The 68,589-nt window shown below is 32.2% G+C and overlaps 15 protein-coding genes and 2 non-coding genes across 17 annotated transcripts in view; 6 read left to right on the forward strand and 11 right to left on the reverse strand.

The window, feature by feature from the left end:
• Positions 1–1,868: 1,868 nt before the first annotated feature.
• Positions 1,869–5,093, reverse strand: LOC125872359 (uncharacterized). Its single transcript, XM_049553075.1, has 7 exons — positions 4,767–5,093; positions 4,551–4,683; positions 3,011–3,092; positions 2,521–2,623; positions 2,362–2,417; positions 2,086–2,261; positions 1,869–2,035 (listed from the first exon to the last, which is right to left on the reverse strand). Exons 1-7 carry the CDS (start codon positions 5,091–5,093, stop codon positions 1,869–1,871), a joined length of 1,044 nt encoding a protein of 347 aa, XP_049409032.1.
• Positions 5,094–7,561: 2,468 nt separating this feature from the next.
• Positions 7,562–9,590, reverse strand: LOC125872361 (uncharacterized). The gene is made up of 6 exons (XM_049553077.1): positions 9,571–9,590; positions 8,584–8,800; positions 8,416–8,450; positions 8,237–8,342; positions 8,091–8,152; positions 7,562–8,015 (listed from the first exon to the last, which is right to left on the reverse strand). Exons 1-6 carry the CDS (start codon positions 9,588–9,590, stop codon positions 7,562–7,564), a joined length of 894 nt encoding a protein of 297 aa, XP_049409034.1.
• A 579-nt stretch (positions 9,591–10,169) lies between these two features.
• Positions 10,170–10,691, forward strand: LOC125874715 (histone H4). The gene has a single exon (XM_049555723.1). It carries the CDS (start codon positions 10,223–10,225, stop codon positions 10,532–10,534), a length of 312 nt encoding a protein of 103 aa, XP_049411680.1. The 5' UTR covers positions 10,170–10,222; the 3' UTR covers positions 10,535–10,691.
• Positions 10,692–11,270: 579 nt separating this feature from the next.
• On the reverse strand, positions 11,271–12,234 carry LOC125872362 (protein yippee-like At3g08990). Its single transcript, XM_049553078.1, has 5 exons — positions 12,124–12,234; positions 11,782–11,807; positions 11,569–11,680; positions 11,444–11,499; positions 11,271–11,352 (listed from the first exon to the last, which is right to left on the reverse strand). Exons 1-5 carry the CDS (start codon positions 12,232–12,234, stop codon positions 11,271–11,273), a joined length of 387 nt encoding a protein of 128 aa, XP_049409035.1.
• A 1,355-nt stretch (positions 12,235–13,589) lies between these two features.
• LOC125874712 (uncharacterized) lies at positions 13,590–14,972 on the reverse strand. The gene is made up of 5 exons (XM_049555719.1): positions 14,868–14,972; positions 14,756–14,793; positions 14,558–14,669; positions 14,423–14,478; positions 13,590–14,340 (listed from the first exon to the last, which is right to left on the reverse strand). Exons 1-5 carry the CDS (start codon positions 14,970–14,972, stop codon positions 13,590–13,592), a joined length of 1,062 nt encoding a protein of 353 aa, XP_049411676.1.
• A 1,969-nt stretch (positions 14,973–16,941) lies between these two features.
• On the forward strand, positions 16,942–17,438 carry LOC125874716 (histone H4). The gene has a single exon (XM_049555724.1). It carries the CDS (start codon positions 16,957–16,959, stop codon positions 17,266–17,268), a length of 312 nt encoding a protein of 103 aa, XP_049411681.1. The 5' UTR covers positions 16,942–16,956; the 3' UTR covers positions 17,269–17,438.
• Positions 17,439–17,902: 464 nt separating this feature from the next.
• On the forward strand, positions 17,903–17,976 carry TRNAV-AAC (transfer RNA valine (anticodon AAC)). Its single transcript has one exon. It is a non-coding gene; the product is annotated as a tRNA-Val (tRNA).
• Positions 17,977–18,019: 43 nt separating this feature from the next.
• LOC125872364 (protein yippee-like At3g08990) lies at positions 18,020–25,702 on the reverse strand. The gene is made up of 5 exons (XM_049553079.1): positions 25,643–25,702; positions 18,657–18,691; positions 18,453–18,561; positions 18,320–18,375; positions 18,020–18,245 (listed from the first exon to the last, which is right to left on the reverse strand). Exons 1-5 carry the CDS (start codon positions 25,700–25,702, stop codon positions 18,020–18,022), a joined length of 486 nt encoding a protein of 161 aa, XP_049409036.1.
• Positions 25,703–31,229: 5,527 nt separating this feature from the next.
• Positions 31,230–32,673, forward strand: LOC125874719 (NADH dehydrogenase [ubiquinone] 1 alpha subcomplex subunit 2-like). Its single transcript, XM_049555725.1, has 3 exons — positions 31,230–31,359; positions 31,474–31,580; positions 32,376–32,673. Exons 1-3 carry the CDS (start codon positions 31,274–31,276, stop codon positions 32,477–32,479), a joined length of 297 nt encoding a protein of 98 aa, XP_049411682.1. The 5' UTR covers positions 31,230–31,273; the 3' UTR covers positions 32,480–32,673.
• An 826-nt stretch (positions 32,674–33,499) lies between these two features.
• LOC125872365 (protein yippee-like At4g27740) lies at positions 33,500–34,593 on the reverse strand. Its single transcript, XM_049553080.1, has 5 exons — positions 34,486–34,593; positions 34,018–34,055; positions 33,825–33,930; positions 33,677–33,732; positions 33,500–33,596 (listed from the first exon to the last, which is right to left on the reverse strand). The coding sequence occupies exons 1-5, from the start codon at positions 34,591–34,593 to the stop codon at positions 33,500–33,502; spliced, it is 405 nt and encodes a 134-aa protein (XP_049409037.1).
• A 465-nt stretch (positions 34,594–35,058) lies between these two features.
• Positions 35,059–35,748, reverse strand: LOC125874720 (probable histone H2B.1). Its single transcript, XM_049555726.1, has one exon. It carries the CDS (start codon positions 35,685–35,687, stop codon positions 35,247–35,249), a length of 441 nt encoding a protein of 146 aa, XP_049411683.1. The 5' UTR covers positions 35,688–35,748; the 3' UTR covers positions 35,059–35,246.
• A 2,232-nt stretch (positions 35,749–37,980) lies between these two features.
• Positions 37,981–41,445, reverse strand: LOC125873166 (uncharacterized). Its single transcript, XM_049554053.1, has 6 exons — positions 41,280–41,445; positions 41,122–41,180; positions 38,722–39,738; positions 38,581–38,646; positions 38,295–38,493; positions 37,981–38,187 (listed from the first exon to the last, which is right to left on the reverse strand). Exons 2-6 carry the CDS (start codon positions 41,122–41,124, stop codon positions 38,123–38,125), a joined length of 1,350 nt encoding a protein of 449 aa, XP_049410010.1. The 5' UTR covers positions 41,125–41,180; positions 41,280–41,445; the 3' UTR covers positions 37,981–38,122.
• Positions 41,446–45,218: 3,773 nt separating this feature from the next.
• LOC125873297 (zinc finger protein ZAT11-like) lies at positions 45,219–45,886 on the reverse strand. Its single transcript, XM_049554207.1, has one exon. It carries the CDS (start codon positions 45,789–45,791, stop codon positions 45,348–45,350), a length of 444 nt encoding a protein of 147 aa, XP_049410164.1. The 5' UTR covers positions 45,792–45,886; the 3' UTR covers positions 45,219–45,347.
• A 2,984-nt stretch (positions 45,887–48,870) lies between these two features.
• Positions 48,871–49,353, reverse strand: LOC125872366 (zinc finger protein ZAT18-like). The gene has a single exon (XM_049553081.1). The coding sequence runs from the start codon at positions 49,351–49,353 to the stop codon at positions 48,871–48,873; it is 483 nt and encodes a 160-aa protein (XP_049409038.1).
• An 8,941-nt stretch (positions 49,354–58,294) lies between these two features.
• On the forward strand, positions 58,295–63,728 carry LOC125872367 (uncharacterized). The gene is made up of 9 exons (XM_049553083.1): positions 58,295–58,363; positions 58,642–58,679; positions 58,743–58,851; positions 58,954–59,009; positions 59,111–59,649; positions 62,727–62,928; positions 63,215–63,317; positions 63,400–63,452; positions 63,554–63,728. The coding sequence occupies exons 1-9, from the start codon at positions 58,295–58,297 to the stop codon at positions 63,726–63,728; spliced, it is 1,344 nt and encodes a 447-aa protein (XP_049409040.1).
• Positions 63,729–66,225: 2,497 nt separating this feature from the next.
• Positions 66,226–66,299, reverse strand: TRNAV-AAC (transfer RNA valine (anticodon AAC)). The gene has a single exon. It is a non-coding gene; the product is annotated as a tRNA-Val (tRNA).
• Positions 66,300–68,132: 1,833 nt separating this feature from the next.
• The window catches only part of LOC125872368 (uncharacterized), a 1,576-nt gene continuing 1,119 nt past the window's right edge, over positions 68,133–68,589 (forward strand). Inside the window, exons 1-2 of the mRNA XM_049553084.1 lie at positions 68,133–68,167; positions 68,266–68,379. Of these exons, the coding sequence (XP_049409041.1) occupies positions 68,133–68,167; positions 68,266–68,379 (149 nt within the window). The remainder of the gene's footprint in view (positions 68,168–68,265; positions 68,380–68,589) is intronic.

The raw sequence follows: 68,589 nt of genomic DNA on the forward strand, positions 1-68,589 counted from the left end.
TTGGACATATGCTTTGATAAAGTGGTTGGGGATGGGGATATCTCACTTCGACATCAAAGAAGTGGAAGCAACAAAAATAAAGAGAAGACACATGGAAGGCAGCACAGTTGGGATGGTAAAGTGACAGGAGAGTTTGTTACAATGCACCTACCAATGCGACTAACAAAGCAGAGCCATATGACAGTGTCAATAGTTTCAACAAGATCCAATACATCCAAGAAGAAATGATGAACTATCAAGTTTTGTTGGACAAATTTGAAGAAGAAGACACGATGAAAATACTTCAGGTTACTTTAGATGGGCTATCTATCAATTTTAATTCACGCATTTGTAAAAGTAAGTTTGAGGTTGATAACTCAACTTTCTTCTTCAATTTTATATTTGTGCATTTTTCAAGTATTCTCATTTGTAATGTCATCATAGAGTGTATTACAAATTATGTGATGATCATAGAATACCTAGTTCTCTCTAGCTCTTATTTTTTTCATGCTTGTTAATTAGTAGAGGTTTGTTGCCTCATTAGGATTGACAAGGTAAGGTCTAGGCCCCCTTGCTTGTACTAATTTCTATTGAGAATTTTTATTTTAATAAAAAACTGCTAGACACTCTGTCTAGTGGTATAAATTAAAAAAAAATGACATATGAGAGTGACTGCTTTAAATATTATTTTAAATACATTTAAAATGAAGTCTTGATAAATGCATATTACTGCAAATCTAAATTTAATAAAATTATTTAGATTGATTAAGTGACTTTCTAAGATAGTTTAAATGGTAGATTATAGTGAATTGCTTGAATACTTGACACATGACTAGAATATAGAGAATGGTAGATCTAACTAGTAAATGTTCAGTCTCCAAAATGAATTGTTCGTATTTTATTTTTAATATTGTTTATTCGAAACAACCTCTCTACATCATCACTCAGAGGTAAATGTAAGGGTATGTGTATACACTATTTCCCTAGACCCACCGTATGGGACTACACTGGGTATTATGTTGTGAAGTAAATAGTACTGAACTTACATCCAAGATAAATATTCTCTCAAAAAGATTTAGTGCATTGGTTATGGGTTCGTGGAAATTCAATTGTTCTAATTCATATTTTGTATTTGTCTAAAAAATTCATAAAATCAGTACATATTAGGAACTAAGTGATAAATTAGTGTTTTCGAAAATGATCATAGTTAATAACAAGGGTAAATTATGATTTAAATATAAATTATCTCTTTGATTTTCTAAATTGAAGAACTAACTATTTTTAGTATAGTGACAAGTATGTCTTAAAAACGTTTTTTCCTCTTGCTTATTCCAGCTATTTTCTCTTGAAAGTTTCAACAGAATCCAAGTTGAGATGAGCTCTGTTTTGATCTTAACTAATGCAGATGTTTGTTGCATTAAATCAAATACTGTCAAGCAAAGTCTAAGGAAATATCAGTAATCCATTAGTACTTTTAACCTATGTTGCTCGGACTCTTCAAAAATGCCAACGGTTGTGTCAGATTCGCCAAAAGTAGTGTATTTTTGAAGAATCCGAGACGGGTGCGGCATCAAAAGTGAAGAGTCCACGCAACTAAGCTTTTAACCAGTTGATTATACTCAAAAATGCTTGACAGATGACTTGTATCGAGAAATTTAAACCAAACTAAGCAGCATATAGAGAACAGTAGTACCCGAGCTCAAACATGTAAAGAGTTCAGTATCAATTGGTTTATTCCAACCTGAAGTAATACCATATGTAGTGCAATCTCAAAACAGAATATCACACAATTATGAATTATAGCATTTTGTATAAGCAGAATATCAGAATGAGTAGGCTATCAATGTCTGCATTTTCATCAATATTATCTATTCCATCAGCCACTTGATCTATATCTTCGGTCGTTTCATTGGCCGGCCTCCATCTTGATCATGATTCTGTCCATTAGCGCCTCCATCTTGATCAACATTTTGCTCATTAGCGCCTCCATCTTGATCAACATTTTGCTCATTAGCGCCTCCATCTTGAACAACATTTTGCTCATTATTGCCTCCATCTTGATCAACATTTTTGCTCATTAGCGCCTCCACCTTGATCAACATTTACCTTGATCAACATTTTGCGCATTAGCGCCTCCACCTTGATACACATTTTGCTCATTAGCGCCTCCACCTTGATACACATTTTGCTCAGTAGCGCCTCCACCTTGATCAACATTTTTCTCATTATCGCGTCTTTTTTGATCATGCAACGTTACATCATCAAAGAAACTAACCTTCTTCCTGCCACAAAATACTCATTTGAATTAACACCTTACAAGTCAGACCACATATAATCATGTGCAGACAGTCTCAATCTGCAAATTCGTAATTAGAAACTTACAATGTCAGATAGAATCCTCCTACTCTACGACTCCTAGACGGTTGGGAGGCTGCAATCTGGAGAAATCATAAATTCTGTAATTTAAGAGGGAAAAAAAAAGCAACAAAATCGTCTTGTTATCATGAAACTCAATGATCTTTAATATTACTAGTATCTTACAAGTTTCCATCCGAGCAGTTTTTTACAGTTAGCACAGTAAGCCTTGGCTAGGGTCATGCCATCTTTAATATATTGCTCGTTCTGTGCTTCTTTAACATTATACCTGCATATATGGCTCATTAGGCAATAAATAAAATCTCAAGATGTTGAAATTGCACGAGACTTACACTTCAGTAAAAAACCCTGCATTCACTAAGTCATCTACCTGCAATGTTTATAACACAAGAAAATAAGTTGATTCTGAGCTTAGTCAAAAAATATAACAAGTAGTGCTGAATTCATGATACAACTAGCTGCAGAAATTAAGGGATTGAATCGTACATATTGTCATCAAAAGACACCACATACTGATCGAATAGAACAATAAGTTGGTTCTATTTGTTTTTTTCTTTATAAGCGAATAGAACAATTCAGAAGAAATTAATTGAAAATTTGAAGTATCAAAGAACCACAAATCGATAGCAAGAAATCATACAGTAGAAATCCTTACAGTGTCATGGTAATCATGAACGAGTGCAACTTCAGTTCCGCAGTTATAACAGTAGACGTGATCATGCGGAGATATGTTTCACCTATTACAGAAAAAAGAAGAAAATGTAAGAGAAATATAAAAGCTAAAAAATCAATGGAAAGAAGAGACTAACTTCTCACCAGGGAGAAAAGAGCTGGTAGATCAATCAGAATCCAATAAAACAAAAAATGGGTGAAAATTATAACAGAAAAATCAGTTCTTGATTCTTGAATACTACTAATTGAGAAGAGCTCTGTTTTATAATCGCTCTGAAAAGAGTTGGTTGATCAGTGAGAATCTACTAATTGAGAAGAGCTCTGTTTTAAAATGGGTGAAAATTATAACAGAAAACTCAGTTCTTGATTGTTGAATATTACTAATTGAGAAGAGCTCTGTTTTGAAATGGCTTCACCAGCTCTGTTTAATAATCGCTCTGAAAAGAGTTGGTTGATCAATGAGAATCTACTAATTGAGAAGAGCTCTGTTTTGAAATGGGTGGGAATTATAACAGAAAAATCAGTTCTTGATTCTTGAATACAACTAATTGAGAAGAGCTCTGTAATTGAACAAATTTTCTTGTGTGAATTTCAATGGTTAAACTAAAAACTTATCAGAGTATTAATGCGGAATGACAGATTGCCTGACATATTATTTAATTATGATTAGTTAATATATATTTATATGTTTATTATATTAAATTTTCTCTCTAGGCATAAGTTCAGTAACAGGTCCCAAGGCACAAGTTATGCGTTAGTATTAACTTCTCTCTAGGCACAAGTTTTCAGATTTGTGTAAATATAATTTATATAATGTAATTTCTCTTACGTCTACTTGCAGTCCCTACTGTGGCCCTTAGGCGGCCGCTGCCTTCTACTTGCAGTCCCTACTGTGGCCTCCAACTCATTTGTTTATTTGTTATTATATTATACTTACTCTGTCACGTTTTATGTATTTTTATTTGGTCGAATATTTACGTAAAATATAGAATAAAATTTAATTTTATAAGTTTAAATATAAAAAATGGATTTTATAATTTTAAATATATTATATCATTTCTATCAGATAATGTTATTAAAGACAAAATATGAATATTAAAACTAAAAATTGATTTTAACATAGAAATGTGATATTTTTATTTTAAAGTTAATTTAAAAGGCACTGTATCTATCCCCTAGTGTGTAGGACATATAGTTAGGTAAGGTAGACCATCATAGTTTTCATTTTTGTGAGGATTGAACACTCGAGTAGTTTGTGTGAATAATCAATTGTTTTGTAGATTTCAGTGGAATTATTTACATGAGAGGAGTAGTCATGTAATGTACATAAAAGTCTCAAGAAGCATCACCCAAAATGGAAACATGTCAATTAGATCTAATTAAACAGTAGTTACATGTAGTTTGTAACTTCACCAAGAATTATAGCATTTTGTATAAGCAGAATATCAGCGTCTGCATTTTCATCAATATTATCTATTCCATCAGTCAGTTGATCTATTTCTTCCTTCGTTTCATTGGCGGGCCTCCATCTTGATCATTAGGACCCTGGTCATTAGCGCCTCCATCTTGATCAGCATTTTGCTCATTAGCGCCTCCATCTTGATCAGCATTTTGCTCATTAGCGCCCACATCTTGATAATCGTGTTCATTAGGAACCTGTGGATAAATATATATAATAGATTGTTCTATCTGCTCATAAATCAACTCCAGGGTGATGGTAAAAGCCATTAGATAAAAACCTGTTCATTAGGACCTCCATCTTGATCATTAGAACATCCATCTTGATCATTAGGACCTCCATCTTGATCATTAGCATCTCCATCTTGATCATTAGAACCTCCATCTTTATCATTATTAGGACCTCCATCTTGATCATTAGGACCTCCATCTTTATCATTATTAGGACCTCCATCTTGAGCATTCGCGCCTCCAACATGAGCATTTGCGCCTCCAACTTGAGCATTAGGCCCTCCAACTTGAGCATTAGCACCTCCAACTTGATTAAGGCCCCGTCGATATGCACTTCCTAAGATATAACTTCGCAACGTTACACGATTCCTGAACATAATCACGGCACTGCCACAAAAAACTCATTTGAATCAACACCTTACAAGTCATCATATATATGTGTGTAAAGACAGTCTCAATTTGCAAATTTGTAATTAGAAACTTACATTTTCATAAAGAATCTTCCTTCTTTGAAATAGTCTGTCTGTTTGGAAGCTGCAATCTGAAGAAATCATCATAGATTTTGTATTTTAGTAAAAATAGAGGAGCAACCTGTTATCATGAAAATGAAATGCTCTTTAATATTACTAGTATCTTACAAGTTTCCACCCGATTAGCGAATTACATTGGAGACAATAAGTTTCGGCTGTGGTTAGGTTATTTCCATCTTCAAGTAGACGAAATATAGGCTGGTCTACTACAACAACATCTTTCCTGGATATAATACTCACAACTCAGAAAAAAGCTTAGGCAAATCACATCACAAGATTTCCGAATTTCCAAGCCTTACAGTGTTTTAAAGTACCCTCCATAACGTAGGTCCTGCAGCTGGACAAGAAAAGTTGTTCTGTTCTTAGTACAAACAGAATCTTCTTTATGAGAAATTAGTTCCTAAACTATTTGACAGAATCCTTACCTTAGGAACGTAATCCTCCGTACGTGCAATTGGAGCTTCACAATTTTTGCAATAGAAGAAATTACGATTACCGATAACTTGTCCATCAGCTATTAATTCTCGTTGCATTGTATCAACTTTGTGGATCAATCAACCTGTTGCAGAACAAATTTTCTTCAACAAAATGGAAGAGAAATATGAAAGATGAATCATCAATGGAAAGACTAACTGATTATGAATGTAACAAACAAGAACAGAGCTGCTGGAAAATGAATGTAACAAACAAGAACAGAGCTTCTGGAAAATGAATTTAATGGGACTTTCTTGATTCAAGAACCATATTCTAATAGAAAAAATCAATGGAAAAAAAGAGTAACTTCTCACCAGATAACAAATGTAATTAGAAATGCAGAAGACTGAATTTTATGGGATTCTTGAAGGTTTATATAGAAAATTCAGTTGTTGATTCTTGAATGCACTCACATAAAATTGTATTCAGAGTAAAGACACCATTATGTACGTTTTTTTAGAAAATTATCCTTCTATAGTGGTCATACTTACAAATATTGTATAATAATAATGCTTTATAAAAAATATATTTGTATAAAAATAAAATATTTTGTCATGTTTGTTCATACATCAAAAAAAATTATTTTTTTGTCTTATTTTTTTCAATCGAGAAATGCCCGAGGATAAGTAGAGCAATGCTTAAAACTTTTACCCTCTCCACGAAAATACAATAATTTTGTCTACGGTGGAGTCAAAACCTTGATTTATGCTTAATTCATGTACCACTAACTTGATTCTGATTGTAAAACTAATCCTAAGTCAAAGGTCGACAAATTAAACTCAATGTCACTATTCTTGAACAACTATGAGTTGAGCCTTCTTTTTGCACTGTTATCTATATGAAAATAATGGTCATTTCGGATTCAATTATCAACTGTCCGTATCATAAATAGGATTGACTATTGATTCGGAAGGAAATGAATTTACATCTCTTTTCTATTCAATAATTCTTATTTAAACACCCCTTTTAAGACCCCGAAAACATTCCCTTTTTTAGGAACTAGGACCCACACTAGCATTGGATTTAGAAAAATGTCTGCAATTGAATCAGCCAATTACGACTTGCTTTGTAATCTCAAAATCAGAAGTACATCACACAATTATGAATTACAGTAGCATTTTGTAAAGTATGAACTCTAGGTTATCAATGTCTGTACTTTCATCAATTTTATCTATTCTATCAGACAGTTGATCTACATATTCATTCAATTCATTAACGGCCCCATCGTGATCATTAGCACCTCCAACTTGATCAGCATTAGCACCGTCATTTTGATCAGCATTAGCACCTACATCTTGATCATTAGGACCCTGCTGATTAGCACCTCCAACGAGGTCCTCATTATGCTGAAGCAACGTTGCATCATTATAGTAAATAAGCTTGTTCCTGCCGCCAAATACTCATTTGTATCAACACTTTACAAGTCATACTACATATGTGTACAGTCTCAATCTGCCAATTTGTAATTAGAGCTTACAATTTCATCACGAAATATCTGACTTTATAATTTCTGAACGGTTTGAGGACTGCAATATGGAGAAATCATAGATTCTTCTGTATTGAACATGCAACACACATTGCTTAGTGTCTAGACTCTAGATATATAAAATTGGATAGTAAAGCAAGTGAGGATCAGTATACTAAGACAGCACAATTAGGTCTGTCATAGGCAACTTTTCACTAAAGGATAATCAAGCATATCACTTAGAAGACAATTTATTAAGAAAAATGTCTGCATTTCATCATTAAATAATAGTTCATATGTCTGCCTTTAGATCAACTATTATCTATATTGTATGATCAACCAGTTGATTAGCATTTTCATTTAGTTTGTCGGTGCCTCAATCTCCATCGTTATCATGATCATCTGCCCCTCCACCTTGATCATGATGGTGCTCATTAGCACCTCCATCGTTATCATGATCATGTTCATCTGCCCCTCCACCTTGATCATGATCGTGCTCATTAGCACCTCCATCATCTTCTTCATACTCTTCATCTTCTTCATCTTGATCGTGCTCATTAGCACCTCCATCATCATGATTCTGTTCATCTACCCCTCCACCTTGATCATGATTGTGCTCATTGGCACCTCCATCATCTTCTTCATACTCTTCATCTTCTTCATCTTGATCGTGCTCATTAGCACCTCCATCATCATGATTCTGTTCATCTGCCCCTCCACCTTGATCATGATCATGCTCATTAGCACTTCCATCATCTTCTTCATACTCTTCATCTTCTCCATCTTCATCAATATACATCAGCTTATTATTACAATCAACAAGTTCGAGCCTGCCATACACACAATAATATCATATTGATACCTTACATATCATATTGCATTTGGCCTAATGGTAAGAAACTTACGCATTCATCAAAAAATTTCCTTCTCTAAAATGCACAGTCCGGTTGCTATAAGGGACTACAATCTGAATAATAGATAAATATTTGTTAAAACGAACTGCAAATGAATAATAAATTCAGCACGTACGTAATATTAATTAGCAACTTACAAGTTTCATCCCAAGCAGCATTCCACATTTGACGCAGTAAGTATCAGCTACGGTATTTCCATTTACTTGTCTATGGTATTTCTCTTCATCCACTTGCACATTATACCTGCATTTACAAACAGAATAATGTTTAGGCAAATAACAAATTCGAAGTTGCTAAATGAAATCATGATACTTACATTTTATGAAAGACCACTGTCAACTCATAGTCTATCTGCAAAATTACAAGGCAAAAGTAACAATTTCATGACACAAATCGCAAGCAATTTCATCAAAATGTATACTTTGAATTGAAAAATGATATAATGTAAACGCAAGAAAGATGCTGAGAGAGTAAGAATTTATACGCTATCAATGAAATCGTTGGCTAATCCAATTCCGGTTTTGCATATTATACAATGGATGACATCCTCTTTCGGATATTCATCAAAATCGACAAGAAACAGAAATCCCATTGTATCAACTGTTACAGGACAAAAAACACATAACAAATGAAAAAGAATCAAATTGGAATGATGTAACAGAGATGATTGATAATGATAATTCAAAAAAAAAAAAAAAACACTAGCGACAAACCAGATAAAGAATGTACCAGTTTACTTCTGAATAAATAATTGATATAGAAAAATCAGTTCAGGAATGAATCGAGTTGAGAAGAGTTAAATGGGTTTTATAAGGGGTGAATGAAGTGTTTTTTCCGAAAAGACACCAAGAGAGAAAGGTTGCAATTTGAATAGCACCTTTTCACATGGAACGGGTTGTGACTTCTTTGATAAGTTGTGATTTTTCTGATGGGTCGTGACTCTTTCGATGAGCCGTGACTTTTCCGATGGTGACTTATAAGGTTTAGCTATAAATTAAAAAAATTCACTTATTTTTCTATATCTAATATCTAAGTTTTTGAACATGTTTCTTACAAATAAATAAATATCGAGTCTTTGTCTGATTTACTACTGACTTTAATTTCTGTTTTCGAGTAGACAGAAAGTTATATCTTGAAGGTTAGAAGGGAAAGTTGAAATTGCTTCACGAACCCATAGAAAAAAAATCTTATTTTACGAAGGTTGTGAAATTTGCCCCTTCACCAATGCACGACTTTTTGCGTTTTGCATTCGTATTTGTTCGTAGTTTAATTAATTTAAATTTGTATTAAAAAATTTAATTAGGAACATAAAATGTTTTTTTTATCAAAAATAATGCTAACAAATTGTGATCTCTTATTAAGGACGATGGATACATTTACCACACCAAAAACTTTAATATATAATACAATCTGAGGAAATATTTTGATGATAGTAATACACTTTCACCGAATATAAAGAACGAAACATTACCTTACCCCCACCAAAAACATTTTAATATATAATACCATCTTAGGAAATATTTTGATGATAGTAATACCCTTTCATCGAATGTGAAAAATGATAAATTATGCAGCATGTAAAGAACGATAGTATAAGAGCTAAAACATACCCTTGTATCAATTTAAATGGTATAACTCAGATTTAAGAGTAAAATTTTATCGTGAATTTAGATATAGAATGTTGAATTATTTTTATCATATTTGAAAATTATGTTAAAAAAATTATAATTTATAATAATTGAAAATTTGAAATATTTTAAAATCATAGAAGAAAAATCATGATAAAAGAACTAGTTTAACTCTCAAAATTTGAAATATAACACATAAATTAGGACGAAGGGACTAGTAAAACAGTTCGTGGTAGAAATCTACACTACTCATTTTAATTAACATCCCTAGATCTTACAATCAACGGCTCATATTCAATTTTCGCCTCTCACATGGATCAACACTACCATCCGTCGATGACCAAGTAAATCCCCAAATAATAAGCGGCTACGATTTGTGCCCCGCCACATTTCAAACCAGCCCACCAAATATAAATACCCACCACCCAAAAGAGTTTCACTTCACCCAAATTCAAAACCCTAGAAACTTCATCTTCTTCAAATTTCTCTGTGAAAATGTCTGGTCGTGGAAAGGGAGGCAAGGGATTGGGAAAGGGAGGAGCCAAGAGGCACAGGAAGGTTCTAAGAGATAACATCCAAGGTATCACTAAGCCAGCTATTCGCAGGCTTGCTCGTAGGGGTGGTGTGAAGCGTATCTCTGGTCTCATCTATGAGGAGACTCGTGGAGTGTTGAAGATCTTTTTGGAGAATGTGATTCGTGATTCTGTCACCTACACTGAGCACGCCAGGAGGAAGACTGTCACTGCTATGGATGTTGTCTATGCTTTGAAGAGACAGGGAAGGACTCTCTATGGATTTGGCGGTTAGATTGGGGGTTGTATGTTGGTGCTATGGTGGTAGTAAATGTAGGTTTTAGTTTATAATTGCGTATAAGTCTGTGTTGGATCTCTGTAGTGTTGTTCTTATGCTCTAGATCTTGTAATTTCTCATTACATTATCAATGAACAGAGTTAGGTTTTGAGTACATTGATCGTCTTCCTGCTGTAGATTTATTTTTATTAATTTGTTGCTCTCAATGAATTATCATATGTGCAATTCTTCAGATCTTAAAAGAGAAACGAGGATATGAGTATGAGATCTAAAAGTAGTCAACTGTTTATATCAGAAATAAAACACTTGACATACTAGTTATTTGAATAGACTCTCTTTACAACATTTGATACAGTAAGTATTGGCTAGATTTTGTACTTGATGATATCCCTTGTCCTCTGCTACTTCAACATTAAACCTGCATATATAACACATATATAAAGGTCTGTAACATATGCATTTATGCCTCGAAACTGCATAAAAAAAGTTTTAAGCTTGTTGTAAAACCCAATTTCCAAACATGAGACTTAAACATTATTAAAGATGTATGTATGATTGATATCTGCAAAATATACAAGACAAGAAAATGAGCTTAGTAAGTTGTTCTGTGCTCAAGAATATAACAGAGTGCTGAATTCATGATACAAATAGCTGTCAAAATTAAGGATCGAATCTTACATGTCCTCTTTGTGAAATGAATTGCAATTTTATCAAAAGAGACAATTCAGATCAGTTACTCATTTGTGCCTCCTTGTTCATCATTAGGAACCTGTTCATTAGCACCTTCATCTTGATTATTAGGATCAATCTGGCTTCTGCCACAAATTACTCATTATTAGAACATCTTACAAGTCACACCACATATTTGTAGAGTCTTAATCTAAAAATTTGTAGTTAGAAACTTACATTCTTATAATGAATACTCCTTCTCTAATAAACATGCTAGGTTTGACGATTGCAATCTGGAGAAATCATAAATTCTGTAAGAAAAAAATTAAAAAAGAAGAACAAAATCGTTCTTTGGTACTTACAACTTTCCACCCTAGCAGGTTTCCACATTTAATACAGTAAGTGTCGGCTACGGTTCTGCCATCTTCTTCTACTTGATGATATCGCCTGTCCTCTGGTACTTCAACATTAAACCTGCATATATAAAGGTTTGTAACATATGTGTATATGCCTCAAGACTGCAGAAAAAAGTTTAAGCTCGTCTGTAAAACCCAATTTCCAAACATGAGACTTACACATTATGAAAGACCCATGATACAATCTGCAAAATGTACAAGACAAGAAAATGAGCATAGTAAGTTTCTTTGCTTAGTCAAGAATATAACAGAGGGCTGAATGAATGATACAAATAGCTGTCAAAATTGAGTATTGAATCTTACATGTCCTCTTTATGAAGTGAATTGTGCAATTTTATCAAAAGAGACAATTCGGAACAGATGAGACCAATTAAGAAGAAATTAATACATTTACTTTGGAGTATCAAAGAAAATGTCTGTAGCCCACAGATGACAGAACCATTTGGTGCGTTGATAATAAATTGCAAGAAATAATGATGCAGTGAGAGTGGGAATTCATACAGAAGTAGCATGGAGATCCCCGATGAATCCAACTTGAGTTCCGCAGATACGACAATTGATGCAATCATCATCAGGGATTTCATCGTAGTGAAGTATAAAGGGCCTTCCCATTGTTGAATGAAGAACCAACTCCTAATAGATATGTTACAGAAACAAATATCACAGGTGAATTGCTGAACTATGAATGGAAAAAAGACAAACTGATTATGAATGTAAAGAGAACAGAGATGATGTTAAAATGAGAATTCAAGAAAGTAAAAAAATAGCTGGTGGTTAATACTTTTGAAAAATTAGTTCTTGATTCTTGAATGAATCAAGTTGAGAAGAGTTAGTATATCTTTACTTTTTTTTCTTTTTTTTCTTTTACTTATGACAAAGTACAGGTCTTCTCATAAGTGACTCTATTGGTCTAATTTCAGCAACGGAAAAGGGTTATATTCACCTCTCTATTATAAAAAAAATAAGCTTTGTTTGCCCTCCATCATACTTTTTGAACAAAATATACCCCTATAGTTGTATTTTAGAGTTATAGTTACCCTTCACCCGTTAAAACTTGTTTCAACTTTAAAAAGTCTTGTATATCTTGTGTTCTTGTTATAGAAATGGTCCTCTCCTCTTGTTGAGGATTCACTTCTTGAGAAATCAAGTTTCTACTTCCTCTTCTCCTTAGTTTAACACTAATGTATTTCAATTGGATCTACAAAATGAAACGTTTAATCCAGACCAAGAACAGGATATGTATTAGCTCTTAAACCTTTTGGCAGCAAGTGTTTTTAGACCAAGTGTTTAAAGATTTCAGAAGGTCACACATTTGCAATACATTAGGCAATTGAACCGCAGAAAGCAGAAACCCAAATATCATATGCTACTAGTCATTATCAAAACAGTTTTCCCATCCTTAGAGAAAGGGGAGAAAACAGAAGCCGAGATGCCTAATAGCATAGAGACTGTCAGAGCTCAAAAGCAGTAAATATGCTCCAAATATTGCAGATTTAGAGATTTCAAATGAAACAGATACCAAGCCTTGCATATTACTACAAAATGACCATATTGCTTTTACCCTTTCTAAAACATTTGCCACATGCTGAACCCTTAGATGCAGAAAGCAATTGAATTGAACAAAAAGTGGATCGTGTTATCTGCTCATAACTTCAGGATAAGAGTAAAAGCTATTGAATCCACAATTCTCAGCATGTCTGTTAAAATCTAACTTCACCACATATTCGCATCAAGAAATAAGCAGCATTTAGAGAACAGTAGTATCAATGCTCAAACAGGTAAAAAGTTCAATGTCAATTGCTTTGTTCCAACCTGAAGTATTAATATGATCCCAAAATCAAAAAGAGAAAAAGAAATATCACACAATTATACATTAGCATTGTGTAAAGTATGAACTCTATTTCAGAAAGTGTGTATCTTTCTGTATTTTGATCAGCATGGGTAGGCTATCAATGTCTGCATATTCATCAATATGGTCTATTCCATCTTGGTCTAAGTCTTCTTGGTCTCACTATCCCGGCTCGATGTTGACCACGATTCTGTTCATTAGCGACTCCGTTTTGAACAGCATTAGCACCTCCATTAGGAGCCTGTTCATTAGCGACTCCATTTTGAACAGCATTAGCCCCTCCATTAGGAGCCTGTTCATTAGCGATTCCGTTTTGAACAGCATTAGCCCCTCCATTAGGAGCCAGTTCATTAGCAACTCCGTTTTGAACAGCATTAGCACCTCCATTAGGAGCCTGTTCATTAGCGATTCCGTTTTGAACAGCATTAGCCCCTCCATTAGGAGCCTGTTCATTAGCGACTCCGTTTTGAACAGCATTAGCCCCTCCATTAGGAGCCAGTTCATTAGCGACTCCGTTTTGAACAGCATTAGCACCTCCATTAGGAACCTGTTCATTAGCGACTCCATTTTGAACAGCACTAGCCCCTCCATTAGGAGTCTGTTCATTAGCGACTCCGTTTTGAACAGCATTAGCCCCTCCATTAGGAGCCTGTTCATTAGCGACTCCGTTTTGAACAGCATTAGTACCTCCATTAGGAGCCTGTTCATTAGCGACTCCATTTTGAACAGCATTAGCACCTCCATTAGGAGCCTGTTCATTAGCGACTCCGTTTTGAACAGCATTAGCACCTCCATTAGGAGCCTGTTCATTAGCGACTCCAAAGACAGCATCACGCAACGTTTCACCACTCTGGTATATAAGCAGCTCCCTGCCACAAAATATTCATTTGAATTAACACCTTACAAGTCATACTACAGTCTCAATTTGCAAATTTGTAATTAGAATCTTACAATTTCATAAAGTATCTTCCTACTACAAAATACTCCGACTGTTGGATAGTCCTAACCTGAAGAAATCATAAATTCTGTATTTTAAGAAATATAGAGAGCAACCAAATCAAATGCCTTTTAATATTAGTATCTTACAAGTCGCCAGCCGAACCACATTTGACATTGGACACAGTAAATATTGAGTAGGGTATTTCCATCACGTCGTTCTAGATGACCTTGGTGGTTAATTGGTGCACTATAATGAAACCTACATATAATACACAAACCTCAGAAAAAAGCTTAGGCAAATCATAATTTCATAAAATACCCAATTTTCAAAATCATGAGACTTACAATCTATTAATGTACCCTCCATACACTAAGTCATCCGCCTGCAACGTGTACAAGACAAGGACATGAACATAATGAGTCAAGAATTAAGGGCTGATGCAGAGAGAATCCTTACATTAGGAATGAAATCCTCGATGAATGCAACTCGAGTTTCGCAGAAATAGCAAAGGATGCAATCATGCATGCTGATTAGATGATCGGAAACTCCAAAACGGGACATTGTGGATTACAAAACAAATTTTCTTCAACAAAGAACAAAGTGGAAGAGAATTATATCAACTGCTGAAAGAATCAATGGAGAAAAAAAAAAGACCGGTGGAAAAGGAGAAAAATGTAAATATAGAAAAGCCACTTCTTGATTCTTGAATCCAAATTCACTGTTAATTCAGAAAGGAGGGAAATCCAACTAAATTTTATTTTTACTTATATCTTCAAATACCCATGCAAAAAAAAAATTAAAAAAAATAATGTCAGCTGATAGCTAGAAATAAAAGCAAGTTACTTATAATGTACTTCTTCCGTTTTTCATTTAGACGTCATGTTGCGTTTTTTAAGGGTGTGTTTGGTACGATGGAAAATGTTTTCCTTGAAAATAAGTAGATTTTTGACTTATTTTCTCATGTTAGGTTGGTGAGTAGAAAATATTTTCCGAAAAAGATATTTTAGTATCTAATTTATGAATGAAAATTATTTTTGAGAAAATCTCTTTCTTTTTTACTAGAGAACAGAAAATAATTTTTGCATTGAAATTGAAACAAACTTAATTTAGTTTGGGGGGGGGGGGGGCGGGGGGGGGGGGGGGGGAGGGGGAAAAAAAAAAAATTTAAAATTGGAAATATTTTTTAAAAACAAACTTTAATTTTTTTTGGGGGGGAGGGGGTCAGGTAGGGGTGGGGTGGAGGTGAAAAACAAAAATTTGAAATTGAAAGTATTTTTTGAAAAACAAACTTTAAATTTATTATTATTCATTTTGGGGGAGGGGTGGTGGGGGGATCGAGGGTAGGGGTTGGGTGAAAATAAAATTTTGAAATTAAAAATATTTTTTAAAAACAAACATTAAATTTTTATTTTTCTTTTAGGGGGGTAGGGGCTGGCGGGAGGGGGGTCGAGGTAAGGGTGGGGTAAAAAAATAAAAAATTGAAGTTGAAAAATATTTTTTAAAAATAAGTTTTAGATTGATTTTTTCAACAAAAAAATTGTAATTTAAAGTTGGAGGAAAGTTTTGGAAAATGTTTTCCTTAAGTTTTGAAGGGAAACTATTTTCTTTGAATTTGAGGAAAATGAGTTGATTTGGAAAACATTTTACCCAACCAAACATGAGAAAATTGGAAAATATTTTCCGAAAAATGTTTTCCTTCATACCATACACACCCTAAGAGTCAAATTGACTAATTTTTAAAGCTAAATTAAATTATATTAATTCGATATTTTAAATTAAAAATTTAGAAATTCAAAACCATACGAAAAATACTATAAATTGCATCTTTTTCATATCAATATGAAGAAAAAAATGCATCTTAAAATGTTGACTCTCAAAAAGAAAACTATGACAACTAAAAAATAAAAAAGTATTGTTTAACCTCAATGATGAGAGGCTTTTTGAGGAAAAACGTTACGATTTAGATTAAAACGGACAATATCAGAAAAATTAAAATCAACCAATTTCCTTTTACGTAATTAGTACTTCCTCCGTCCAATAATAGTTGTCTACTATACTATTTTGAGATGTTCAACAATACTTGTTCACTTCATGAAATCAATGTATAATCATTTTCGTATTACATTTTTCAAGACATTATATTTATTATATTCAAATGGTGATATAATAAAATTACCCTTCTATTTATAATTTTTTTTTTTTAATGTGCAAAGTTAATAGTGGATAAATATTGTTGGACAGAAGGAAGAGTAAGTAGGTAGTAACAAACTAGGAAAATCTATTAACATCCCTAGATCTTCTCTCACACGGATCGGATCCCCTTCCAATCTAACGGTTATTATTCAGTTTCCACCTTTCACATGGATCACCATTATTATCCGTCGATCACCAAGTAAATCCCCAAATATTTAGCGGCTACGATTGATTTTCCGTCGCATTTCAAACCCGCCCACCAAATATAAATATCCACCACCCAACAGAAATCATTTCACCCAAATTCAAAACCCTAGAAACTTCTTCTTCTTCTTCAAATTTCTCCGTGAAAATGTCTGGTCGTGGAAAGGGAGGCAAGGGATTGGGAAAGGGAGGAGCCAAGAGGCACAGAAAGGTGCTAAGAGACAACATCCAGGGCATCACTAAGCCAGCTATTCGCAGGCTTGCTCGTAGGGGTGGTGTGAAGCGTATCTCTGGTCTCATCTATGAGGAGACCCGTGGAGTGTTGAAGATCTTTTTGGAGAATGTGATTCGTGATTCCGTCACCTACACTGAGCACGCCAGGAGGAAGACTGTTACTGCTATGGATGTTGTCTATGCTTTGAAGAGACAGGGAAGGACTCTATATGGATTTGGTGGTTAGATCAGTTGTTAGGTGCATTAGATGTAGATCTAATGTTAATTTCTGCTGTTTCTGTGTTTTGGTGTCTCTGTAACTGTTCGTAAGCTCTAGATATTGTAATTTCTCATTACATGTTCAATGAACAAAGCTCAGTTTCTACAAATTACAATAAATATCCTCCAGTTGACTAATATCGTTGTTAATTGATTGAAATAACTTAGTGGTTAAGCATTAGCTTTGTTGCCAATATCTATTCTTCATGCTTCATGATTGCAACTCCAAATCAGAGAGGACCATGTTTTAATGAGTTCATGCTGATAGTGCAGCTAATTTCAAATATGGTCTGATCCTTAGATCTTCTCAGTAAGCCATCTTTCGGATATTTGACTTGATTGAGTTGAATTTTGTTTGGGTTGTGCTCTTACCCTGGACCCTCAGCTTAAGAAAAACCTAAATGGTGACATTATTTTCAATAGAATCTTCGGCTTAAAGAAGAAAAATGTTTACAAAATATATTTGACAAATATAAGAGTAAAAGCTATATCGAAAATAATTTATAAAATGAAAAGTGCTTATAAAGTACTCAATTTTGTTATTGAAATAAAAATAAGTACTGGAAAGGATAAAAACATTTCAGGATTATATGAAGCACCAAGGTTTCATGGTGTAGTTGGTTATCACGTCAGTCTAACACACTGAAGGTCTTCGGTTCGAGTCCGGGTGAAGCCAATGTCTCTTTTAGTTTTTTATTTATTTCCCTTAAGAAGTTGCTTCACATGCGTAGATTGCGCATAGCATTAACAAGTTGTTCAGCATCACCTCCATCTTGATCCATAGGAGCATGCTCACCATTGGCGTGTCCATTCTGTTCACTAGGAACCAATGGATGAACAACAACACCTCCACTTAGTTCATACAGAACCTGATCGATATTAGCAACAGTTCCATCTTGTTCTTGATATATCATGGAATAATCACCCCAATAAACAAGTTTCTCCCTGTAACAAATTAAAACGTGTATTACAAGTCGTATCACATCTAGTTACATTTTGCATATATGTAAGGAACTTACAAATTCATCAAGAACCTTCCTTCCCTAATTTCCTGGGATGGTCGGGGCACAGCAATCTAGAGATATGAATGAATTTTGTTAACTGCAAATCCTCTTGTTCATGAAAAGGAAATTTGGTAATTTAGGATCTTACAAGTTTCAACCCAAGCAGCATTCCACATTGGACACAGTAAACATCAGCAACAGTATTGCCATTTACATGGCGAAGATAATTCACATTGTTGAGGAACCTCGCATTGAACCTGCATACACGCACAACATATATTCTTACATATAAAAATGTTTAATTGAATAATACTACTCAATTTTCCAAATTGCATCAACTCTTGAGACTTACACACTGTTAAAGACCCCTGTTCTACCATTTTGCACCTGCAAAAGGAACCAGACAAAAATAGTTACCAAAACATGTTGTTTTTGTGCTTAATCACATTTTACAAAGAGCAGATGAAATCAAGCAAGTGAATCACAACAACAACAAATCTCACAAGTAAATTATAAATCTGTCAAAATTATACTACACGCTCTCGTGGAGGTAGAGAGGTTGTTTTCAAATACTTTACTAATTGAAAACGTAGTAAAGTAAAATTTATCAAAATAATTCCACATTATCCTAAATGAAGAGTTTTCACAGATCTACAAGAAAAATTCATGGCTAGCAGTAAACAGCATAAACACCATTCTCATTGTAAAAAAACCCCATAAAAAATGAAATTGATAAAACAAGTGAAAGAAAAACTCAGAATATTCAAAAATGAAAGAAAAAACAAATGCAGAGAGATTAATGAGAAAAATTTGTACGATATCAAAGTGATCATCAACAAATCCAACTTGGGTATTGCATGAATTACAATAGATTAAATCCTCTGCGCGAAAATGATCATTTATGTAACTAATCACCACCATTGTATCAACTTTGTCAATCAACAACCTCTTACAGAACAAAGAACAAAATGGAGAAAAAAGATCAAAGATAATTCACTGTTGAGAATAAATGAAAAAAGACTAACTGAGAATGGCTCTTTTATATTGAATTTGTGGTTCTTTTAGATTGGAATGACATAAATATAATTAATGTTTTTGTTCTTCTTTTATTCACTTCACTTATGACAGATAGAGTTGCAATTTAATTATGTGACTCTTATGAAGATTTGATTAATAATTTTTGTTTTGTTATAGCATGTGTGCCTCGCACGTGTAGTCTACAATATTGGTCAAACTTATATTTAAACGTAATAATTTCTCAATGTAAATAATAAACATAAGTATAGTAATTACGTAATTATGATAATTAGTAATATTATAGGAATTGTAGGTCACTACTAAAAAAAGATTATAAAAATACAAGTTTTAGCGTATGTACCCCTCGCACATGACAGTCTATGATTATGGTCAAATTTTTATTTAAATGTTTGATGTAATAATAAATAATGTACCTTACACAATAGAGTGAGAAAAGAGAGTAGAGTAGAACAAGAGGATTGAGAGGAGGTACTTTTATACCGAAAATCCAATTCTTGAATCTTGAAAAGTAATTTCTTACCGTTAAAAATAACTAGTTGGACATAAATATAGTTAATGTTTCTTTTCTTCTTTTATTCACTTCACTTATGTCAGATAGAATTGCAATTTAACTACGTCACTCTTGTAAAAGTTTCACTAACAATTTTTTTTATATAAAAATACTAATTTTAGCGTACGTGTGCCTCGCACAAATAATTTATGGTTATGGTCAAACTGATAATTAAATATAATAATTGCTAGATCAAAGATAATTCACTGCTAAGAATAAATGAAAAAAGACTAACTGAGAATGGTTCTTTTATATTGAATTTGTGGTATTTTTAGATTGGAATGATATAAATATAATTAATGTTTATCTTCTTCTTTTATTCACTTCACTTATGACAGATAGAGTTGCAATTTAATTATGTGACTCTTATGAAGATTTGACTAACAATTTTTTTTTTTGTTATAGCATATGTGTGCCTCGCATGTGTAGTCTACAGTATTGGTCAAACTTATATTTAAAAGTAATAATTTCTCAATGTAAATAATAAACATAAGTGTAGTACTTACATGATTATGATAATTAGTAATATATAGGAATTGTAGGTCACTACTAAAAAAAGATTATAAAAATACAAGTTTTAGCGTATGTGCCCCTTGCACGTGTAGTCTATGGTTATGGTCAAATATTTATTTAAATATTCGATGTAATAATAAATAATGTACCTTACACAAAAGAGTGAGAAAAGAGAGTAGAGTATAACAAAAAGGATTGAGAAGAGGTACTTTTATACTTAAAAATCAGTTCTTGAATCTTGAAAAGTAATTTCTTACCGTTAAAAATAATTAGATGGACATAAATATAGTTAATGTTTCTTTTCTTCTTTTATTCACTTCACTTATGACAGATACAATTGCAATTTAACTACGTCACTCTTGTAAAAGTTTCACTTTTGTATATAAAAATACTAATTTTAGCGTACGTGTGCCTCAAACATATAGTTTACGGTTATGGTCAAACTAATAATTAAACATAATAATTGCTAGATCAAAGATTATTCACTGCTAAGAATAAATGAAAAAAGACTAGCCGAAAAGAGTTCTTTTATATTGAATTTGTCATTCTTTTAGATTGGAATGGCATAAATATAATTAATGTTTCTTTTCTTCTTTTATTCACTTAACTTATGACATATATAGAGTTGCAATTTAATTATGTGACTCTTATGAAGATTTGACTAATAATTTTTATTATTAAAATACTTGTTACAGCGTATGTGCGCCACGCACACGTAGTCTACGATATTGGTCAAATTTATATTCAAACGTAATAATTGTTCATTATAAATAATAAACGTAAGTGTAGTAAGTACGTTATTATGATAATTAACAATATTATAGAAATTGTACGTCACTAGTAAAAAAATAGATTATAAAAATGCACGTTTTAGCGCACGTGTGGTTTATAATTATGGTCACACTTATATTTAAATGCTCAATGTAATAATAAACATTGTACCTTATACAAAAGAGTGAGAAAAGATAGTAGTGTAGAACAAATACGACGGAGAAAAGTACTTTTATACTAAAAAATTAGTTCTTGAATCTTGAATAGTGATTCCTTACTGTTAAAACAGATTAGATGGATATAAATATAGTTAATGTTTTTTTTCTTCTTTATTTCACTCCACTTATGGCATATAGAGTTGCAATTTAATTATGTGACTCTTGTGAATGTTTCACTAACATTTTATATATATGAAAATATTAGTTTTGGCGTATGTGTGCCTCACACATATAGTCTACATGGTCGAACTGATATTTAAACATAATAATTGGTTGATCAAATATTATTCACTGACGAGAATAAATGAAAAAAGACTAGCTGAGAAGAGTTTTTTTATATTGAATTTGTCATTCTTTTAGATTGGAATGACATAAATATAATTAATGTTTCTTTTCTTCTTTTATCCACTTCACTTATGACTGATAGAGAAGCAATTTAATAATGTGAGTCTTATGAAGATTTGACTAATAATTTTTTTCATTAAAATACTTGTTATAGAGTATGTGTGCCTCGCACGTGTAGTCTACGATAATGGTCAAACTTATATTTAAACGTAATAATTGCTCATTGTAAATAATAAACCTAAGTGTAGTAATTGCATAATTATAATAATTTGTAATATTATAGGAATTGTGGTCACTAGTAATTTTTTTAATATAAAAATACTAGTTTTAGCGTATGTGCGCCTCACGCGTGTAGTCTATGGTTATGATCATACTTATATTTAAATGCTCAATTTAATAATAAACAATGTACCTTATACAAGAGAGTAGTACAACAAAGAGGACCTAGAAGAGGCACTTTTATACTTCTTGAAAAGTAATTCCTTACCGTTAAAACAGATATGGACATAAATATAGTTAACGTTTCTTTTCTTATTTTATTCACTTCACTTATGACAAATGGAGTTGCAATTTAATTATGCGACTCTTGTGAAGGTTTCATTAAAAAAAATTAAATACATTCTTGCACATATAGTATACGGTTATGGTCAACTAATATTTAATAATAATAATTGGTGGATCAAAGATTATTCACTATTGAGAATAAATGAAAAAAGACTAGCTGAGAAGAGTTATTTTATATTAACTTGTCATTCTTTTAGATTAGAATGACATAAATATAATTAATGTTTCTTTTCTTCTTTTATTCACTTCACTTATGACCGATAGAGTTGCAGTTTAATTATGTGACTTGTTGTGTCGTAATTTGACTATCTCTAGAAAAATCATTTTTTGAAATGTTCTAAGCATAAAACAATTTGAAAAATACTTAGAAAGAGCCACTTAATTTTTTAAAGAAATTAAGAAAACTTGTAAATTTCAAAGATTTAAACAAAAAAAATCATTTGAAAATATAAAAGAGGGTTCGGGGTTCAATTTACACTTCGAGAAGGGTTTAAGCATTCGAAGTGTCCGCTAACATGCGATTGACCTGCGACTTGACTACTATATTTGACTATTTTTAGGAAAATAATGATTTAACATAAAATAATGACTTATAATATTTGATTAACTTTGAAAAAAAATAATTAAATGACACATTCTATTTTGGTTTTTTGGAGAAAATGACTCAAGATGAATTATTTGACTTGAAAGATAAGTGGTTAGAATATTAATAAAACCAAGTTAATTAAAATTTATATAATTCACTTTAAAATAACTTAAACCTATTTAATAAATTAAACCATGAAAATCATTTTAAATTAATTGAAGAATAAAAGTTTTGGCTGACCTTCTTGAGAAAATGACTAAATAAGTATTTTATAATAATAATTAACATTATTAGATTAGTTTTGAGAAAATAGTTAAACAAATAGCAATTTTTATCTTTTAAGAAAATGGGACCTTAATTGAAACAATTGAATTAGAGACAAGTACTTAGAATTTTAACGAAACTAAATGAGTTCGTTTTTATTTGAGTCATTTTTGGTTTATGAAAAAAAAACTATTTTAAACTAATAAAAGAAAAAAAGAATGTTTTGACTAAAGATTATAAATGGCAATACAAAAATTGATAAAATGAGATTTGTTAGAAACAAAACAACACAGAGAAATAGCTCGTCTTTTGGGGGATCCAACTAAGTTGATTTACAATTATAAAGTTAGAGTTGAACAACAAATAATAATAATCACAATTAAATAATTAGCGAGTAAGGGAGAAATTTGAATTTGGGCCCCCTTTTGGGCCAATTTCATTGTTTTTTGGAGTTTAACACAATTCCCGTTTTTGGTATACACCTGATGTATATCAGTGTATATCGGCATGCATATCAGTCATTTTCATGTATTTCTTGCTTCCAAACACCTGTATTTCACTCCAGCCCTGTATTTTCTCATTTTTGACCTGTAATATTGACGTATATTGAATATATATAATGTATACATCTCGTATACAACCCTTTTTGAGGCCTTTGGGACCTAAGAATTCAATTTCCAGCCTTGCGGCTTTCCCAACACCTGTTCATCAGCCTTTAACTCGGAATAGAGGATGGCTCAAGCGAGGAAGTGGATTTGGGCCTTTACGGCCCGATCGATATGCAAAAAGGGAGAGAGCAAAGTCCAATAGACTCACTCGACAACAAAGGGGTTCAAGGCAAAAAAAAGCAAGAGTTAGTAACTTAACAAAAAAAAGAAATACATGATCAACTTTAAATCCGGATACTAGCAAATGACTTAGAGAATAAGTGTGCATCTCAAAGACTTATATAATTGGACCAAGAAGACTCATACATAAACTAATACCAAAGAGACTTATATCGAGCAAATTATATAATAAAACAATCAAGACACATTCGAGAAACTCCACCTAAAGGCTTGTCTTTAAATAATAAGAAATTACTTTAACTTCATTAATTAGGAAAAAAGGGGACCGAGGTATATCACACTAAGGAGTCATACACACATGTTTACATAAGTGAGCAAACTATCAATGTCAACATTGTACAGCTTACTATGCGGAAATTCATCCAGGATTAACTATATAATTGACTCTATAAAATAAGCAACAATAAACAAATTCAAAGAAATACATACTAGATATGAGTACTTCATTGAAAAAAACAAAGCAGGCTATTTTTTATCATTAGTAGTCAAATAGTCAACTACATGCTGTCAATAAGCAATTTGGAACAAACTTTCATTTTAAAAAATTTAAAATATGAAGGAACACTAAAATAACAATAATAATAATAATGATAAAAATCGGCCAACATAACTGAGATTTGGAAAATTAAAAAATAAAAAATAAATAATAAATAAAATAAATAAATAAAATTGGATTTTTATACCAACTCAACTTATCAATATAAACATCTTTGGCCGAAAAATCAAATGGCATGAAGACGCAACTTAATCTAAACGAGTCATGTTAGGCAGTAGGACCAAAAGGCATATAGATAAAACTAAACGATTAGAATAAGCACGCAGCTGCACCATGTACACTAACCATATCAATCGACCTTTTAAAACTAATCTATAAGAGAGCAACCTCAACATCAATGACCCAAAATACATCATAACCAATGCTTAAACATAGCATGAACGAGATAGTACCGATCTAATAACATTCAAGTAACAATTTCTAGAAATGGGAACATCAAAATGTATTCTAACAAAGAAATATAGAAACGACCATATGAGACGAAATTTAGCAGAACCTTAAGATGATATCATGACTAATCCATGGCAACCAACAAAAGGAAAACATACGCTTCATGTTAATAATACCGACAACCCAACGACGACTAATCAGTGAATTACCAACATAGCAGTGATTTTTCAATATTAACAAAACAGAACAGAGCAAGAGATGGAGGGAAAAGCTATCGGAGAGAAGGTTACCTTTTTCGGGCAGCGAACGGGACAAGATGAGCTGGAATGATGACCTTCCCCACGCGAAATCCGAACACGAGCGGTAGCCAAGGAGTTTGAGCAAGAATATCAAACCCAAAACACTAAAAACGAGTGCCTCCTATGTTTTCTTTAAAGTGTATTAAGTAAGTATTAGTTATTTTTGATGCCTTAAAAAATTTCCCCCCCCTTTTTTCTTTCTACAATGGAGAATGAGAAGGGTTTATATAGGAGGAGATTTAGGGTTCGTTCTTGGGGGGAAAGGGACGAAATTCAAGTGAGAACGAGGGTAGAATCGGAATTCTCAAACTCAATTCCCAATTTCAGATTTCCCAAGAACCAAAAAGCTGCTCGTTGTGCAAGAATTCAACCCAAATCCCATGAGATCCGGACAACAGGCAGGGCTGGAATGGTTTGGTGAGGGCAGACAATTGCTTTTTCCGCGGATTCCGCCATTTCAGCTGCTGCTTTGACATTTTTGGACTGCTGCGTACAGTTAATGTTTAGCGCTGGGATTAGAAGGAGAAAGGGAATTGGGTCGGGCTAAAGGAGAGTGGACTGGGTTAAAGGGAATAGAGAGTGGGCTGGGAATGGGTTATTTGCTGCTGGAAATTGTTGGAAGTTAAAATGAAATATGGGGAAAACGGACAAAGATGCTGGGCTGGAAAGGTTGGGTTGCTGGAATTGCAATATAAAAGTCCCAAAATGGCTTTTAATTGAGTTGGAGACAAAACTATGAAAGGCTAGAATGCAATTAAATTGAAGTGTCAATTATTGCTAAATAGAATTTAGTTGGTGAATTTGGCCTACAATATAAACAAGATGAGTTAATATAAATTAATTAATGAGCTTCTTAATCCTAATGAAATAAGAAATAATTAACTTAATTATAAACTAATTAATTCAATTACAAAACTAATTAACTCAAAATTATAACTATAACTTAAAGTAAATTAATAAAATATTTAACTAATATGTAAAATCTTTTGGGATGATTTTCAAATATTCATAAAATAGCGTGATTGCAAAAATATACATATTTATTTTTTATTTTTAAAAAAAATGATAGAATTGTTTTAAAAATAACTTGAAAGTATTTTGAATTTCATAAAACTCATTAATTCAAAATTATAACCATCCCTAATATTTAAAATATAAAATCTTTTTTGAGACGATTTTCGAATAATCATAAAATATACTAATTATATACATAACTATGTAAAACATATATATCATCTAAAAATTATGAGAAGTGACAAAACTATTTAAGAATCTTGCAAACTAAATTATTATTATTATTATTATTTTATTATTATTATTATTATTTGGAAATTCTATAAAACTAATTATTTTAAATCGTTAAGCTCGAAATGATTAATTTATATTGTGGAGGGTCAAAATTGGGTGTCAACATGACTCTTATGAAGATTTGACTAATAATTTCTTAGTATTAAAATACTTGTTATAGCATATGTGCGCCTCGCACATGTAGTCTACGATATTGGTTAAACTTATATTTAAACGTAATAATTGTTCAATCTAAATAATAAACATAAGTGTAGTAATTACGTAAATATGATAACTTGCAATATTATGGGAATTGTTGGTCACAAGTAAAAAAAGATTTATAAAAATATAAATTTTAGCACACATGCGCCTCACACGTGTAGTCTACGGTTATGGTCACACTTATGTTTAAATGTTCGATGTAATAATAAATATTGTACCTTATACAAGAAAGTGATAAAAGAGAGCAGAGTAGAACAAAGAGACGGAGAAGAGGTACTTTTATACTGAAAAATCGATTCTTGAATCTTGAAAAGTAACTCATTACCATTAAAATAGATTAGATGGACATAAATATAATTAATATTTCTTTTCTTCTTTTATTCACTTCACTTATGAAAAAAGAGTTGCTATTTAATTATGTGATTCTTATGAAGGTTTCACTAACAAATTTTCTTTATAAAAAATTACTAGTTTTGTGTATGTGTGCCTCACACATAAAGTCTACAGTTATGGAAAAACTGATATTTCAACATAATAATTGCTAGATCAAAGATTATTCACTACTGAGAATAAATGAAAAAAACTGATATTTCAACATAATAATTGCTAGATCAAAGATATTCACTACTGAGAATAAATGAAAAAAGCTAGTGGAGAAAAGTTCTTCTATATTGAACATTCTTTTAGATTGGAATGACATAAATATAATTAATGCTTCTTTTTTTCTGTTATTCACTTCACTTATAATAGATAGAGTTGTAGTTTAACTATGTGACTCTTATGAAGATTTGATTAATATTTTTTTCTTATTAAAATACTTGTTATAGCGTACGTACGTCTCACACGTGTAGTCTATTTTATTGGTCAAACTTATATTTAACGTAATAATTTCTCAATGTAAATGATAAACGTAAGTGTAGTAATTACGTAATAATGATAATTTGTAATATTATAGGAATTTTAGGTCACTAGTAAAAAAAATTATAAAAATACCAATTTTAGCGTACGTGTGTCTCGCACGTGTAGTCTATGATTGTGGTCAGACTTATATTTAAATTCTCAATGTATTAATAAACAATGTGCCTTGTAAAAGAGAGCAGAGTAGAACAAAGAGGAATGAGAAGAGGTATTTTTGCAATGAAAATCAGTTATTGAATCTTGGAAAGTAATTTTTTACGTTAAAACAGATTAGATGGACATTAATATAGTTAATGTTTCTTTTCTTCTTTTATTCACTTCACTCGTGAAAGATCGAGTTGCAATTTAATTATGAAATTTTCTTGAAGATTTCACTAATAATTTTTTTAATAAAAAACACTAGTTTTAACGTACGTGCACCTCGCACGTGTCATTTACGACTATGGTCAAACTTATATTTAAATGTAATAATTAATCAATGGAAGCAATAAACGTAAGTGTAGTAATTACGTAATTATGATAATTTGTAATATCATACAAATTGTAGTTCACTAATTGAAAAAAGATTACAAAAATACTAGTTTTAATGTACGTACTCCCTCGACGTGTAGTCTATGAGTATGTCAATCTTATATTTAAACGTAATAATTGCTCGATCTAAATAATAAACGTAAGTGTAATAATCACATAAGTTATAGATCATTTGTAAGGAACTGTAGTTCACTAATTAAAAATATATTATTATTTTTTTTAGTTTTAGTGTACGGCACGTGTAGTTTACGTTTATGGTCAAACATATATTCAAATGTAGCTCGATGTAAATAATACAATTAAGTGCAGTAATTATGTAATTATGATAATTTTTAATATTATAGGAATTGTAGTTACTATTTAAATTTTTCATAAAAATACTAGTTCTAGTGACGTGCACTTCGCACGTGTATTCTACCATTATGATCAAACTTATATTTAATCATAATAATTAATTCCTCGGTGTAATTAATAAACATAAGTGTAGTAATTACGTAATTATAATACTCCACTTGTAATATTATAAGAATTGTAGTTCAATTAGGTTGCAAAATTTATGGCTAACAGTAAACATCATGAACACCATTCTCATTGTATAAAAACCATAAAGAAATGAAATTGATAATAGATGTGCAAGAAGAACTCAGAACATTCAAAAATGAAAGAAAAAAATAGATGCAAAAATTACAACAGATTAAAAATCCTCTTCGCGAAAATGATCATTTGTGTAAGTAATTATCACCATTGTATCGATTTTATCAATCAAGAACCTGTACAGAACAAAGAATAAAATGGAGAAAAAAGATCAAAGATTATTCACTGCTGAAAATAAATGAAAAAAGACTACCCGAGAAGAGGTACATTTATATTGGAAAAAACAGTTCTTGAATTTTGAAAAGTTAAAATAGATTGGAATGACATAAATACTAGTTTTAGCGTATCTGTGTCTCGCAAGTGTAGTTTGCGATATTGGTCAAACTAATATTTAAATATAATAATTGCTCAATATAAATAATAAACGTAAGTGTAGTAATTATGATAATTTGTAATATTATAGGAATTGTAGGTTACCAGTAAAAAAAAGATTATAAAAATATTAATTTTAGCGTACGTGTGTCTCGCACGTGTAGTTTATGATTATGATCACACTTATATTTAAATGCTCAATGTAAATAATAAAAAATGTACCATATACAAGAGAGTGACAAACGAGAGAACAAAGAGGATTGAGAAGAAGTACTTTTATACTGAAAAATCAATTTTTGAATCTTAAAACGTAATTTCTCAACGTTAAAACATATTAGAGGGTCGTAAATATAGGGATGACAATGGGGTAGGGGCGGGGGCGGGGTAGGGGCAGAGCGGGTTGTGCCTAACCCACATAGTTTTTAATCTTTCCCGCATAACAATATTTTCCATTTTCAACTCTCCCCACCCCGTCCCGCATAATTTTTTTTAATATTTTCTTTTTCTAGTTAATTTTGACACTAAAAATAAAATTCAATCAAATAAATTCATGTTTCATCAAGTTATATTAATTTAATAGATAATGACTTAAAAAAATATTTTTTAAAAGTCAATTGGTAAACATGTATGAAATTGTATAATTTTTTATTGAACCCGCATAAAATCACATATGCCTGCAACCCGCCCCGCCCCGTATTAGCCTTAAACCTACCCCACCCCGCATCCACCCCACACCATTGTCATCCCTATATGTCACCGAGATCTTCGCTCGGGTATGTAAAATGGTGACGGTTCAATAAAGTAATTAGCTTACAATTAATATAATCGTGTTTTATTCATATAAAAAATAGCCAAAAGTAATAAGAAGGAATAAGGATACACTGACTATACACTATAGTTCGTCAAAAGTCATAGAAAATATACACTAACAATACAATATAGCTTACATATACATAAGCTTTACACTGAATATACATTATGATACAATCAAAAGGCTGAATATAACTTAACTATACATAAAGTATACATTGACTATACATTAAGTATTCATTGACTATTTTATCTTGATCAACTCAACATTACATCTAAGTAGTCTCAAATTTTAGATATGAAATTCTCTCAATATTTTAAGTTTTTTGATATACAAGTCACAAAAAAAATATTAACGTTTGCAGTATGTCAAAAAAATAAAAATGAAAATAGAAGAAAATGCAACAAGAAGAAGACGAAGACGGACCAAATTTTAGAAGGCAAAAGTGTCGAATGGCCATTTTATTGTTATAAAAGGCTAAAAAAAATTAAAGGCGACACTACATAATTAAACATACTCTACCACCATATATACACTATTATTATCTCTCTCTCTCTCTCTCTCTCTATATATATATATATATATATATATTACCACTAGTTAAGAGTTTTCATGTCATATATTGAGGAAGATACATCTAGATACGTATATTTTTTCTATCAAATTCACTAAAATAGAAAAAGAGGTGAGCAAAATTTGTTATGTATCTCAAATATATGTGAATCACACAAGATATATCTATTTGTAATAAATAATAGGGCAAATTACAGAAATCACATACTTTTAAGGCAAAATTACAATATATCCCTTAAAATTTTATAATTACAGAAATTCCTCAAACGGATACAATAATATAAGCGCCAATGTATTAATATGATGCGCGAGATACATTAATTGTTAAGTAAGATACATTACATTTTATACATGATACATTAATCTGATGTACATTTTATACATGATACACTAATTTGATGCACGAGATACACTAATTTAATGCGCGAAAATGAGAAATTTTGGAGATTTATAAAACTTATAGGGAATAATAGTAATAAGCAAACTAAAAGGTGGGATTTCTGTAATTTTTCTATAATAGTAACCACACTTGGCCCAATGGACTGGTTATCCCCTGGAAGTCCAGATTCAGAAAAACTGGTCCACACTTAGTATAAGGTTAAATTCGTCAATGTAATTTTTGAGTACAACCGTTAAAGCATAAATCACACCTCATGATGTTTTTGGTTTATTTATATTTGTAAAGCCTAGGGAATAGCTGAAGGTGAATTTGTGCAACAATGGCGTGGAGATCAAATCTCTCTCGGAACCTGAAGGAGCTTCGCATCCTCTTCTCTCCATCGTCATCTGAAAGTGCCGCCACTAGGTATTTTCACAATTTTTATCAGTACTGCAATGAAATGAGCTCCAATTGAGATGTAGTTGATTGATTGATAGAGTGATAAGTTAATCCCGAGTTATTGGTTTCATCTTTATGTAGGGCGTTCATTGAGAAGAACTACAGAGATCTCAAGACCCAAAACCCCAAATTACCTATTTTGATTCGTGAGGCCAGGTCAATCGAGCCTCAGCTCTGGGCGAGATATGGTAATTATTTTCGGTTTTCTTATAGCTCTACAGAATTTTAATCAGCTTTGTATATTGAAATTCTGATTAGGCAATTCACACAAAAAAAAATCGTTCTTTTGCCTTTGACTGCTAGCATTTTCATTGTTTTTGTTACATTTTCATTTTTCTTATGTTCCAGCTTAATTGAAACTTATATGTAGACTTTTGGTAAATAATCTATTAACATTTGATCAGGTAAGGGATTGATAGAAATCTTATTCATAAATTGCATAATGAAGTTCACATCTAAACAAATAAGCACGAAGGAGTGATATGTGACTCTAAAGAAATATTCTATGATGATGTAACGGATGTAGTGAGAGTGATTAAGATTTGAGTATAATGAATGGACCTGTAAAATTAGATTTTGACCTAACTCACACCCCAAAATCTAGTTCATGGGGAGGAGGATTGTTCAACTCTTATAATGAGACCACCCATCTCATTAACGTGAGACTTTTTTCATTCTTCAAATGGACCTTACCGTGGTTAGGTCTTTTAGGCATGTAGAATATCTCGTTTTCTCATAATAATACTCAATCCGTTCTAATTTAATATATCCTTTCCACTTTGGGATGTTTCCAAGTTATTTGACACCATTGCAAATGTTTGCTATGTTCTTCTATGGGCAAATTTTATGAAGTATAATTTTCGGTTTTCTTTAAAGCCAAAGTTTATTTCAAATCTGGTGTAGTCAAGTTGTTTTAAGTGATCTTTACCCTGTTTCTGTGGTTTGACCTTCTATTCATGGATTTTACTTTTAAATGCTTATAGACCTGGGAGTTGAAAGGGGCATCAGACTGGAGGGATTGACCGAGGAGCAAATCTCAAAGGCACTTGAGGACCTTGGAAAAGTAGGGGCATCCCTTAAATCTTGATGACATTGGATCTGCAGAATTGTATGTCTTTGCATTCAGCACTTTGTAGAGTTCTGTCCTCACATTGTGCTTTCTAAAATAATCTTTTGGTACAAGTTATCATGAATCAAAAAACCGTTCATAAACCTGAAATCCTGGGTATTTTGGCTTTTATTTGTTGATGGAATGAAAATGTTTGAAATCGTTTGTTGTTAGCATTAGAAGTTTAACGGTATTCCTTCTGTGCATTTAATCCTGTTGCGGTTGAAATTTTTGTACTCCCAGTTTGTTCCGTGTACTCTTATAATGTGAGTTGACTAATCTATGCGTAGAGATAGCACTTAGGCAAATGAAAAGCTGCTAGCTATATCTTCACTTCCTTTTAGCAAATAAAACTCCAATCTTGTGTACTAAGATAGAAATGAAATCTGAAGAAGACATTGATCTTCAATTAAGGAATTTCCAGGAGGTAAGCCTTGATTTATAGTCTTGACTCATGAGTTTGAGAGAATTGACATGTTTACAATCTTCGTCTTTACATATAAAGAGGAGACAGTATAGGAAACATGGGAATTCTGCCCTCCTCGGCCTGAAATATTGATATTTAAGCTCTGCAAGTTTCACCCACACTTTGTTGAGCAACTGCTAGCACCAGTGATGCTAATGAATCGGAGTTGCAACTTCACATCTGCACAATAACTGATGCTAAACAGCACAAGAGCCCTTATTCAGAGGCTACAATCGTCAAGCATGATAACGATAACAATATTATCATGGGTTACAATAGAAAACATCCCAGAATTGTGTGTCAGTAGTGTATAAATCCCTTTTGGCAAAAAGAAACTAGTGTATAAATCCTTTTTTCTTGTTCAGGTGTGGGATGTTGCAGTGCCATATCAGGGTGCATATATCAATAAAAGAAACGTAAAAGCTTATGAAAAATATGGTAAAATTACAAAGTAAAGGGGATTAAAAGTTTCTCTTGTACAAGTTAATTGATTTCTTCAAGAGATCTCCTTGCTAGAATCTTCCACCATAGGTTTATATTTCCTTAACTACTGGCACTCCTGTTGTTGCATTTGCTCTAGGTTCAACTGCTTCTTCTATTTGATTTCCATACCTTTCCTGCAGCTTCCCCCTGTGAAAGGATAAAAGAAAAAGTAAGATTAACAATTTTATGCAATATGAAATCATGAGTTTGTAGCATATTAATCTCACATTTGCAACATTACGATGTCTTTTCTTGCGACTGGATCCTCTTCATATACTTCGATCTGAAAGGGGTTGAAAAAAGGGATCATGTCAGATAATTTTGCTCGTTCATGAAATTTTACAAATTTGGGGTTTTGGGATTTTTGTATCATACAAATTTCCATCCCAGTAGATTCTCGCATTTGCTACAGTAGACATCTGCGACTGTGTGAGGACCAAGTTGCCTCAGCTTCTCTAATTCGTTTACATGCACATTCACCCTGCGTATTTCATCATGCAGTTTAGTTCGACCTGTGTAGACAACTTCCATTAAACTATCCCAAAATATTAGAACCAAGAAAACTTACACTTCATCAAATACACCTCCAGTCACCCCTGTCACAGGCTGAAAAACACGGCATAGTTAGATAATTGAAATGGAAACTGTCATCATTGCACCAGTTACTTACGGAGTCTACTCAGCAAGTATAGAGAACTTGTAAACGTTTTCTTCTATAAATAAATATAGTAGGCATTACAAGATGGTACTTCTACTTCCTAACTGCTAATTGCTACAAACACGATAAATAGTAGGCATTTAAGATACAAAATTTTGGCGGTACTTGATAAAATGAATGACCAAGAAAGAACAGAATGTTGGCGGTACTTGATCCCATCACTATTTATTTTTATCCCTCACACCAAATGACCCCTTAAAACTTATCTAATAATGGAAACCATCATTTTTCAACAGAAGACAAAGATTACAAAATGAGTTTGACTCAAGAATGACAATTACTTAGAAATAGGAGAAAAAGGAAAGGGGAAAAGATTACCGAGTAGTTGAGACTGAAATCTTTGCAAAGAGCAAGGTGGTTTTGGCAGAAACGGCACAGGTAGAAACGATCAGACACATTGAACTCGAGGAGAAAGGAATTCCCCATAGCTGAAAACTTCCTGTTGAAAGAACAAAACTGAAGCAGAGATGGGTGATGCAAGTTGTGAGTTATGAAGAGGTTTAATAGAACGTGGAAAAAGGAGTTACGATATATGGACTCTCTGTTGAAAATGAAAGATGAACAGGTTTAAGAGAAGGGGAAAAAAGGAGTTATTATCAACTGATTCTTGTTGAAAATGAAAAGAGGAATCAATGTTCAGGAACGGCAAATAAAATATTGATGAAAAGAGAACTATATATAGCATCTTCTTGAATAAAAAAAAAAGGGAAATTTCTAGTATTAGAAATTAGACGAGATATAAGAGTTTTTCGACTTTGACTATATGTATCAATCATTGACAAATGCCATTGGAACATAAAAGCTGCCAGTTCAATTCAACTTCAGAATTTTTTGGGTGAATTAATGTGCAAGATTTGACATAAAAGACATAAAAATTTGCAATACAGTAAATTGAGACAGAACCATTCAAGGATTGTATTTTAAATCTGAACTACACATAATGGATGATCCAAAAGTTCACCAACAACAACGAAAGAAGATGGTAAAATAGTATCTAATACAAATAAACCCTAATTCTAAACAACCATAGAAATTCAATATCAGGATGGACCCAAAAACGATTCTAACTCATCAGAACTTCAAGAGCTAGTGAACTTGGTAACAGCCTTGGTACCCTCAGAAACAGCATGCTTAGCCAGTTCACCAGGAAGCACAAGTCTCACAGCAGTCTGGATCTCGCGAGAAGTAATAGTTGGCTTCTTGTTGTAACGGGCCAATCTAGAAGATTCCTGTGCCAGCTTCTCAAAAATGTCATTGATGAAGCTGTTCATGATCCCCATAGCCTTGCTGGAAATCCCAATATCAGGATGCACCTGTTTTAGCACCTTAAAGATGTAGATCTTGTAGGTCTCAACGCTCTTCTTGGCCTTCTTCTTCTTCTTCTCGCCGGAAGCGGCGTCCTTTGGTAGCTTCTTCCCGGCTTTTGGCTTCTTCTCCGCCGGAGCTTTCTCGGCGACGGTGGACTTCTTCTCCTCCGCCGGCTTCTTTTCAGCTGGCTTCTTCTCTGCCTTTGGTGCCATTGGAATTGCAAGAGAAAATATGAAGGGAGAAATAGAAAGCGGCTATTCAATGGTGAATTGATAATTTAATTTGGGGTTTGTTGTGCACTCTATATATAGAGGCAGAGATGAAATCTTATTGGTTAGTCGGGGAGGTGCGCGGATTGATGAGCTGGCACGATATGGAGCGTTGGATATTTATGTTCTCATGTGAGGATAAATATGCGGTGATGCTCACTTTCAACTTTGCGCCTTTTTTATTGTAAAGAGTAAAGAGAGTAAGGAGAATTTGGGAAATTTACAGTTCTTTCAGGTTGGCGGTTCTCTAAAATTCATGAAATTTTGGCGGATTTTGCAAAAATTAAATGGAATTGTTGCATAAATTATAAATATAGATAGACTGATATCTATAGGAATGAACGATTATTTGATTAACTCCAAAAGGGAAAAATGGAAGGAGCCCAATATGGAATTGCTCAGGATAACGAATTTTGAATGCAGATGAGAAAATCTACGCTCTCAGCCATCAAATGATTAATATTTGTCTATATTTAAGGTGTATTGGAAGTGTATATATTTGGTATATCTACAATACTATATTGTATAACAATCAATTATATAGTGTATACATACATTACAGTTATACACTTGAGCAATGCACTCAGGTCCAAAATGCCCCATAAACCTTTTTTGAGGACGTTTCTTTGAGATCGGTACAATCAAATAGTATTTTGATTTGAACTTCGTTTTTGTAAGTTCCTTCCTTGGGTTCATCTTTTTTCTTATTGGATGGAGAGACACCCTTATAATTTCAAACGTAATTATGTTAAAGAAATTTCAGTTTAAATTTGTGATCACACTCTGTCGAATAACTAATTGACAATGAAATTTTAGTTTGTTTAGTGGGATCTAAGGGAATATAATCTTTGTAATAGTACAGGTCTATGGTTAGAGATCCCGATGAGATATCAAAACACTTGATAGTTTTGGACAAATTAATGTGAAAATGGGGCTCCTGCAATTTAATTTCTGTGATGAAAGCAAACATAGTCTTCAGCAATACAAATCGATCTAGCTACTCCACTCCATACCACCATAGTATATATATACATCAAATAAGGTAGATAGATATAATGTTGAGAAGTTAAAAGTATACTTAAAGCTACATCAAGATCGAAACCAACGAAACAATTGAAAACTTCTCAGTCATGAATAGTACTGTTGAATTACATTACATTCCCATAAATTGGAGACACCAAAATGTTCCCATTAATTGCAGCTAAATTTGGATACACCAAAATTGTAAAGCAGAGAAAAACAAGTATGTTTCAGAATCTTGATATATAACTGGTACCTATATATCTTATAACTGCATAATAATATGCATTGCCAAAGGGTTTAGTAGTTGCCCAAGAAAAGATACTTGATCATGCGTCATCACGAAGAACCATCACCATCACCGTCATCACCATCACCATCACCATCATCGTCATCTTTTTGATTTTCCATTGTTGTGGGAACTGGGAAAGGAGGAAAAAATGAAGGAGAAAGAGTGGGAGGAGGGGAGGATTTTAAAGAAAAGAGAAGGAAATTAGTTCAGAGCCTAATTTTTTATTTAACTTTTAAAAAAAAAGTGAATTGCTACTTGGTGGAGAGAGGATCTTCTAAGCATATGCTTCCACCTTTTCTACTTTTTCTTTTTCATAGTCAAAACAAATCAATATTTGTTTCCTAATGACCAATTAATTAAGACAAATCCCTCTTCTAGTCATAATTTGGCTTCCATATGTACTCTTTATGCTCCATGAATATTCCCCTTTAATTTATTTGTAGTTAAAATGTCTACTCGAGTAGTCAATTCATCACTTTAGACAATTAGTAATACTTACTGGTTTTCCTTGAAGAGTGAAAAGCCATGTCTTACTTTAGTTGGCATGAGGTGTTGTTAATTAGGACAACGCATTTTCTCACACTTATTATTCACAAATTTTCTCATACATATTGTAGTGGAGGATGAGGATGCCTCTATTTGTTTTCTCCTTTGTTTTCTTGTCGTATTAATAAGCAATGCACCAATGATGTACAATTAAGCTCATCATGTTTTTCACTTTTGGCAGAATACGTCAAAATCAATTCAATCCTAAAGTGTGGATTCTCTCAACTAACAATCAAGACTGAATATGTATCCATGGTTGTGGGTGTCAAAAGCTGTCTCTTGTTTTTAAGAATGAAAATTCTATAATGGAAACAGGAAATCATATAAGGAAACACTCGCCCTTATACACAGACGTAGAGAGACTGTTTCTGACAAATTATAATTGCATTGTCAAATTATAATTGCCGAAGCATATGAACATATTTTACATCACATTGGCTGACTAAAATAAGTTGTTTGTTTCTATTTTACAAAGGCAGAGAATATTCTTAATATTATCATTGATCCACCAACATTGAACTTACAGGTTCAATTCTTCCTTCCCATATATTCGCTGGAGTTCTCGAGTTGCAGCTTGAAATGATTCTGATCATGAGAATTAGTTCAATATGAATCATATGTATCAAACTGTAGATTAAAGAGGGAGAAAGACAGAGAGAGATCCAATAAGGACTAATTGGGGATATAATTACCTTTCCAAATCTGGAAAGCTTTTTGATTGATGGGGGAACCAGTCACGGTTTGAATTGCTTCGAACAACAAACTTTGTGGCGTGCTCCTTAGCTCCTGGGTTATCTGGTAGATGGTTTTCCCATTCTCAAAGTATATGTGATTGTTAGGGTGCTTTGTCTTGCAACCAGCATGACGCTCAAACTCATAGGCGTTAAGCACCTTCAAATGTGTATACAATTGCAAAGTTACCACACAAGAAAAATATATAATTATAAAACGAATGAAAAAGCAAAGTGAATAACTTGCCTTTGAATAGTTACATGGTTGACAACCACATAGGTATCCAGAACCTTTTATAATACCACGAAGCTCCTTATAACACACAGGAAGATAGCAGGTAAGGTGCTGACAGCAAAATTTATGAAATTTAAATAAAATAAAATGTACCTGCCGGGACAAGACGTATTTTACAGGTACACCGTCAAGAATTCCTGTTGCTAACAAACTTCTAACATTCGAAGGAAAGCTATTAGGAGCACCTTTATGTGCAGATTTAGACTCCGATTTGGTTTTTGGCAAGGAATCAGTCCTAGGTTTTGATGTCTGAGAGGAGATATCAACTGCGTTAGCATTTGATCCATCCATCTGCTTGTCACAATGTGGTTCTGATGCGTCCACTGACGATTGATAATGTAAATAATTATAACCGCTAATTGGCCTTGCCAGAGCATCAATATCAGACACCAATTCAAATCCAAATATTGTGTCGGAATCCCCTCTGGTATATGAGTCAGCAATTGGTGTAGTGCTGTGACTTTTCTCAACATTGGATCTGATGGATCTACTTATATCTCCAGGATTGTAGGTTTGACTTTCATCTTCCTTCCCATATGCCTGACCCATGGATAGAAAGGATGTTTCACTTGCCCTATTATGTACCTGACTGATAGACATATTAATGTTGTTTTCAATCGGTGAATGAAAAGCATTTTCTGAATCCTCCACCTGATTAACATTAAGATTTCTGATTCTACTGTCGCTTATGCATATCTGTTGTTCTTCAATAGTGTAAGACATTGACAAACCAACTAATGGATCATCTCCAATTTGGTCGTCGATCACTTTTTTCCTTATTGTGGAGTTCCCTGTGCTTCTCTCGGTCAAGTCGACCGGCCTGGTGGTATCAACTCGAAACAATCTATCAATGAATTGATTTGCCCCTGACGGAAGATCAGAAGTAGTCTCCCAACATGTAGAATTTGTCACTGCAATTTCCGAAGTTGATTTGCCTAGTGAAGTGTGGACAGCTTGTTTCTTGTTAGGAAATAACTCTGGCTCAGTAGTACTGGAGAACAATTGGTGAGCACGTTTCACGTCGAGTCTTGATGAGCTATCAAAAACTGCTTCTCCATCAGATAGATGTCCACCACATTTTGGTATCCAAAAATCCTTGTCATGGAAAGACTGGAAAAGATCTGATATGAATGAACTAGACAAAGTCGATTCATCACAGTATAAATCTCTGACCAGAAACAGGAATGATGGGCAGGGTTTGCGTATTACAATGAAGCAGCTGAAAAATGAAATTAAATGAGTGCAGCAGGGGGTGGGGTGGGGAATAGCATGATGGTCTGAAAGAATCTCTTAGCAATACCAACATTCGATGCACATACCAAGTATGGACACATCAGATGGAACATTTCACCCAGATCACATTTTTTTTTCATTCTTTTGTTTTTCCTGAATTGAGACAGGGATTGTTACTGATCCCTACTGACATTTGAGCTTTAAGAAATGGACTAGAGCTGTGCAGAAAATGGCAAACTANACCAAGTATGGACACATCAGTTGGAACATTTCACCCAGATCACTTTTTTTTTTTCATTCTTTTGTTTTTCCTGAATTGAGACAGGGATTGTTACTGATCCCTACTGACATTTGAGCTTTAAGAAATGGACTAGAGCTGTGCAGAAAATGGCAAACTACACATTTCACCACTGAGTACAAGAATAATGCAAAACCAAAAACGCATTATCTTCAGGGTAAACTAATCCAGATCATTGAGGCAGAATTTGGATTGGATAAGCTAATCACACTCATTGAGACAGAATTTGGATTGAGTATGCTAATCCCACTCATTGAGAAAGAAATTGGATCGATCCACTGATTGGACATCTGAAATATCAAAGAAAATTAATACTCCTATCTCAAAAAGGATGACAATCTTATATCGAAAGTCAAAACATTTTCCTTAGAGTACTATCTTCTTTGTAAATATGTAAGCTTTACACCCTCCGTTTCAATTTTTTTTGACCAGTTAACTTGATATGGAGTTTAAGAAAGTAAATAAGACTTTTGAATCTCGTGATATTAAACTAAAGATATGCAGAATGTACCAAAATGCCCTTTAATCATGTGGTATGAAATGTGAAAATTTAGAATTGAAGAGTTGCCAAAAAAGTAAAGGACAATCTTTTTGTAAGAATTTCGAAATTGATATGAATTTATACTGAAAATCAGGACTGTCAACCCTTGCACCACAAAACCACCATTCTTTTTTGTCACAGAGTGTATAATTTTATTTGAGTTAAGTACCACGAAAGTCACAGACTGTATAATTTTGCAAATTATAAGTTTCACATCTAAATATCCGTCGAGCAGCCAAATGGAAGCTTAAAGACAAAAGAAAGGTCCAATTCAATACAACTAGCAATGGGAAACTAACAGCTATTTCTTTCTACGTAACTAAATATCACTAGAAATTCCCATAAAATAGCATAACTCAGAACAACAAAATCAAACAGAGTATCGAGTATGGAGCTCTTAATGAACACTAGAAACACTCACCATCTTGCAGCTCTTACTTCAACGAATCTGAAAGCCACAAATGCTCATAAAAAAATTACCTAAGTTCAAATTCAGCAAAAATATGCAAAAATCAACAACATCTCAAAAATCAACAAGCCCTAAAAAGTAATTACGAATTAGAAAAGAGACGATCGTACCTTTTTAGATGGAGAAGAAACTAGGAACGGCCAGGTAAACTTCCCGGCGGTATCATCGGCGGCGATTTTCTGGTTTTGAAGTAGATATTTTACTCTCTTTTTTTGGGGGGACGGGCAGAGTGGTAGTTATGGTGAGTGAGGAGCAGACGATCGGCTCCCCGCAGAGACCATAGAATTGTGAATGGACCTGCACTATCAGATTATACAGTTACCGCTTCTTTAACCGTACACGTGTGTTTATTCTGATTAATCTTAACCGTTCATGGCTTTTGGTCTCCTGATATTTTGGGCTTTCCGGGTCAATTGGTTATGATCCCATGGGATGGAGCCTACCACTATCTCGTAGGAAAAATTTTAATATGGTTGACGCCCAACCAACAATAGATGTACGAGGCTCCATTCAATTTTTGACATTTGAACTTTTGGGCCTTATTTTAACACCACACACTCTCTCACTTTCATTTTTTCAAATTCCTCCATTTTTCTCATAATAAGTATTTTATCTCTCTCTTTTTTTAATAGTCTTAAATTTTTATTTTCCAAAAGTCAAATAGAAATATGTAAATTAATATCAATTCAAGTTTTAGCCTTTTTCTCCCGTGATTGTTAATATGATTAAAAAATTAAACTCCATTATAATTATAGTCTTCTTTTCTTGATTTATATATTTTTTTGGTTGATTTTTTTTTTATTTTTAACTTAAATTTCAATAATAAGTGCAACACCAAATACAAAAAAAATCTAAAAAAAGATTGAAGAACGAGTGATTTTAGAATACTTATAGGTATGCTCATACTTACTCATTGGTGAGCTTTTTTTGGGTATAATTTTTTTAAAAAAAATTAATTCTGATTTATGATAGTTGAATTAACTAATAATGAATAATTAAAGGACTAAAAAGAAGTGATTTTGAACATAAAATCAATTTTTAAAATCATCATAATAAAATTACAAATCAAACTAGAAAGTGAAAAATAGAATTAAATTTATATAAAGGTAACTAGATTACAAATAAACAGAGTAAAAATTAACTTTATACAACACACACACACTATATATATATATAAAGAGGGAGATATTTTTATAATCAGTTTGGTGGTTTTTCGATTTATTTTTTCTTTGAAATCAAAACTGATTATGTCAAATTTTTAAAAAAGAAAAAGAAAATAAATTGAAGTAAAAGAAATATTCAATTTGACTAAATTCTTATTTAGTTCGATTTTCGATACTCAGTGAATACTTCTTAATACAAATATAAAGTGTGTGTGAATTTCTCATGCAAAATTTATCTTTTAAATGTATCCTAGGAATTTGATTCAATTTTTTGAGATGTAAAATACAAATTTTAAAAGATTTTTTTTTCTAAGGCTACGAGGAATAATTATATTTTAGTTGAATTGATTGAGAGGTGGCAATTTTTTAAATTGATTTAGTTGAGGGACATAAATGATTAATGGGAAAGAAAGAGCTAATCAAGTTACTAATAAAGAGCACAAAGAACTGAAAAAAAAATGTGATAAATAGAGGAATATTGAACAAGGTACGAAAATATTTTGGAGGAAACAGAGGGGAATTTGAGAAAAAATAAGGTGTGAGAGTGTGTGGTGTTAAAATGGGGCCATAAATCCAAGTGTCAAAAATTGAATAGAGTCTCACACAACTATTATTGGTTGAGCCTCAACCATATTAAAAAATTTCATCTCGTAGTACTACTACTAGTTATGCAAGAGTTATAACGCAAATTTATTTATGCATGATTAATAATATAGGGGTTATTATTAAAATATTGCTATGAAATAAATAATAAAGGTAAAAGTTATTATTTGCGCTCATATTTTGAAAACTGAAGAGATTATGCTTAATTATAAAATGTAGCAGCATTTTGATTTTAAAATTAAACAAATATATTGTTTGATGATAATAAAGTGAAATACATTCTTCCGTGTAATACTTCATGTAGCAAAGCTTATTATATTTGCGTGCATAATAGTGATAATGAATACATAATATGAAGTATAAATTGAAGAAAAAGATGACTTTTGAGGCTTGAAGAATGAAGAATCACTTTTCTTAAAGAAATATTATACATGTTAGGAAAAAATGCAAGCAATTCCTTTCAAGATACAGTAAAACCTCTATAAATAAATTAATATAGGTGGGATCATAAAATTTTATTATTTTATAGAGATATTATTTAATTGATAAATTAATATTTATTTATTTAAATCATGGTTTGAAATTTAATGAAGGTTAATTTTGAATATATCAAAATCATTGTATCTTACTAATTTATGTATCATATTTATTGATTTCACATAAAAAAAAATTATACATAAAGTACAACGAATACATCATCAAAATCATTGTATCTTACTAATTTCAACCTTGTGGATAATAAGAGCTTTCAAGATGTATTATCGAACAAATTTTATCGTAGGATATTAGAAGACTATGAAGTGGGACAAACTGATCCAACAAAGATCAATGTTTTTGGATGCTATCAATTTTGCAATCCCTGTTTGGCCATAAATGTTCAGCAAAAGACAATAGCAAATTATTTTTGACACTGTAAAATTCGTTCGGGGAATGCAATCTCAGATGATTTGAATGAACCTACTTGTGAAAACGTCATTCATGAACTTGAGGTCATTGATTAATGATCTTGGTTACCACAATAAAATGGATGTCAATAACTTGTTGGATTATCTGGGTGAAAGGGATACATATTCAGAGATCCAGAGCTTAGAAGGAATTGTGGATAACATCGGAAAAGGCAATGTTGATGATGAAGTTGAAGATGATACTATACCTTTGGAACCAATTACACGCAAGGAAACACTTATCGCATTTAGAACTCTTCACAATTTTATGGTGTAGTTCGAAAAGATAACTTCGGAGCTCTTGGATGCAATAAGAAAAGTTAGAAATGAGCTTCAACTAGATTTAAATTATAAGAAAAAAACATAACACAATAGAATCATATTTCACTAAATTGTCTTAGATATATTTGTACTTTTAAAGAATTACTAATTTATGATATTAATGGGATCATCTATTTATATAGGGGTCTTTTGGAAATATATTATCTTATTATTTTATCGAAATTGATGATTTTTTTCATTGGCCCAAGTAGGGATCGAAGAAAAATATTATTTTAGAGAGATTATTAATTTATCGAGTATTAATTTATAGAGGTTTTACTGTAAAACAAAACCCTTGTATATACCTAGATATTTATTCTTATGTTATTTCGAGAGAATCTTTATATTTATAGAACTTAAAGATAACTTTTCATAATAATCATGTTCTCTCATAAATAAATGTGATTTTTCATAATTATTATGCTTTTTCATGAATATAACTTTTCATAATAATTATATTCTCTCATGAATAAATATATCTATTTAATTTAAGACCTCTATATATTACAAAATATCAAACACATTGTACGTGTAATAAATATCTCCACACTATACAATCTTTCTATCTAAATTTATCTACAAGAATAATAAGTTTATCCACGTGTATGTATCTACGATAGAACTTCAAACTATGGTGATTGTGTACTACATATTTCTTTAAAAAGTAGTATTTTGTACCAATTTATGTGACACATTTTGCTTTTCGAGAGTCAAATAATTTAAGTTTGATATTTGCTCATGAAATTTATATATTTGTAAACTACATAAAAAGTACTATAATTCTCAATAATTAATAATTCAAAATATTTAAAAAATATATGAAAAAATTATGATCAAAGATAAGACTTGTTTGAATCTCGAAATCTGAAATGTGTCACATAAATTGGGACAAAGGGAGTATCACTATTTCGAATAAATATAGTAAAGACTGAATTTGCTATGCCATAGGAATAATTGTTTCGATCATCCAAAAAAGGAGTAAAATGATAAGCTGGGTCATTGTCAATAAATCCGATCATTTAAGGTAAATGGATAACAGAATTTGTGATATATACACACAACAAGAAATTAAAATGAAAGACATCTTCTAGCTCTAGCTAGTCCTAACTCCTAAGAGGATAACAATGGAGGTGTGTGAGGGAATTAATCAGATAACGCAGCGCAAAACAGGTGCAGGTGCCGTAGGCCAAAACTGAAAATCATCATTCTCATCAGGAGTTAAATTAAGATCCACGCAAAATATCCTCTTTCTACTATTCGATTTCTTCAAAACTGGTATCCTTCTCGCCGACGATGAATCTTCAATTTCATTTACAGGGACACGGTGACGCCTCATATGTCCACCTAAAGCCTGCCCCATAGAAAACTCCATTCCACAAATTAAACATTCATGTACCTTGCGTTTTTTGGATAATTTTCCGTGAAGAAACTTTCCGATGTCGATCGTTGATTTCATCGATTTATGACTCGTTCGATGGCCGCCAAGCGCTTGGAAAGAAGAGAACCGTCTTTTGCAGGTTTTGCATTCAAATGAATTACGACGATCTCGATCTCGATCTATGGATGATAAAAGCATTAAGCAGTTAGCCATTGCTTGTGGTTGTCTTCTCTGCTTTTTCTCACTGCCGTCAGTATGAAGAATTGGTTAATGTAGATACAAATAAGATGCTTTCGATATTCGTCTACTGAGTTTGAATAAAATTGGGCTTACAATTGCTTCACATATTTTATAGTTACATTTTGCGCGTTCTATTGATAATGACAAACGCTAGTAGTGTGTAGACATTTTCGGATTCAGTAATCTCGCCGCGTTTTCTAAAATCATCGAATATGAATCTGTTTTTCAGGTAATTTTCATGTAAGTTTAAAGCACAAGGAAGAGTCCATAAAGTGAGCTTCCACGAAATTTCCAGAATGATTCTAGGTTTGACTTGATCAAATACATGGAACATAATGATTTTGTGCAAAATAAATAAATAAATCTTATCTTGAATTGCAAAAAGAATAGAGAAGATATGAATCTATAATCTTAAAATATAAAAAGTTATATGACTTGCCTATCAAAATCGTCTATTAGTGTCTTTCTCCCTCCGATAGTTACTACAAAAGATTTAACTGGGGGAATTTTTTGCTTGTTTTAAAAAATGACTACTTTTTTTAGTTTGTTAATAAAGAGCAACTTTTTTCTATTTTTAGCAACATTTAAATTTTTAATTTTCTACTTAGACATAATTTTAGTCGTAAGATTACAAAATATTTTGGTATATTCGACATAATTTTTATTTAGGACTACAAGATTTAAAATTTTCATTATTTTCTTTAAGTTCATGCCAAATCTCATGCAATTTAGGATATATTTTTTTAAACGGAGAAAGTATAATTTTTAGAAAAATTAAAGGAGAAGACCTTATTGGAGTTTACTCGGGAGGTGAAGGATGTAGTATCTTGGCACCCAAGTTAATAGGGAGTTGGGGCCATCAATCAGTTTGTATTGCAGTTGGTCTCTATTAGTCTCTTTAATATATACTTCATGTCCTTAATTACTTGTCCACTATTTATTTTTTAATTGTTCTTAATTATTTGTTTATTTTGATAAGACAATATTTTTACTTATTATATCTTCAATTAATTACTTTAGAAAATATAGAACTTTTTGAAAATCTTGAATTTTTATTTTATCCACTTCATAATTAATAGGAATAAAATGATAAAATTACTATGTCAATTATTACTTTCTTAATAGGTATGCCAATTCAAAAGTGAACAAGTTATAAGGACAAAGGGAAAGGGAGTAGTATACAAAGTACAATATTGCATATATATTCACCATCTTTTAATTTTCTCTATAAAAGACTAAATTATCTCTCTGTAAAACATCATGTCAACTTAACAAATCACAAAATACGATCATGAAATGAGGCAACAATAATGCTGAATATGCTGGTATTTATAGAGTAAAGTCTGTTTGTATTGACTTATTTTAAGTAAGTTAAAATAGTTTTAAAATATTTTTATAGTATTTGGATAAATTTTAAAAGTGTTTTTAAGGACTTGGTTTAAAACTAAAAAAACTCATAAATTTGTAGAAAAAGCTAGAGCCCGTTTGAATTGGATTATTTTAAGTGTTTTTAAACTAAAGTTATTTTAAAACATTTTTTTTAGTATTTGAATAAATTAAAAAGGTATTTATGGACATTTGATTTTAAACTAAATTAAAATAATAAAAATAAGACAAAAATAAAAAAATAATGTTTCCTCATAATATTCTATAAACCCATCAAATCAAATCAAAGTATTTTTCAAGGTACGTAGGGTAGGGACTAGGGAATATCTTTTCCAACTTGAATTTATAATTACAAATTTCAAACCAAATTAGTTAAGTCTCACAAACTCCAAATCAATTTTCACTCTATAACTATATATGAATCAATACGTGACACGCTTTTCACTCTATAACTATATATGAATCAATACGTGACACGCTTATCCACTTAAATACACTATTATAGAGTTTCCTTCATACTTAAGATTTTTGCTATTTAAGAAAAAATGACTCAACAGCTTACGTGCATGTACATACAAACTAGCCACCTTATAAACCGTGTTCTTAAGATGGGTTCGAAGCTTCATCTTTCACACACTATGTAAAATCTTTTGGTGGCCAACTTAATTTCTTTAATTTTCCTACTAGATAAACAGTTAGTATATACAATATATCTCAGTCCTATTTACTTGTCTAATATTAACTTAAGAAATTCATTACTTAATATAATAATAAATTTACTATATTACCTTTTGTATATAATACATTCAATGCTTTAAAAAATATATTGAGAAATAACATTGAAATTTTGTGAAATTATCACTTGATTTTTCAAACCTGAACAAGTAATTCAAGTAACTATAGTAATCAACCGACAAGTAAAAGTGAGCAGAAGAGAGAGTAACATTTTTTGCTTTATTACAAAATCATTTTGAGTTGGTATTAATATTATTATTATTATTAATTAGCAATTACAAGAAGTTAAAAAAACTTGGTAATTAATATTGATGATTATCTAATAACCACCAGTAATATTGATTGTCCACCAGATTAATACTCCAATAACGTAAACAATAAGAAGTACGGATCCTGAAGAGTTCCATGCCTTATCGCTGTACAAATAGGATTAAAAATAAGAATACAGAAGCAGCCACTATTACAGCTCAAAAGTTTTTTTAAAGAAAAGTAAAAAGAAAAATTAAGCTTCCTTTGATTGTGAATTACATAGGCATTAATAATTGCTCAGTATTTTCCTTAAATAATTAATTAGCAAAAACCTAAAGAGACTTGTCATCTGCCAGAAAAAGGACTCGTTAATCAACAACTATTCATTCTATGATTCTAAAGAAATTTAAACTTGTGGATTTTTCCATTAATTAATCTGAGTTCTGCACTCCGATCGCCATCAAGGATTTTTCCATAAGTTGATTTTGTGATGCTTTTGTTTTGCAAAAGCGCGCGCAGCTTGTTGAGGAAGGAACTAATATAATGGAATAAAACAATTAATCCGACAAAATTTGTATCTGTTTTCATATACAGACTAGCCACAAATCAACAGAAATATCACTTTAACAAAAATTTGTAATATCTACTTTTCTCTTATAATAATCCAAGAAATTTAAAATATCTACAACAACGAATGAACTACTGTAAACGCGGGGATAATCCCCAACGTCAACTGATCATTCTCATACGGTGTCAAATTCAAATCTAAGCAAAATTTATTTTCACTCTCCGTCTCGATCTTTTCCTTCGTCTTCAAAAACTCAGCAGTATTTGTCTCCTTTGGTTTCTCCATTAATTTATCGCGATGCTTTCTCATATGTCCACCCAAAGCTTGTCCAAGTACAAATTCTTCACCGCAATAAGAGCATTCGTGTTTCTTCGTCTTAGATTTAATCGAATCTGAAGGTAATACCAGTTTTGGTTTCTTGTGACTTGCTCTGTGTCCGCCTAAAGCTTGGAACGATTCAAACTGCTTCTTACAAGTTTTGCACTCATAAAATCGACGTGATAGTGAACTATTCTTCTCTAAAATATTGACACAATTAGCCATGGCTAGTGTCTCCACTGTTACTATTTCTTCTTCTCTTCTCCTCTTTATTGTCATCATGCAAAAGTTTCAGTCGTTTACTTGTATGTGGGTTTTATATAGTAGGAGCAGTGAGACACGTTTCTCGTTTCTTGTGCCCTAAGAAAATAAGATAGAGAAGGACTTTTTTAAACCGACACTATAGTTTAATATTTCTCCTCTTTCTTTTGCTTAGAAATTATTTATGGTGTTTCTCTTATATTAACCTAATTAATTTTATTACCGTATAAGTGAACTGGTGGTGTAAATATTTCTACTATTTTTCTTTTATATATAGGAATTCTCATGTTTTTGTTTTAATTTTCTTTCGTTTCAAAAATTATAAATTTACTTGTATAGTTAGACTGACCTTCTTTATTTTAGGAGATTAAAATGTTTGATATTGAAAAATAGGTATTAAACACTTATAGTTGAGTAGGATTTAATTTGTTTGAATTATATATGGAGTATAAGTGTTTGATTTTAGAATAACTGCTACTCTAGGGGTATTTAGTATAATCTTACTAGGAATTAAATTCTATTTGAATTTTATTTTCTTGTGAATACAGATAAGAAAGAAGGATTGTGTTACTGCAAGACTGGTTCACAAGTAAATTGCTCAATATAAAAGTCCTTGTTTCTCAGGCAATTCAGTTAGCTATAGAGATTCCTTTTAATACTTGTACTGATCCTGACTTGTCAAATGTCAATAATGAAACTTCACGGATAATATGTAATGGTCTAGCCTATTAGTCTATTAGTGATATTGTCCGACTAGGTCCACACAATTTTAAATGTCAATAAAGAAACTTCACGGATAATTACTAAAACTAAATTTCATTTCAAAAAAATTGAAGATTCTATGCGCAAATTTCCCGTAAAACTTAAACGGTTTGACTCTTGAAAAATGAAAAGTGCCACATAAATTGAGACAAAAAAAGTATTAAAAACTTGACTTTAAGAAAACATCAAAATAAGAATACAATTGTAAACTCAACTAATTTCTTAAAAGACATTAAACTTAAAATGGTGAGGGAGTAGTATAGAGTAATAACTTCCCTTTACACAGTAGAATATTTCCAAGAGTGTTTAATATCCCCCAACTTGATATTAATATCCCTCAACTTACATAGAAACTTCTGTCACACACTCCGTTCGTGGTTTACTGGATTCTCAATGAATTATTTATATATATTAAATAATTTTTTTCAACACAAAAATATAGAATTTGAGTGAAAGTTATATGGGAAAATTTTCAAAACAACAATATTTTAGCTTTTAGTGGGATTCGTTAACAACAGTTTCATTATTTATTAAAAATGTCATTATTTTAGTTTGTTAAGGGATTAGTTATGTATTTATTTTATTTTGATTAATTTGAAAGAATACAAATAATTAATAACAGAACAGAGAAAATCATGGAACAAAAAAATTCAAAAAAGGTAAACAAGATTTTAAATACAAATCAGTTACGTTTTGAAAAAAAGTATAAATAGCCATCTTTCCGTCGAGCATTTTTTTGCTTTCTTCTTAAGAACATCAAAAAAAAATTAAAATAATTTAGTTTGTCTTTCGAATCATTCATTTGATAACTTTCAAAGCTTCTTCAAGTTGAATACGACATATTTTTGAAACAGAATTTTTCAAAATTGACAAATATAAATTTGTCGCATTCAGTGAACAATCGAAAAACAATCAAGTATTTTGTTTTCGATTTTTTTATTTGTTTGGATGAGATATTCGTATATGTCGAGTACAAGAGTGTTTTTTTTTTCCTGATTGATTCAGTGAAATCTTTGTATGCATTGGGATTTATAACTTTTTTCGGATGTTTTGTATCCAAATTATGATGTATAACGAATGATTTTTTTTTTTTTTTAGTTTAGTAGCTGTTTTTTTTGTTTGAATGCATACAATAATTTGTATCCCATTAAGTTAATGTAACTAATCGATCATGTACTATATGTTGAATACAACAATATATGAATACAAAAGTGAGATGAAAATACAAAGTTATAAATACAAAGTGAGATTGAATATAGAATTGTGAATACAAAAGAAATACTCTCTTCATTTGAAATACAAAGTGACATTGAAAGGTAAAATACAAACTAATGGATCATGAACTATATGTTGAATACAATACAAAAGTGAGATGAAAATACAAAGTTATAAATACAAAGTGAGATTGAATGTAAAGTTGTGAATACAAAAGAAATTAAATACTCTCTTCATTTGAAATATAAAGTGACTTTGAAAGGTAAAGTAGGCACATAAAATACAAAACTTGTTGGTATACAATTAGGTTGAATACAAAATAAAAGAGAAATACAAACTTGTTCACATATAAATTGAGATTGAAATACAGAATGAATACCCAATAAAATACAAAATTGTTAGCATACAGTTATGATGAATACAAATTAAGAAGGAAATACAAACATGTTGGTATACTAATTGAGATTGAAATACAATGTAAAAACAAAAAATGTAAAACTTGTTTATATATAGATAGAATTAATACACAAATAAACTATTGATTCAGACATTGTAGACAGACAGATGCTTTCCCCAGATCTAAAACCCTAAAAGCAAATATAAATGTATTAAAAATCAAACAAAATAATCATATGAATGAATTTGTAGATTCTAATAAATCTGAATTATTAAAACGAAATCAGAAAAAAATTGTTTAATCGACTAAAAATCTAAAATATATCAATTTTACATGAATATGTAAACGAACTTGCATAAAAATTGATATTATCAAATATTAAAATGTATTAAATATCAAATAAAATAAACATATATATGAATTTCTAGATTCTACAAAATCTGAAAAATTAAAAGAAAATCACAAAAGAAAATTGAAAAAATTTGAAAATCATAAATATTTGATGAATATCTAAACAAAATCACATAAAATTCAAAAAATTCGACTGAAAATCCGTAATATATAGAATCCAGAATATACACCATAATCGGTGATTTTAAACAACAAATCAAAATAAATCTAAATAAATAATGGAAATTACCTTGCCAATCGAGAAATCTGCTTGAATTAATTAAGAGATTACGTTTAACAATCAAGAAAATTTCTTGAATTAAAATATATATTTTGATGAACAATTTGTGAGCACCTTGAAGAAAGAGAATCTGGAAACGTGAAAAAAGGGGTAGAAACGTGAAAGGTGAAGAAGGAAGGATAATGAGTATTGGTTTAATTTTTCTTTTCTTTTTAAACAGTTATTAATTTAGAATTTGGTTCAATATAGGATTGTTTTCACAAATAAAATTAATTTTAAATACTAAAATCTGAATACATATTATTTTCCAAAATATTGCCATTCTGACATTTTAAATAAATATTTTAAAGTGTTGTTATTTTGACTAATTATGTTAGGTATTATGACTTAATTGCTAATTTTTCCAAGTTATATTTGATTTTGCCTAAAGGTTAAATCTTGGGCTAACGATTGGCCACCGGCCCAATGTGTACCTGGGTTTGTGGCATCTACAAATAAGACAAGAAAATTCAAGTTTTTGCACCCACTGCATTTATTTTTGATAGGTCTTTTAATTTCTGTCTCTCAAATTTAAAGTTATTAATTTTTATCCATGAGTACTATTTATTTAACAAAATTTTTTGTCCGAAATATTTTTACCTATAACTTAATTTTCTTATAAGAGAATATTTCTTTTGGCTTAAGAAATTCATACTAAAGGCATAACTTGTGCGGGCATACTACTTATGCCTAGAGAGAAAACTTAATGTAGGTGTTAAACGAATGGGTTAGGCTGAGTTTCGACAGGTTAAATTGAGTTGAATTCTTAAATAAGCGTGTGAATCAAAAGCTACTTGGACTAAAATAAGATAAAATGCGGGTCCTAAACAAATACTTTTTAATTTCTTCATTTATTTTTAAAATAATTTTTTAATACCAATAAAATGATTTATTTCCTTTTTAGCCTATCGACCGATATTGTCGAGCAACCCTAGCCAGGACTTACTGTTACATATGTAGAAACCTGCTGGGGTTTAAACTTGTAAGATACTAAAGATATCTCATTTAAGTTTCATAATTTTGTTGATCTCTTTTAAATTACGGAATTTATGATTTCTCCAGATTGGATTCTCCCAACCGTTTAGGAATTATAGAGCAGGCTTCTATGTACACGCATATATGTGGTATGACTTGTAAGGTGTTAATTCAAATGAGTATTTTACGGCAGGAACAATGTAACGTTGCTTGGAGGCAATAATGAACAGGCTCCTAATGATCAAGATGGAGGTGCAGATGAAGAACAGGATCATGATCAAAATGGAGGCGCAAATGCTGATCAAGATGGAGATGCTAATTAACAGGTTCCTAAAGAAGAAGATTTAGGTGCTAATAGACAAAATGTTGATCAAGATGAAGATGCTAATGGACAAGAGGTAGTCGCTAACAATGATCAAAATGCTGATCAAGATGGAGGCTGTGATCAACAGGTTACTAATGAACAAGATTTAGGTGCTAATGAGCAAAATACTGATGAACAAAATGGAGGTTGTTGTAGTTGCCTTATGCTGATCAGAAACAGCTTACTACGATTTACGAAGACATACACTTCCACTGAGTACAGTCGCTAGAATTCATACTATACAAGTATTAATTCATAATTGTGTGAAACTCTGCTTTCTTTTTTGGTTTTGGGATTACAGTACATATGAACAGATATTACTTCATTTTTTAGAAAAGCAATTGAGAATTTTACATGTTAGAGCTGGGGTACTGCCGTTCTGTATATGCTGCTTAGTTTGCCTTTAATTTCTTGATGCAAGTCATGTGTCAAGTATTCAAGCAATTGACTACAGAATCACAATCATGATGGAGGTGCTCCAATGAACTGAATGAAGATGTAGGCCAACTGGGTGATGGATCAACTAATGATGAAAGTGCAGACATTGATAGCATACTCTGCTTATTCTGTTTTCCATTTTTGTTTTGAGATTGCAGTACCTATTATTACTTCAAGTTGGAATAAACCAATTGACACTGAACTTTTTACATGTTTGAGCTCGGGTACTATACCGTGCTCTATATGCTGCTTACTGCTTAGTTTTATTACTTCATCTGTCAAGCATTTGAGTATAACCGATTGGTTAAAAATTAATACTGGATTACTTATTTACTTAGATTTTGCTTGATAGTAAATACTACTAGAATATCTAACTAAAGTGCCAGTTCTCATATTATACTACAGGTTTCTGTAGTCTGCTGTCTAATATATTGCAATTATGCAACCTTCTGAAATTTGTACAATTCCTTTTGTCAGGAGGCTATTGCAATGTAGATATGCACAATTGTTGTTCTTGAATATTATACTGACCCAAACAGTCATATGTGAGGATTCTGTCTTGTTTGGCTAAGAAATGATCCTCCAAATTTAACAACTCAGTGCGTTAGACTGACGTGATAACCAACTACTCAGTCCATATAGGTTGTAAATACAGACATGTTTCAAACTGCGGAATGAAGAATCTAGTCCAAATGAATTCAAGAGGGATGACTATTCGTTTGTTGTTGCCTTATCGCTGCCTAAACTGCCTAAAATCTTATACAAATCCTGTTTGCGTGAATTTGTATAGAGTTGGCCTTCACCACAGCAAGTCTATTTCTGAAGATGTCAGCCTCTCAAGTTTCAACAAGAGATCCTGACTTCTTAATTAAGTTGCAGCACCAGTATATATACTGAAATTCACACAAGAAAATAGTTTTGGAGGGTAGTCTCAAAAAAAAGAAAAAAAAGAAAGAAAGAATAAACTGTAAAATCTAAATAAGGGGAAAAATAATAAATAATTTTTTTTTTATCCCTAGTAAAAGGTTAGAAAATTTTCAGAGAGATTATAAAACAGAGCTGGTGAGGCCATTTCAAAACAGAGCTCTTCTCAATTAGTTGTATACAAGAATCAAGAACTGATTTTTCTGTTATAATTCTCACCCATTTCAAAACAGAGCTCTTCTCAATTAGTAGATTCTCATTGATCAACCAACTCTTTTCAGAGCGATTATAAAACAGAGCTGGTGAACCCATTTCAAAACAGAGCTCTTCTCAATTAGTAGTATTCAAGAATCAAGAACTGATTTTTCTGTTATAGTTTTCACCCATTTTTTGTTTTATTGGATTCTGATTGATCTACCAACTCTTTTCTCCCTGGTGAGAAATTAGTCTCTTCTTTCCACTGATTTTTCCAGCTTTTATATTTCTCATACATTTTGTTCTTTTTTCTGTAATAGGTGAAACATGTCTTCTGATTACTTCCACTGTCGTAGCTGTGGAACTCGAGTTGCACTCGTTATGGATTACGATCACACTGTAAGGATTTCTACTCTGTATGATTTCTTGCTATCGATTTATGGTTCTTTGATACTCCAAATTTTCGATTAATTTCTTCTGAATTGTTCTATTCGCTTATAAAGAAAAAAACAAATATAACCAACTTATTGTTCTATTCAATCAGTATGATTCAATCCCTTAATTTCTACAGCTAGTTGTATCATGAATTCAGCACTACTTGTTATATTTCTTGACTAAGCTCAGAATCAACTTATTTTTTTGTGTTATGAACATTGCAGGTAGATGACTTAGTGAATGCAGGGTTCTTTACTGAAGTGTAAGTCTCGTGCAATTTCAACATCTTGAGATTTTATTTATTGCCTAATGAGCCATATATGCAGGTTTAATGTTGAAGAAGCACAGAACGAGCAATATATTCTAGTAGATGGCATGACCCTAGCCAAGACTTACTGTGTCAAATGTAGCATCCCGCTCGGATGGAAACTTGTAAGATACTAGTAATATTAAAGATCATTGAGTTTCATGATAACAAGAAGATTTTGTTGTTCTTTTTTTTTCCTCTTGAATTACAGAATTTATGATTTCTCCAGATTGCAGCCTCCCAACCGTCTAGGAGTCACAGAGCAGGAGGATTCTATATGAGATTGTAAGTTTCTAATCACGAATTTGCAGATTGAGACCGTCTGCACAGGATTATATGTGGTATGACTTGTAAGGTGTTAATTCAAATGAGTATTTTGTGGCAGGAAGGCGGTTAGTTTCTGGAATGATGTAACGTTGCATGATCAAAATGGAGGCGCTAATGAGCAAAATGTTGATCAAGGTGAAGACGCTAATGAGCAAAATGTTGATCAAGGTGGAGGCTCTAGTGAGCAAAATGTTGATCAAGGTGGAGGCGCTAATGAGCAAAATGCTGATCAAGGTGGAGGCGCTAATGAGCAAAATGCTGATCAAGATGGAGGCGCTAATGAGCAAAATGTTGATCAACATGGAGGCGCTAATGGACAGAATCATGATCNGCTAATGAGCAAAATGATGATCAAGATGGAGGCGTTAATGAGCAAAATGATGATCAAGATGGAGGCGCTAATGAGCAAAATGCTGATCAAGATGGAGGCGCTAATGAGCAAAATGTTGATCAACATGGAGGCGCTAATGGACAGAATCATGATCAAGATGGAGGCCGGCCAATGAAACGACCGAAGATATAAATCAACTGGCTGATGGAATAGATAATATTGATGAAAACGCAGACATTGATAGCCTACTCATTCTGATATTCTGCTTATACAAAATGCTATAATTCATAATTGTGTGATATTCTGTTTTGAGATTGCACTACATATTATTACTTCAGGTTGGAATAAACCAATTGACACTGAACTTTTTACATGTTTGAGCTCAGGTTCTACCGTTCTCTTTATGCTGCTTAGTTTTTAATTTCTTGATACAAGTCATCTGTCAAGCATTTGAGTATAATCGACTGGTTAAAAGTTACTAATGGATTACTTATTTCCTTAGATTTTGCTTAATAGTAAATGCTACTAGTATATCTAACTAAAGTGCCAGTGCACAATTGTTGGCTAAGAAATGATCCTCAAACTTTAACTACACCTTGATTACTTGTCCAACTGAAGGAGCTAATAACAGACATGTTCCAAACTGTGGAAATGGAGAAGTTAGTCAAAATGAACTCAAGAGGGATGAGTTGCTGTATGTTCAACAATTGCTGATTGAGAGCATGAAGTTTATCGCTGCCTAAAAACTAATACAAATACTGTAGGTTTGAAAAGCATGAATTTGTAGTAGAGTTTTCCTTCACCACAGCAAGTCTCAACAAAAGGATCCTGCAGCACAAGTACAGTTTGGCACATAAAGGAAAACTCACTTAGGAATTTAATCCCTAACCGGGTTTGTGGATTGTTTCCTCTCAATCTTCGTAAGGGAAAAAATAATAATAGATTTTTTTTATCCCTTGTAAAAGGTTAGAAAATTTTCAAAGCAGATTTTTTAATTCTGTAATAGGTGTGAAATGTCTATTAGGAAAAATAAAAATAAAAATTAGGTTGTAAATACAGACATGCTTCAAACTGCGGAATGGAGAATCTTGTCCAAATGAATTAAAGAGGGATGACTATTCGTTTGTTGTTGCCTTATCGCTGCCTAAAATCTTATACAAATCCTGTTTGCGTGAATTTTACCACTGCAAGTCTATTTCTGAAGATGTCAGCCTCTCAAGTCTCAACAAGAGGATCCTGACTTCTTAAGTAAGTTGCAGCACCAGTATATATACTCTGATAAGTTTTTACCATTGAAATTCACACAAGAAAATACTTTTGGAGGTAGAAAAAAAAAGAAAGGATAAACTGTAAAATCTTCAGTTTATCCCTAGTAAAAGGTTTAAAAATTTTCAGAGCTGGTGAAGCCATTTCAAAACAGAGCTCTTCTCAATTAGTAGTATTCAAGAATCAAGAACTGATTTTCTGTTATAATTCCCACCCATTATTTGTTTTCTTGGATTCTCATTGATCAACCAACTCTTTTCTCCCTGGTGATAAGTTAGTCTCTTCTTTCCATTGATTTTTCCAGCTTTTCTATTTCTCTTACATTTTGTTCTTTATTCTGTAATAGGTGAAACATGCCTGAATACTTCCACTGTCGTACCTGCGGAACTCAAGTTGCACTCGTTCAGGATTACGATCACTCTGTAAGGATTTCTCACTCTGTATGATTTCTTGCTATTGATTTGTGGTTCTTTAATAGTCCAAATTTTCAATTAATTTCTTCTGAATTGTTCTATACGTTTAGAAAATAAAATAAAATAGAACCGACTTATTGTTCTATTCGATCAGTATGTGGTATCTTTTGATGACAATATGTATCATTCGATCCCTGTTATATTTGTATCATGAATTCAGCACTACTCTGTTATATTTCTTGACTAAGCTCAGAATCAACTTATTTCTTGTGTTGTAAACATTGCAGGTAGACGACTTAGTGAATGCAAAGTTCTTCACTGAAGTGTAAGTCTCGTGCATTTCAACATCTTAAGATTTTATTTATTGCCTAATGAGCCATATATGCAGGCTTAATGTTGAAGTAACAGAGGATGAGCGATATCATCCAGTAACAGATGGCATGAACCTAGCCGAGACTTACTGTGTCCAATGTAAAACCCTGCTCGGGTGGAAACTTGTAAGATACTAGTAATATTAAAGATCATTTGAGTTTCATGATAACAAGACGATTTTGTTGCTTTTTCCCCCTATTAAATTACAGAATTTATGATTTCTCCAGATTGCAGCCTCCCAACCGTCTAGGAGTCATAGAGTAGGAGGATTCTATATGATATTGTAAGTTTCTAATTACGAATTTTCAGATTGAGACGTCTGTACATGTATATAGATGTGGTTTGCCTTGTAAGGTGTTCATTCAAATGCGTATTTTGTGGCAGGAAGGAGCTTAGTTTCTGGAACGATGAAACGTTACCTAATTTTCCCTTTGGAGGCGATAATGAACAGGTTCCTAATGATCAAGATGGAGGTACAGATGAAGAACAGAATACTGATCAAGATGGAGGTACAGATGAAGAACAAAATATTGATCAGGATGGAGGTACAGATGAAGAACAAAATACTGATCAAGATAGAGGTACAGATGAAGAACAGAATACTGATCAAGATGGAGGTACAGATGAAGAACAAAATACTGATCAAGATGGAGGTACAGATGAAGAACAAAATACTGATCAAGATGGAGATACAGATGAAGAACAGAATCATGATCAAGATGGAGGCGCTAATGAGAAAAATGTTGATCAAGATGGAGGCGCTAATGAGCAAAATGTTGAACAAGATGGAGGCGCTAATGGGCAAAATGTTGATCAAGATGGAGGCGCTAATGAGCAAAATGTTGATCAAGATGGAGGTGCTAATGAGCAAAATGTTGATCAAGAGGGAGGCGCTAATGAACAGAATCATGATCAAGATGGAGGCCCCCCAATGAAAAGAAGGAAGAAATAGATCAAGTGGCTGATGGAATAGATAATATTGAAGAAAATGCAGACATTGATAGCCTACTCATTCTGATATTCTGCTTATACAAAATGCTATAATTCATAATTGTGTAATATTCTGTTTTCCGTTTCTGTTTTGAGATTGCACTACATATTATTACTTCAGGTTGGAATAACCCAATTGACACTGAACTTTTTACATGTTTGAGCTCAGGTACTACCGTTCTCTATATGCTGCTCAGTTTTTAATTTCTTGATGCAATCATTTGAGTATAATCGATTGGTTAAAGGTTTATAATGGATTACTTATTTCCTTAGATTTTGTTTAATAGTAAATGCTACTAGTATATCTAACTAAAGTGCCAGTGCACAATCGTTGTTCTTATATATAGCGGACGAAGCAATCACATTTGAGGATTCAGCCTTGGCTTGTTTGGCTTAGAAATGATCCTCAAACTTTAACTACTCTGTGTTTTAGACTGACGTGATAACCAACTACACCTTGATTACTTGTCCAACTGAAGACGCTTATAACAGACATGTTTCAAACTGTGGAAATGGAGAAGTGTTATTTTAAGCTGATTTGAAGTTTTGATGATCTGACAAACTTCCGGATCTAACAAGAGACCTGGTCATGGAAAGACTGCTTACGTGAAACAGACAAAAAAAAACCCCTGTCTAAAAGCTGCCACAACTGCCAACTCTGTTGTGACTGGTCATGCTTTTTCATAGCAGTAGGCTCAGGCAATGGCTTGGTCCTAAGGGTTTGTGTCCATTTGATAATATTATCTTCTCCAAAGACAAATCCAAGTTTTGGCAAACAAAGTTTTAAATTCTGAAAATTCATAAGCTTACAAAGAAAAAATCATCTTTAAGGAAGAACACTGCTCATACTCAACAAGGGACCCGATGGAGTGCTAAAGCGCCTTTGTTGTATTTTGAGCTTTGTGTCTTGTGTTCTTATTTTGTAAACTACTTCTAAGTTATAAGAGATATTCCCTCCGTTTAAAAAAAAAACCTATTTTGACTTGTAACGGAGTTTAAGAAAAGAAAGGATTTTTTAATCTTGTGGTTCTAAATTAAAGTTTTGTCAAATGTACCAAAATGTCCTTTAATCTTGTGGCCTTAAACATGCCACGTGGAAAGTTGAAGTTAAAGTGTTGCCAAAAAAGGAAAGGGATCATTCTTTTTTAAAGACTAAAAAGGAAATTAGGCCATTTTTTTTAAACGGAGGAAATAGTAGATTGGTTACTTGTCTAAGTCTTTAGGTTGAGTCAGATTAACTGGAGTTAGTTAGTCGAATGATCTATGTTTTAGTCCAGCCTTTTTACATAATTGTTTTGATGTTCTCTTGGGTAGAGTTGCCTAGGAGTGTCAACTAGAGTTAGTTGATGTGTGAGTGCAGCAAAATTGCTGCTTGTTTATGTTCTTATCTTCGAGATCTGAGTTGGTGGCTAGAGTTAGCCTTGTTGGGTTCTTGAAGTCTAGATCGACTAAAGGTAGTTGGTTTAGTGGGCAATAGAGTTATTGCTTAGTTATTTTGCTTTTAGTAGAGTTGCTATAGTAAGGGGGAAGGGATTAAAGAGTTTTAATTCCTAGGTTACAAGAGTTTGTAATCTGAAGATTTGCTCCGTTTTGAGTGAAATGGAGTTTGAGTTGAAATCTTGTGATTACAGGTCGTGGTTTTCATCTCCCTTGAGCGAGGAGGTTCCACGTAAAATCATTATGCTTGGTTTATTTAAGTTATTTATTTTCCGCATTATTATTTTGTCGAGAGACCTGGTCCAGTGATAACTGGTGGACGCATGCATTCTAATAAGAAGCTAGTCCAAGTGAATTCAAGAGGGATGAGTTGCTGTATGTCCAACAATTGCTGATCGCTGCCTAAAACGCCTAAAAACTAATATAAATCCTGTAGTCCTGTTTGGCATGAATTTGTAGTAGATTATTTCCACCCAATCTTTGTAAGGGGAAAAATAGAAAATTTTCAGAGCGATTTCAAAACAGAACTCTTCTCAACTAGTAGTATTCAAGAATCAAGAATTTCAGTTTTGAGCAATTCTCCTCTGTTATAACTTTCACCCATTTTTGTTTTTCTTGATTCTCATTGATCACCAACTCTTTTGTCCCTGTTATTTGGTGAGTTGTTAGTCTGTTCATTCCATTGTTTTTTGCAGCTTTGATATTTGCCTTACACTTTGTTCTTTATTCTGTAATAGGTGAATCATGTCTATTAGGATGTGGTTCTTGATTCAACAATTTATGACAATAAACGATTTAGTTGAAAAACCTCCTTCTGATTACATCCATTGCACACTCGTCCCTGTAAGGGTTTCTCGCTCTCTCTGCATTATAGTATCGATTTGTGGTTCTGTGGACTACAGACATTTTCTTTAATACTTCAATGTTTCTATTCGTTTAGAAAATAACTATATGTATGATTCAATCCCTTAATTTCTACTGCTATTTGTATCATAATTCATGAATTAATCACTACTCTGTTATATTTCTTGGCTAAACTCAGAACCAACTTATTATATTTCTTGTATGCTTTGCAGGTTGAGTCAGGAGGGATCTTTAATAGAGTGTAAGTATCATGATTTCATGCAATTCGACATTTCAGCAACTTGAGATTTGTTATTTGCCAACACTTATTTTCTGCATATATGCAGGTTCAATGTTGAAGTATCAGACGATGTGAATAATCATGAAACACTAAATGGAAGTACCATAGCCAATGCTAACTGTGTCCAATGTGGAACTATGCTCGGGTGGAAATTTGTAAGATACTAATATTTAAGAGCTCATCAACAAGAAGATTTTGTTGCTTTTTTAAAAATACTGAACTTTTTTATTTCTCCAGATTGCAATCCATCAACCGGAGATGTATGTCAGAGAAGGAAGATTCTTTATGAATTTGTAAGTTTCTAATTACAAATTTGCAATTTGTTAGCTGTATGACTTGTAAGGTTTAATACAAATGAGTGTGGCAGGTACAAGCTTACTTGGTCGAATGATCTACCGTTGCTTCGTTTTAACGAGGAACAAGATTTAGGCGCTAATGAGGAAAATGCAGATCAAGATAGAGATGCAAATGAGAAAAATGCTGTTCAAGATGGAGACGCTACTGATCAAGATGGAGACGATACCGACCAAGATGGAGACACAACTGATCAAGATGGAAATGCTAATGGGCAAAATGCTGATCAAGATGCAGCACTAATGACTATATCCACTGTCATAGGTGCAGCACTAGAGTTGCACTCGTCGAGGATTACATTCTGACTGTAAGGATTTCTCACTCTCTCTGCATTATTATAGTATCGATTTGTGGTTCCGTGGACTACAGACATTCGTATCATGAATTCTGATTAATTAAACATGTAATTCAGTACTCTGTAATATTTCTTGACTTATTTTCTTGTGTCGTACACATTGCAGGAAAACAACTTATTGATAGCAGGGTTCTTTGATAAATTGTAAGTCTCATGCAATTTCAACATCTTGAGATTTTCTTTATTGCCTAATGAGCCGTATATGCAGGTTTAATGTTGATGTAGCAGAGGACGTACCTCAAGTAGTATATGGCAATACCATAGCCAAGACTTGCTGTGTCCATTGTAGAAACATGCTCGGGTGGAAACTTGTAAGACACTAGTAGTATTAAAAAACGATTTTGTTGTTCTTCCCTTTTCCCTCTTAAATTACAGAATCTATGATTTCTCCAGATTGCAGTCTCCCAACTGTTTAGGAATTTCAGAGAAGGATTCTATACGAGATTGTAAGTTTCTAATTATGAATTTGCAAATTGAGACTGTCTGTTCATGTATATATGTGGTATGACTTCGTAATGTGTTAATTCAAATGAGTATTTTGTGGCAGGGATGAGCTTACTTACTGGAACGATGTAACGTTGCTTGATTTTCTCTCTGAAGGCGATAATGATCAAGATGGAGGCGCTAATGAGGAAAATGCTGATCAAGATGGAGATGCTAATGATCAAGATTTAGATATCGCTGAGGGAATGGGCAATATTGATCTAAATGCAAACATTTGAATCAACTATTGATGAAAATACAGACATCCATACTCCATAGCTTATTACGATTTATGAAGATATACACTTCCACGGAGTACAATCACTAGCGTTCATATTATACAAGTATTAATTCATAACTGTGTGATATTCTGTTTTCTTTTTTTGTTTTTTGGATTACACTACATATTGTTATTACTTCATTTTGGAGAAAAGCAATTGAATAAAGAATTCGAATAGTATCTAATTCATGTTCATGTTAACAGAAGAGCGGATCCAATACCAAGACGCTTGAGAGAAATTATCTTTTAATTTCTTGATGCAAGTCATTTGTGTTAACTACCATTATTTGTTAACTGAAATGGTATAATTGAGCCAAACTTGTAACTGATAACATAAATGAGTGAGTTTTTTTTTTTCAAAGTTTGATGACATATTTGAATGTTTCCCTTTTAAAAATAATGATTTAATTAATGGCATGGCCGAATCATTATTGACCACATGTAACAAAAGATTTTGCAAACGGAAACTATTTTTAGTTAACAAATAATGACATGGATGAGCTTTTTCTCAAATGAAAATGGTATATATGAGCCAAACTTTTAACAGATGACAAATATGAGCCTTTTGTCAAAGTTCGATGACATATTTGAGCCTTTTCCCTTCCTTAAAATATGACATAAATGAGTCTTTTCTCAAACGAAAAATAACATGAATGAGTCTTTTCTCAAACGAAAAATGATGTGAATAAGCCTTTTCTCAAACGAAAATGACATATATGAGTTTGAGCATTTTCCCTATAATATATCAAATAAAAATGTCTATTTGAAAACCCAATTTTTTATAGGCTGAGCTAATTAATCATTTTCCATGGATTAGCTGTGTCACTTTTACTTGCATCCATAGCGTATCTTTTTTTGAGCAAAGTTTCTGATTTTTGAGATTGAAATTCACTTGACAATAACATTTGTTAATATACAATTGCTCTTTTTTTTTTTTTTAAAAAAAGCAAAACAGAAATACAAGGGTATTTAAGTCGGTGCATAAATATGAATTATGATTTGGAGGGTAAATTGAAGAATCTTGTTAAAGGGAAAAATAAAATAAATTGTTCAAATTTCCCTCCGTTTTGAATTAACAGTAAATTCAAGAATCAAGAAGTGGCATTTCTATATATATATATATATCAACATTCTCTTGTCGTTTCCATTTCTATATCAATATTCTCTTGTCATTCCCATTCTATATCAATAGTTGTGTTCAACTCAATGGATTCCATCCATTGCCGTGTGTGCAGAACTCGAGTGGCATTCATCGAGGATCTCTTTGTTACTGTACGGATGCTCACTCTTTCTCTCTATGCTTCTTGAAACCAAACAATTTTGATGAATTTGCTACTGATTTCAATATTTTAGATTCTACTCTGTTATATTACTTGACAAAGCACAGAACCTGTACATTTTGCAGGTGTGGCCAGGAGGGATCTTTACTAGGCTGTAAGTCTCATAATTTCATATTACATATGATTTTAGCAACTTGACATATCTTTATATATATGCAGGGTTAATATAGAGAACGTGAATTATCATGAATCAGAAATTGGTAAAATCATAGCTGATACTCACTGTGTCCAATGTGGAATAATGCTCGGGTGGAAATTTGTAAGATACTAATATTAAAGAGCATTTTGTTTTCATCAATAAGAAGATTTTGTTGATTTTTTTGTTTCTCCAGATTACCCCACACAGCATGCTTTTCAGAGAAGGAACATTCCTTTTGAGATTGTAAGTTTCAAATTACAAATTTGCAATCTGAGAGTGTATGACTTGTAGGGGTTGATAGAAATGAGTATTTTGTTGCAGGGACTGGCTTAGTTTCTGGAATGAACAGGTTCCTAATGAACAAGATTTACGAATTCTACTGAGCAAGAAGGAGATAGAACTGATCAAGAAGGAGTTAGAACTGATCAAGATGAAGAAAGAACTGATCAAGGTGAGGGAAGAATGGATCAAGAGGCAACTGATCAAGATGGAGACAACTGATCAAGATGGAGATGGTAATGAACAGGTTCCTAATGAACAAGATTTAGGAACGCTACTGATCAATATGGAGATAGAACTGACCAATAGGGAGATAGAACTGGTCAACACAAGGGCAGAACTGATCAAGATGAAGGAAGAACTGATCAAGACGGAGACAACTGATCAAGAGGGAGACGCTACTGATCAAGAGGGAGACACAATTTGATCAAGAGGGAGACATTACTGATCAAGATTTAGGCGTTAAATGAGCAAAACACTGATCAAGATTTAGGCACTAATGAGCAAGATGGAGGTGCGGTCTAGATCAACTAATGATGAAGATGATAGCCTACTCATACTGATGTTCTGCTTATACAAAATGCTATAACTCATAATTTCTGTGATACTCTGTTTTCCATTTCTGTTTTGTGATTGCATTGCATTACATATCATCAGTACAGTTTGGTACATAAAAGGAAAATAATATATCAAAAAAATGGCTTCGCCCGGACTCGAACCGGAGACCTTCAGTGTGTTAGACTGACGTGATAACCAACTACACCACGAAACCTTCGTTACAGGAACTACTTCAGTCTTTACATGTCTTACATGAGTTAATTTCGCCTGTTCATCTCTCCCTCAATCTTGTGTCAATTTACTGTTCCATATGTACTCATGATTTCAAATCAAGTTTGGATATGTGAGTTGAGATTATAGTTTCAAGTTTTAAATTCTCTAATAAGTATGATTTGGGATTTCAATTTTTTCTATAAATGTAAGCCCATAAGTATATTTTTTTTGGGGAACTTTCGCATAAAACCACTCAAAAATAGCTTAATTATGCTCCATAGCTATAGTTTGCTAATTATGATTCGTAACTACATGTTATATAGAGGAGAGTGGCAAGTGAGATTGGGAGAGGTAGGAGAGAGGTGAGCAAGAGAGGGCAATAATTTGTATAATTCACGTATGTTTTATATAATCGAGTAATACAAAGTCTGAAGTTATACAAATATGATAAAACTTGAAATATCAAATTGATACAAACATAAACATATGAACTTAATTTAAATAGTTATTCAATTTATATTATGCAAATTACATTATATAAATTATATTATACAAAAACCAAAAATTACACGTTTATACAAACTTTAAAAAGTTATTCAAAAAAGATTGCATGTATATGGTGATAAATCTGAAAAATCTAAGGAAATCATCGACATATACAAATACAAACCATGATATACAAATGCAAATCAAATGAAGAATTGTTAGTTGCGAATTATACAAATGTGGCTAATTATACAAATTTGAAGCCAGCCCACGTAATTAATGATTAATGTTAGTCGCGAGTGGTAATTATAGCAAACTATAGTTATGATGACTAATTAAGTAGTATAAGTTTGCTTAACCACATAATTTTCCCTATTTTATATCATATCATCATATCTTATTCATATTAAAAGTGGAAAGAATTTTAGGCAAAAGTTAGATTATGATTTTATACATTAAATTTAAATGCTATCAGTTATTTAATAAATTAAATATTTATAGATCAAAATGTTTTTAAAGTCTTTTCACCTCCTAGATTTATAGCAAACTAAAGAGTAATCCTAAAGAAATCATACATTGATTTAGGAAGTAATACATTGAATCAGTTATTAATTTAATTAGCACACGTAGATTAATAATTTTATATGAATTTTTTTTTTATTAAGAATTTAGATAGTACAATCAATGTATGCAAACTAGATTTTAAATTACTTTTTTTGTCGTATTAATATGGCTGAATGAATCAACCACAATAATCTTATAAGTTACTCCATAATATTTTAAAAGTCATCATATTTACTTCAATCTTTCAGCCTTATATTACTTACTTATGATGAGAAGACCAAAAGTTACTATCTTAATTATTCAAAAAAAAAAAGAAAATTCATTTTTCTTCCAAATTTGTTCAATGTGAAGTAGTTTCAAATTTCCCTCCTTTTTGAATTAATGGTAAATTAAAGAATCAAGAAGTGGCGTTGCGTTTCTATATATATATATATATATATAAGTATTCTCTTCTCATTCCCATTTCTACATCAACATTCTCTCTCGTCATTCCGTTTCTATTCTATATCAGTATTTGCCTTCAACTCAATTTTGTTGTGGAAGAATGGCTCCTGCTGATTGCAGAACTCGAGTTGCACTCTTCGAGGATGCCGCTGTTCTTGTATGGATTCTCACTCTTTCTCTCTCTGCATCTACTTTTCCAATGAATATTTTAGATTCTTCAACAGATATTTGTATCAATAGCTTATAGAGCATTTTGTTTTCATGAACAAGACGATATTGTTGCTCCTTTTTATTAATACTGATTTAATGATATCTCCAGATTGCAGTCACCCAACCTTCCATGTTTATTAGAGAAGGAAGATTCTTTATGAAATGGTAAGTTTCTGATTAAAATTTGCAAATTGAGACTGTACATATGCGGTAATAAGCGGTATGACTTGTAAGGGCTAATACAAATGAGTATTTTGTGGCAGGGACAAGCTTAGTTTATCGAATGAAGGCGCTAATGCTGATCAAGATTTAGGCGTCAATGCTGATCAAGATGGTGATGCTAATGAACAAGATTTAGGCGCTAACAATATGAGATTGTAAGTTTCTAATTACAAATTTGCAAATTTTGGACTTGTAGGGTCTTAATTCAAATGAGTATTTTGTGGCAGGGACAAGCTTATTTGCTGGAATGATGTNGGGACAAGCTTAGTTTATCGAATGAAGGCGCTAATGCTAATCAAGATTTAGGCGTCAATGCTGATCAAGATGGTGATGCTAATGAACAAGATTTAGGCGCTAACAATATG

The sequence above is a fragment of the Solanum stenotomum genome, chromosome 8, assembly GCF_019186545.1.
Source record: "Solanum stenotomum isolate F172 chromosome 8, ASM1918654v1, whole genome shotgun sequence".
Classification (NCBI taxonomy): domain Eukaryota; kingdom Viridiplantae; phylum Streptophyta; class Magnoliopsida; order Solanales; family Solanaceae; genus Solanum; species Solanum stenotomum.

Coding starts and splice junctions, on each gene's coding strand:
- LOC125872366 (XM_049553081.1), bottom strand. CDS start 49,353: ATGACAATAAAGAGGAGAAGAGAAGAAGAAATAGTAACAGTGGAGACA.
- LOC125872367 (XM_049553083.1), top strand. CDS start 58,295: ATGCCTGAATACTTCCACTGTCGTACCTGCGGAACTCAAGTTGCACTC. Junction 58,364..58,641: donor TTCAGGATTACGATCACTCT/GTAAGGATTTCT, acceptor TAAACATTGCAG/GTAGACGACTTAGTGAATGC. Junction 59,650..62,726: donor GAATCATGATCAAGATGGAG/GCCCCCCAATGA, acceptor AACAAGATTTAG/GCGCTAATGAGGAAAATGCA.
- LOC125873297 (XM_049554207.1), bottom strand. CDS start 45,791: ATGGCTAACTGCTTAATGCTTTTATCATCCATAGATCGAGATCGAGAT.
- LOC125874712 (XM_049555719.1), bottom strand. CDS start 14,972: ATGTCCCGTTTTGGAGTTTCCGATCATCTAATCAGCATGCATGATTGC. Junction 14,670..14,755: donor GGAGGGTACATTAATAGATT/GTAAGTCTCATG, acceptor TATTATATGTAG/GTTTCATTATAGTGCACCAA. Junction 14,479..14,557: donor TGTGGTTCGGCTGGCGACTT/GTAAGATACTAA, acceptor TGATTTCTTCAG/GTTAGGACTATCCAACAGTC.
- LOC125873166 (XM_049554053.1), bottom strand. Junction 38,647..38,721: donor AATACGTCTTGTCCCGGCAG/GTACATTTTATT, acceptor GTGTGTTATAAG/GAGCTTCGTGGTATTATAAA. Junction 38,188..38,294: donor AGCTTTCCAGATTTGGAAAG/GTAATTATATCC, acceptor TCTCATGATCAG/AATCATTTCAAGCTGCAACT.
- LOC125872361 (XM_049553077.1), bottom strand. CDS start 9,590: ATGTTTTTGGTGGGGGTAAG. Junction 8,801..9,570: donor ATGTTTTTGGTGGGGGTAAG/GTAATGTTTCGT, acceptor GTTTGTCGCTAG/TGTTTTTTTTTTTTTTTTGA. Junction 8,343..8,415: donor ACAGTGGTCTTTCATAAAAT/GTAAGTATCATG, acceptor TTGTAAATGCAG/GTATAATGTGCAAGTGGATG.
- LOC125874716 (XM_049555724.1), top strand. CDS start 16,957: ATGTCTGGTCGTGGAAAGGGAGGCAAGGGATTGGGAAAGGGAGGAGCC.
- LOC125872364 (XM_049553079.1), bottom strand. CDS start 25,702: ATGGCGGAATCCGCGGAAAAAGCAATTGTCTGCCCTCACCAAACCATT. Junction 18,692..25,642: donor AAACCATTCCAGCCCTGCCT/GTTGTCCGGATC, acceptor TTCCTTTTGCAG/GTGCAAAATGGTAGAACAGG. Junction 18,562..18,656: donor ACAGGGGTCTTTAACAGTGT/GTAAGTCTCAAG, acceptor GCGTGTATGCAG/GTTCAATGCGAGGTTCCTCA.
- LOC125874719 (XM_049555725.1), top strand. CDS start 31,274: ATGGCGTGGAGATCAAATCTCTCTCGGAACCTGAAGGAGCTTCGCATC. Junction 31,360..31,473: donor TCTGAAAGTGCCGCCACTAG/GTATTTTCACAA, acceptor ATCTTTATGTAG/GGCGTTCATTGAGAAGAACT. Junction 31,581..32,375: donor TCAGCTCTGGGCGAGATATG/GTAATTATTTTC, acceptor AAATGCTTATAG/ACCTGGGAGTTGAAAGGGGC.
- LOC125874720 (XM_049555726.1), bottom strand. CDS start 35,687: ATGGCACCAAAGGCAGAGAAGAAGCCAGCTGAAAAGAAGCCGGCGGAG.
- LOC125872359 (XM_049553075.1), bottom strand. CDS start 5,093: ATGTTCAGGAATCGTGTAACGTTGCGAAGTTATATCTTAGGAAGTGCA. Junction 3,093..4,550: donor TCCTAATGATCAAGATGGAG/GCCCGCCAATGA, acceptor TTTCTGTAATAG/GTGAAACATATCTCCGCATG. Junction 2,262..2,361: donor GGAGGATTCTATCTGACATT/GTAAGTTTCTAA, acceptor ATTTTGTGGCAG/GAAGAAGGTTAGTTTCTTTG.
- LOC125872365 (XM_049553080.1), bottom strand. CDS start 34,593: ATGGGGAATTCCTTTCTCCTCGAGTTCAATGTGTCTGATCGTTTCTAC. Junction 34,056..34,485: donor ATTTCAGTCTCAACTACTCG/GTAATCTTTTCC, acceptor CGTGTTTTTCAG/CCTGTGACAGGGGTGACTGG. Junction 33,597..33,676: donor GACATCGTAATGTTGCAAAT/GTGAGATTAATA, acceptor ATCCTTTCACAG/GGGGAAGCTGCAGGAAAGGT.
- LOC125872362 (XM_049553078.1), bottom strand. CDS start 12,234: ATGGGAAGGCCCTTTATACTTCACTACGATGAAATCCCTGATGATGAT. Junction 11,681..11,781: donor TCATGGGTCTTTCATAATGT/GTAAGTCTCATG, acceptor TTATATATGCAG/GTTTAATGTTGAAGTACCAG. Junction 11,353..11,443: donor GGAGTATTCATTATAAGAAT/GTAAGTTTCTAA, acceptor AATTTGTGGCAG/AAGCCAGATTGATCCTAATA.
- LOC125874715 (XM_049555723.1), top strand. CDS start 10,223: ATGTCTGGTCGTGGAAAGGGAGGCAAGGGATTGGGAAAGGGAGGAGCC.